The 71514-nt window shown below is 33.4% G+C and overlaps 5 protein-coding genes, 3 long non-coding RNA genes and 1 pseudogene across 9 annotated transcripts; 4 read left to right on the top strand and 5 right to left on the bottom strand.

The window, feature by feature from the left end:
• Positions 1-5155: 5155 nt before the first annotated feature.
• LOC115978755 (probable aldo-keto reductase 2) lies at positions 5156-12701 on the bottom strand. Its single transcript, XM_031100612.1, has 5 exons — positions 12381-12701; positions 12102-12302; positions 9538-9710; positions 9354-9456; positions 5156-5686 (listed from the first exon to the last, which is right to left on the bottom strand). The coding sequence occupies exons 1-5, from the start codon at positions 12594-12596 to the stop codon at positions 5348-5350; spliced, it is 1032 nt and encodes a 343-aa protein (XP_030956472.1). The 5' UTR covers positions 12597-12701; the 3' UTR covers positions 5156-5347.
• Positions 12702-12752: 51 nt separating this feature from the next.
• Positions 12753-14232, top strand: LOC115978761. The gene is made up of 3 exons (XR_004088858.1): positions 12753-12792; positions 13251-13411; positions 13851-14232. It is a non-coding gene; the product is annotated as an uncharacterized LOC115978761 (long non-coding RNA).
• Positions 14233-14395: 163 nt separating this feature from the next.
• Positions 14396-16480, bottom strand: LOC115979558. Its single transcript, XR_004089095.1, has 4 exons — positions 16254-16480; positions 15806-15886; positions 15248-15339; positions 14396-14969 (listed from the first exon to the last, which is right to left on the bottom strand). It is a non-coding gene; the product is annotated as an uncharacterized LOC115979558 (long non-coding RNA).
• Positions 16481-20604: 4124 nt separating this feature from the next.
• On the bottom strand, positions 20605-27465 carry LOC115981351 (galactoside 2-alpha-L-fucosyltransferase-like). The gene is made up of 3 exons (XM_031103499.1): positions 27346-27465; positions 24121-24307; positions 20605-22064 (listed from the first exon to the last, which is right to left on the bottom strand). Exons 1-3 carry the CDS (start codon positions 27463-27465, stop codon positions 20605-20607), a joined length of 1767 nt encoding a protein of 588 aa, XP_030959359.1.
• A 767-nt stretch (positions 27466-28232) lies between these two features.
• Positions 28233-31274, top strand: LOC115979223. The gene is made up of 4 exons (XR_004088989.1): positions 28233-28388; positions 30111-30184; positions 30860-30956; positions 31049-31274. It is a non-coding gene; the product is annotated as an uncharacterized LOC115979223 (long non-coding RNA).
• A 1817-nt stretch (positions 31275-33091) lies between these two features.
• Positions 33092-40595, top strand: LOC115979005 (phosphate transporter PHO1 homolog 10). 2 transcript variants are annotated; one of them, XM_031100942.1, is made up of 14 exons: positions 33092-33427; positions 34038-34704; positions 35577-35925; positions 36032-36080; positions 36219-36290; positions 37081-37210; positions 37400-37520; positions 37643-37901; positions 38062-38166; positions 38241-38285; positions 38379-38528; positions 39254-39532; positions 39614-39750; positions 40121-40595. In XM_031100942.1, the coding sequence occupies exons 2-14, from the start codon at positions 34137-34139 to the stop codon at positions 40248-40250; spliced, it is 2394 nt and encodes a 797-aa protein (XP_030956802.1). In that variant the 5' UTR covers positions 33092-33427; positions 34038-34136; the 3' UTR covers positions 40251-40595. The 2 variants fall into 2 exon arrangements, with proteins under 2 accessions (XP_030956802.1, XP_030956803.1); XM_031100943.1 differs by lacking the exon at positions 34038-34704 and having other exon boundaries at positions 33094-33427.
• Positions 40596-42756: 2161 nt separating this feature from the next.
• Positions 42757-43866, top strand: LOC115981606 (protein starmaker-like). Its single transcript, XM_031103882.1, has one exon. It carries the CDS (start codon positions 42814-42816, stop codon positions 43360-43362), a length of 549 nt encoding a protein of 182 aa, XP_030959742.1. The 5' UTR covers positions 42757-42813; the 3' UTR covers positions 43363-43866.
• A 4062-nt stretch (positions 43867-47928) lies between these two features.
• Positions 47929-53842, bottom strand: LOC115978766 (annotated as a pseudogene).
• Positions 53843-60762: 6920 nt separating this feature from the next.
• LOC115978765 (phosphate transporter PHO1 homolog 3-like) lies at positions 60763-66059 on the bottom strand. Its single transcript, XM_031100618.1, has 13 exons — positions 65119-66059; positions 64200-64545; positions 64066-64114; positions 63798-63869; positions 63540-63669; positions 63315-63435; positions 62780-63038; positions 62592-62696; positions 62447-62491; positions 62104-62253; positions 61524-61802; positions 61157-61293; positions 60763-61066 (listed from the first exon to the last, which is right to left on the bottom strand). The coding sequence occupies exons 1-13, from the start codon at positions 65702-65704 to the stop codon at positions 60967-60969; spliced, it is 2379 nt and encodes a 792-aa protein (XP_030956478.1). The 5' UTR covers positions 65705-66059; the 3' UTR covers positions 60763-60966.
• Between the last annotated feature and the right edge of the window lie 5455 nt (positions 66060-71514).

Raw genomic sequence — 71514 nt, forward strand, 5'->3', positions numbered from 1 at the left:
TTGTTTGTCCTATTACAAAGCATAAAAGATTGCCTTTTCCTAATTCTAAACACTTGTCTGATCATGCTTTTGATTTAATCCATTGTGATGTATGGGGACCCTTTGCTAAAGCAACTCATGATGGCTTTAGATACTTTCTTACTATTGTAGATGATGCTACAAGGTCGACATGGGTTTACCTCATGAAATCTAAAATAGAAACTAGGCCTTTACTGATTTCATTTTGCAAAATGATATTCACTCAATTTCAAACCAGCATCAAAGTTATTAGAATTGACAATGCTCAAGAGTTTTATGCTCAACATGGGATTATTCATTGACACTCTTGTGTTGCTACTCCACAACAGAATTCAATTATGGAAAGAAAGCATCAACATATTCTAAACATTGCAAGGGCATTGAAATTTCAGTCTAACATACCACTTTGTTATTGGGGAGATTGTGTTTTGACAGCTGTTTATATCATAAATATGCTGACTAGTATTGTTTTAGACCATAAAACTCCTTTAGAGAAGCTTTATAGCAAGATTCCTTCTAATCATCACTTAAAAGTTTTTGGATGCCTTTGCTTTGCCTCTACATTAGCTCACAATAGGTCTAAGTTTGCTCCTAGATCTATTCCTTGTGTTTTTCTTGGATACCCTTATGGTGTTAAGGGTTACAAGTTGTTAAACTTCGTCACAAGGTAGATTTTCATTTCAAGGGATGTTTCTTTTCATGAAACTACTTTCCCATTCATTTCTTCTGCCACTTCACCTCACTCTTCTATTTCCCTTCCTCACATTTGTCCTAATGTGGCTACTCCACATGATTCCATGTTTTTAGAACTTGTTATTCCTTCACCAGGTCTTCCATCTTCTGATTCTGGTCCTATTCAGGTTTCTAGTCCATTTTTAGACTTTTCTTTGCCTGTCATCTCAGATTCTGCACTGCCAGATTCTGTTATTATAGATTGTGCAAAACTTGGTTCTTTGCCCCTTGATCAAGGGCATGCTGTTGTTCCACATGCTTTCCTTCCTTCTTTAAGAAGGTCTTCTAGGGCTACCAAAACCCCTTCCTACTTGCAAGACTACAAGTGCAACACTATTATTACTAACTAGCCGCGAACCCGTGCGTTGCGCGAGATAATTATTTTTATGGTGATTTTATTAATTTTTTTTTTTACAATTTAAACTAATCTAATAATGAGTAATGTATTTCGTAATTATATTTTTATTTATTATAGGAACAATCATAAATGTAATATAGGAACAATCCAAAACACCAAAAAAACGTAAACTAAAAAAAATTAATAAAACTTAACAATGATTAATTGAACCAATATTAGGATAAAATTTTGTTTTTGATAATCTATTAAGGTTATTTTCTTTGTAGAAATTATAATTTCAACCGCCCAAAACATATTATCAAATAAGCAATTATTAGCAAAATCTAAGAATCAAATTTCAATACATGCACTGTTATAAAATAATAAAAATAAAAATAAAATTGTAAAAGTTAAAATTTGTCACATATCCGATTATTTTCGTTTGGCTAACCTTTGCTTTTCTTTAAATAAATGGCATTATAGAGTACTTCTAATTCAATTATTAAGAGTACTTTGTCCACCACAAAGGATTAGAAAATAAACAAAAATTAGTAAAGTCTCATAGTTTAATATCTAAATTGAGCACTATAAAAAATCATGCTATGTAACAGAATAAATACCAAATTATCCAAATTATGCTATGTAATAGAATAATATTATATTTTTATATGCTATATTTAATTCTTTAGAACGCAATAGGATAACATTTAACAATCAAAGAGAATAAAAAAAAAAAAAACAACAATTTAAAAAACAAAATTAAATCACAATTTAAAAAACAAAACTAAATCGTATTTACCCAAAATAGAGTTTTAAAGAATATAAAAAATTATCAACCTAAAGTAGAGATGTAAGAAAAATAAAATAAAAATCCACCAAAAAATTTAGAGAGAGAGAGAGAGAGAGAGAGAGAGAGGGAACCTTTTTTTTTTTTTTTTTTGAGAGTGAAAACTATGCATAGAATAGAAGAGATAGCGACAAATTTATAGTAAAAGGGTGTGAATAAGAAGAAACAAAAATAAAGGAAGATGAAGGGAAAGAGGAAGAATGATATTAATGTAAAGGGTAGTGAGGAGATGAAAAGGTAAGGAAGGGAGAAAGATTGAAGAAGTAGTGGAGAGATGAAATGGTAAGGGAGAGAGAAAGATTAGAGAAGTGTAAATATTAAAAAAATAAATGTTAAAAACAATTAAAAAAAAAAAAAAACCCTAAAGCTTGAAATGCTTCAAAATTTTTTGTTTTTTTTTTGTTTTTTTGTTTTTGTTTTTTTCTCTTCCTTTAAGCTGAAAAGGCTCACACAAAACCCTAAAACTGAACTGAAAAGGTTTTGGATTGGGCTTGATAGTAGAACTAAATAAATAAGAGGTGGGCTGGATTAATTAAATAGATTTATTATAGGGTGATAGTGGAAGTAAATAAATAAGTAGTGAGCTGGATTTATTATAGGGTGATAGTAGAAGTAAATAAATAAGTAGTGGATTGCATTTATAGGCTGAAAATTGTAAAAACCATTTTAAAATTGTAGGACAAATTATATTTTAAAAAAGAAAAGAAAAAAAAGAATGACGTGACAGCTGATGTGGTGTAACGTGAGAGCAGCAGCATTAAATGCTACACTTCAACTTTTAGTAATATATAGATGAGCCTACTCAATCTCATCCTATCAGCAAGTCAGGTTCCTCCTCAGCCAATCCAATTACAAAATACCCTCTTTCTGACTATCTTGATTCTTCCTATCTCTCTCCTTCTTATGCCAATTTTTGCTCTCTTATTACCTCTATTCCTGAACCAAGATTATATCATGAGGCTATTAAGGATCCTAAATGGCTAGAGGCCATGGATGCTAAGATTGTAGCCCTGGTTTCTAATAATACTTGGACTCTTACTCCTTTGCCTTCAAACAAAAAGGCTATTGGATGTAAATAGGTTTATAGGGTGAAATACAAGGCAGATGGTTCTATAGAGAGGTATAAAGCAAGACTTATTGCTAAGGGTTTTACTCAGCAAGAGGGATTGGATTTTACTGATACTTTCTCTCCGGTTGCCAAGCTCACTACTGTTAAGACTCTTCTTGCCATATTTGCTGTGAAAGGATGGCATTTGGTCCAATTAGATGTCAACAATGCCTTCTTGAATGGTGATCTTCATGAGGAGGTGTATATGCAGCTCCTTCAAGGCTTTCATAGCAAAGGGAGGAATGTTGTTTGCAAATTGAATAAATCTAAGGCTGTGAAAGGCAATCAAGCAGCATGGTTTTAAGAAATCTAAGGTTGACTACTCACTATTTACAAAGAAGTTTAATGATTCTTTCATAGCTTTGGTGGTTTATGTTGATGACATTCTCATAGCAAGCAACAATGTTCAAGCAGTTGAGGAACTTAAGGTTTCTTTAGATCAGCATTTTAAACTTAAAGACCTTGGAGGTTTAAAATACTTTCTTGGTCTTGAGGTAGCTAGATCAGACAAAGGGATTACTTTGTGTCAACAAAAATATGCATTAGAGGTCTTAAAGGATGCTGGAATGTCAGCTTGCAGGCCTAGTAAGGTGCCAAAGGAACATAATTTGAAATTAAGCAAATTTCAAGGAAAACTGCTATCTAATCCAGGTGTGTACAAAAGGTTGGTGGGCAGACTGTTGATTTAACTATCACTAGGCTAGACATTGCATATCTTGTTCACAAGTTAAGCCAATTCATGACAAAACCTAGGAAGCCTCATCTGGATGCGGTTTATAAGGTGTTGCAGTACATAAAAGGCTGTCCTGGACAAGGTATCTTGCTATCTGCTACATCTAATTTCCACTTGAAAGCATATACAGATGCTGATTGGGCATCTTGCGTTGATACCAAAAGGTCTACTATAGGGTATTGCATATTTTTGGGTGATTCTCTAGTGTCATGGAAGTCCAAGAAACAGTCCATAGTGTCAAGATCTTCTGTTGAAGCAGAATATAGGGCCATGGCTCTCACCGTTTGTGAAATGACTTGGTTACTAGCTTTACTGAAGGATTTAGAGATTTATCATCCTCAACCTGCTCTTATGTTTTGTGACAATCAAGCTGCCATTTACAATGGAGAAAATCCAGTGTTTCAAAAAAGAACCAAACACATAGAGTTGGACTGCCATCTAGTCAGAGATAAGGTGCAAGATAATGTTGTTAGGTTGTTCTTTACTCCTACACATTCAAAATTGGCATATTTGCTTACAAAAGCTCTCAACAGTCAACAATTGAAATACTTATTGGGCAAGATGAATGTTGTGAACATCCGTAGTTTAGCTTCTCATCTTGAGGGGGAATATCAAAATAATGTTGACTACAAAGATCACAAACAGAAGAAGAAAGAAGATTCGAGTGGCTTAAGCTAATGAAGATAAAGTGTAGTTGGAGAAGTTAACTCAGGTAGAGAGGCAGTGCATCAGGCAGAGAGGCAGAGCATCAGAACAGAGTAATGGAAGATTAGCATTTGCGCTTGATATACGACAGTCATGATTAATACGACTTGTAGTTTACAATGTAACGTATATATAGACACATGTAATTTACTGATTGGTTGTAAGAAAGTAGATCCGTATAATGTGGGAGTAGTTAGTTGTAGGTTATCTAGTCTGGTGATTGTTCTGGTATATAAATACCTCTTGTATTAAAAGTTCTTAATTATTGCAATTAACAGAAAATTTCTAAAATCTTGGTCTTCTCTCTAGCTTGTTATCAATTCCTCTCTTTTCTAGCTCTCTGTTTTCTTATAGCATGAAACTACTAAGAAGGATGTTAAGATACTATATATTAACAAGAGTGGGAATCATTTTGTCTTTCATGTATTAGATTAGATGTCTCACCTGTACTCAGTTTGATGGCTAGAGGCCACAAATGATCAGTGAGCCAGTTCCATGGTGAAATAAATATAACGATCAGAAGGTTGAATACAACCCAAACTTGATTGACCCCAAGGTACCATAGGCTAAATCGTCTAGTACTTGAGAACATGTTGTTTTGGTAAGGTTTACCACGTGTGCAAGCATTCATAGCATAAAGTAGAATATAAAAAATGAGACAGATAATATGTATTCTATGTTTATAATTGAGGTCGTTGAAGCTGGTATGATTATAATTTGTAAGCATACATTATTTTCAGCATAACGTACTTATTCTTCAAGCAGTCAAGAACTCAATCTAAACTCAAACGTTCTTGTTAATACATGATGCATGACAAAAGCTCATGAAACTCACGTACATATTGATACATAGAAATAGACTTGTGCTTATGTAGCTTTCCAAGAAGAAAGTGGTGGGGTTTCAGAATCCTTCCAAGTTGGAACGTCATTTGAATATCTGTCACCCTTCACGACATCCTCAGCAGCAAATGATTCAAGTTCAACCATTTCTTCTGGTGTCAGTTTCACAGACAGAGCTCCAATGTTTTGGTTAAAATTTTCAATCTTGGTGGTTCCAGGTATGGGACACACGTCCTTTCCTTGGTGATGAACCCAAGCCAGTGCTAGCTGTGATGGGGTGCATCCCTTCCTTGCTGCCATTTCATTAACATGCTCAAATATGGTTTTGTTATGCTCCAGATTTTCAGGTTGGAACCTGGGTAGGAACTGCAAGTAGCAACTACATATATTAGCTAGCATCAGGACTGAATCACGAAACAACAACGAAGACTTTCATGGAGGCAGGGTCACTACTCATTCTGTCATTAATAAAGCCAATGATAATTACAAATTAAAATACTTATTGTAATCAGCATCAAGACTTCGTCACTAAAAATAATTTTGAGGTAGCACAATTTATAAAGGCAATGATGAATATAAAGTTTTAACAAATTCCATAACACATCTATTTAGGTCTGTAGGCATCCACAGCTGCTGTTCCCTGGCTTAATGATGAGGACAACACACCTTATTAGATTGGATTTCTTATGTAGTTGGATTAGTTCGTAGATCATACCTATGAACTTGCTAGAAAATGTGAGTTAGCTTCTAGATCCCTGTTTGTGAGGTATCCTGAAATCTTTAGTGTCACCACCAGTCCTCTATCTTCAAGTAGCAAGCCTCAATTCACCTTACCCCCTAGGCCTCAACTCACCTTACCCCCTCTTATGCCCAACACAATTAGTGCACCATTAGCTAGGGATGATAAAGGAAAAGTAGTGGTGAGTGAATAATCAAAGATAGGTTCCCACCTACAATGCTTTAAAACGCAAGGCTTTGGTCATATTGCTGCCAAATGCCCAACTAAGGCCCTTATTCTTTATGAAGAGGAGAAAGAGAATAAAGAGGAAGATATAGAAGAAGTGTATGAACCCAACATGGCTGAAATCAATGTCAGAAATGATTAATGCGAGGAAAGCCTTAAACTTGGTTGCATTCAAACGATACCAACTCACAACCCATGAGAGTGATCTAGAAAAGACACAGTGAGTATTCCATTTCCCATGTCAACCAATATGCATGTGAAAGTCCCAAAATTGAAAGCATGATTCCATTTGAAGTAAAGTCTAGGAAGCCTTTAGGTAGTCTCCCATTTCACCCCATGATAGGGCACTTGAGTCAACAGGAACATATAAGCATCACGAGGTAAGTAAACAATTTCCAGAAAATGATAATCCCTATAAAATTCATGCAAGTTTAGATTACACGAAATTTCAAGCACAGGATTTCATCATGGTTCCAAGTAAGCAATTGCAAGCTTGTAGTACTGAATCAGTCAAAATATTGAAACATACTGGACCAAATGCATATATTGTTGATTTTCATACTGATTATAAAAATGACTCCATCTTTAATAGTGAGAATTTGGCTATTTATAAAGGCCCAGCAGTTTATTACCAACCCCATGATTTTGTCCAAATCCCTATACCAGCACGTAAATAAAATATTGATGCTATTTTAGATGAACAGGTTATTTCTACTAGGGATGGAGAAATTTAGTGGTACCTAGTTCGCTGGAAGGGACGACCAATATTGGACTACACTTGGATCACAAGAGATGAACTGCAGCAACTTGATCCGAATTTACTAGAGTACTACTCAGAGTTATATTTGATGGGGCCGAGTCTTCCCCACCCCAGGAGGGTTGATGAGGACAACACACCTTATTAGATTGGATTTCTTATGTAGTTGGATTAGTTTAGGATTCCATTTTATTTTGAGTTCAAATAAGGATTAGAAAATTAGATAAGGATTGGCCTTTAGATAATTATCAGTTTAAAGTTTTATGGTTTATGAACTTTGATTCTTGCAAGCTCTATATAATGGCTTCAAGTGGTTTATGTTTTATTAGACTTTTTTTTTTTTTTTTATAGGTAATAAAAGTTTTATTGATAGTAAAAGTGCAATGTGTTTACGATTGTAAACTCACAGCAAAGAATAAAAAAAAAATCAAATAGAAACTCTAACAAAAATAAGAAAAAAAGACAAGGAAATACAATGTGTAAGACCCCAAATATGAGACCACTCAAACAAGGTCCTAGCTAGCAAATTCTTCAATAGATAAATAGGTCTCTCAGTGTCCTCAAAAGTTCAGGCATTGCTTTCCTTCCATACTCACCCCTTAAGACATACTAGTATCATATTCCAAACATTTGAAGAATAATTCCCCCAATCAATTCCTCCAAGTGTAAAGAAGAGAGACAATTGTATTCACTATTTGGCATCACCCACTGAACCCCAAACAAAAGAAAAACCTCACTCAACAAAGCATGAGCAAAACTACAATGTAGTAAAAGGTAATCCACAGTTTCCTTATCACATGGACATAGGCAAAACCAATTAACAAGAGACAAGTTCTTTTTAACAAGGTTATCTATTGTAAGAATCCCACCCCTAGTAGTAGTCCATAAAAAGAAAGACAACCTTTTAGGTATCTTAACACACCAAATGCTTTGACAAGGGAAAGAAACAGAAGGTGCTTTCAAAAAAGAATTATAAAAGGAGTGCACAAAAAAAAATACCATAAACGATTCAACTGCCAAATCATAACATCATCAACCACCCCCCTTGGAATTTTGGCAAAAACATGCCCAAAGAAAGAGAAAAATTCCCCGTTTCCCAGTCATTAAACTCACGACGGAAAAGTAAGTTCCAACTCCTACCTCCCCCATCTAGTGCATATAAAATCATATCAGAAATCAGAGCATCTAGAACCACAGCACAGACAAAAAATTCCTGATATAACTCCTTCAAAGAAACAGGACCGATCCAAGAGTCGTGCTAGAACCAAATTCGCGTACACTCACCCGTTACATACACCACATGACTGCACGTTTCCTAATGTTCTTCCACAACCCACAGCCTTGTGTCCCTCTAACAACTCTATTGATTAATGAAATTTAGATGGGAGGGTTTCCAATTCATTAGGTGCTGATTCCTAACACCTTAAGTGTTGATGGCTAAGTTTTCTTGCTTGGTGCCAATTCCAAGCGACCCCTAAGTGCTGATTCTTAGGGTTTATCTTTTATTTTTCTAGTTCTTTTATTTTCTCTTAAATGTCCTGCATCACTTAATTTTCATGACTCTAAAAGATTCCAGAAGGTAGTACAGATGACATAAACCGAGGTAGGAAAATAACAATTGTAATCTAGGTATGCCATGCTTAATTTATTCGGTTCAATCAGTATGTTGTGCCATTGAAGTATTGGCATATATTAAAATCAGTATCTTTCAAGTAGTACAACATCCAAAAAGTCAAAATCTTCTTTCATAGATGACTTACAAAGATTCTAGAATTGATTATTAAAATTCTTTGGAGCAATGACAAAATAGCAACAAACAATTAGTCCATAACCATTACATAAAAATAGTTTTCTGCAAAACGAAAAGGAGTTAAATGGGAAAATATTCTATTTCAAGAAAACTGATCTAGAAAGAGGTTAAAAAATTGTATTATAGAGAAGAACCAAATATTCTTAATGGCTAAATGATAAATGAGGTAGTATACAATAACAAATATACAATAGACAACATCTGTACTATGAAGTTATCAGCAAAACATTTAGACATTGAAAATCACTTGTTCAGATTATTAGATTACCTGTATACTATAACCACTAACGAAGTTGGTAACAAGTCAAACCTTATATGCTGTATTATTAGTTCATTAAGAGAATCAGGCAAAGCATATAGATATTTGCAAGGTCAATCACCATGTGAGCCAACTGAGGAGATAAAATCTCTAATAATGCACTGATGATGCTGTAAAACTGTGAAACTAAATGCATGTATATCTCATTTCGAAGCACAACATTTGAGTGATGGACCTACAAACCTTTCGGAAATCATCGTCCGTCAGATTTTCAAGAAACTTAGACCCAGACGAAAAGAACCCTCGTCCTAGAGGACTGTATGCCACAATCCCAATCCCTAGTTCCCTGAACAATTAGGAGAGTAAATTTAAATTATGAACCATAATTATTATATACCTTAAAATGCAATTGTAATTGACACCTCACCTGCAAGTAGGAATTATTTCTTCCTCCACATCTCTAGACCACAAAGACCACTCTAGCTGCACAGCAGTTATGGGATGAACCGCATGTGCCCTTCTGATTGTAGAAGCAGAGGCCTCAGATAGACCTATATACTTCACTTTACCCTCTTCAACTAGTTTCTTGAGTTCTCCAATCTTACAATACAAAGGAGATTAGAATTAGAGGATGCTCAACAGCAAGATTTTAAAAGATGCATAATGGGACATATTAAGAGAAAATAGAATTAGAGGATGCTCAACAGCAAGATTTTAAAAGATGCATAATGGGACACATTAAGAGAAAATAGTGGCAACAAATGTAACAACTAAGCTAGCTAACAAAGAGATAACTGCAAGATAATCACTGTAACGATAGTATATTGATATGTAATTAGACTACTTAGAATATGATAAATGCCAAATTATAATGCTTGCTGATCATTATCTGACAGTCATGATAGGATAGGTTCATGGTTACATGTTCTTAGGCAAATGGTAGTTTCCTTTATTCAAAGATCTCATAAATAATTACAAAATAATTTAACAATGATGATCACTTACAGTGAAGCATGAAGCTAGATTTAAATATGCATATTGATAGTGATTATATGTCAAAATATGACGCCTTCACAACAATGCTCATCAATCCTTCAAAAGGAGCACAAGTAAAACATGGTGCCTTTGACTCTCTCTCTCCCCAAAAGGAAATGTGAAGTCACTAAAAATATATATTAAATATAAAAATGAATTCAGAATATTGATTTCTTGAATTTGCCTAGGATGCCGTCCAAAATATTAGGGATGTGGAGATACAGATAAGAATGGGGGATGGGGTGAAGTTGTATGAAATACACTATATAGAAAAGTGAAAAAATGAGTTCATCAAAAAAAAAGCATTAGTTGATTCCCGCATTGATTCAATATTCAGTTCAATCAATTAAAAAAAAAAATTCATTAGTTTGATTCCCTCACTCAGTTGAATTGATTGAAGTAGAATAAAGGAGAAAATGAGGAGTTCCTAATTTGGTTTGCTTTTGTCGTCATTCATACACATGATCTTCTTCCAATACTCTAAACTATAATGGAAATGTGAAAGAAGGTTTCAGTTCTTCCAATATGAATGAGCAAAAGAGGCAAGCGAGAACAAACTTCTACTTTTTTGGCACCACAAGTATAGAATGGAGAAGGAAGTCCACACAATGTTCATGTTTAAAAATATGAAAGTAAAAAGGCTTACGATAGTGTTCCTAAGAGAGGAAACTACAAAAAGGAGAGTGTAACAAAGTGTGGCTAAATATCCTGCACTCTTTTTTCTGAATGACATTCTTTAAATCTTGGATCTTCAGTCAAATCTTAATATGGCATTTCACTGAGACAGGATATGACTCCAACGGGGACTTTTAAAATCAGAAGACAAAATCAGCTCAACTCTAAATGGAATCTGAACAGATTCTGCTCATGTTGTTCAAATAATTATCAGGAAATAGACAATGGAAAAAAGAAAAGATAATAGGCTTAATTTCTGTAAAAGGGGATTTCTCTACTGCCAACATTTCTGGTTCTATTTCTGAATTGAATGCATACACTCTATTTCCACCAGCTATTGTTTGGTAAAATACAATTGAACAAAAATTTACAAAGCAAAAGAGTTAGATTAACACTTAAAATTGAAGAAATACATGCTAACAAAGATCATGAGTTGAAACCAAGAAGAGAACATAAACAGGATAAAATACGGAGATCGATTGTGACATGCCATGACATTGGAAAACCTGTCGCCATAGACATTTGCCTCAACTTAGGCTTTACTGCATTACCTTATCTAAAAATGGAGTGACCTTTGTAAGCTAGAAAGAACTTTGAAAGTAACAAAGCACACTAGATTGGAGAATTTGGGAACAAAGATTGTATAATATAATAATGCTTACAAACACTTAGAACTAAATAGTCCCTCCCCTATATTTATTTTTATAGAAATACAATGGTCTTTATTGTGTGGAAGTTAGTTACAAATACATTAAGATAAGGTTGTGAGAGTTAAAAAATGTATATTCCAGTTCCAGCCATCACATATATATGCAAAGAATAATTTTTGATATAATGAAAAGATAAACGGAGATGGTACCATATATAGAGGACAAAATTTAGGCATAGTACTTTAAGTGATGTTCCTCAAGTTTCCCTATTAAGATTCAGTTATGTGGATACTTAATTAAAAAATACACTTCAATCCGATGAACAAAAATCAACATGACAGAATCTTAAAAAGAGACTTAGGTAATAATACTTAAATATTGTACCTAAGTCTTGCCCATATATATATATATATATATATAGAGGATCCGGTTAATGCATACCCTTAGGACATACATTATCAAATCCGTTTTTAGAAAATTTTTATTGGAATTGAAAAACATGTATATATATATATATATATATATATATATATGGAATTGTCGATAGAAATTAATTTCAGGGGACATTAAAAAAGCACAAGACTGATACTACTTAAGACTTGATATCTGAATCTGATATGAATTAACTAACCGTGGCTTCAATGGGAACGCGGGTGTCAACACGATGCTGATAGTAGAGATCAATACAATCAATATTGAGGCGCTTCAAACTGGCCTCACAAGCTGCTCTCACATACCCTGGATCGCCACGGACTTCCATCTTCCCATCCGCAAAGCTACCGCCAAACTTTGTTGCCAATTCCACCTTCTCTCTTACCCCTCCCTTTAAAGCCTGTACCAACCCACCCACGCAAAATGGAAAATTAGCTAGGCAAGTAGTAGGAACACGTACAACATTTTAAATTAGTACCTTTCCAAGGAGGATTTCATTGGTGAAGGGGCCATAGACGTCGGAGGTGTCGAGGAAGGTGACACCAGCGTGGATGGCATGGTGGATGAGAGAGATCATGTCTTCATCAGGCTTTGGAGGACCGTAGAAGGCGGACATTCCCATGCACCCTAAACCTTGTGCGGACACCTTCAGTCCCTGTGAACCCAGCTTTATTCTCTCTACTCTTCCACCCATTATTAATTCTTTGCTTCTGCCTTTTTTTCTTCAACAATCAACTTCTAATACTACTTGTTGCAGCCTTTTAGCCAAGCGGTAGAAGAAGAAGAAGAAGAAGAAGATAGGAATATATATATCATATCATATGCTCCTACTACTCTTTCTTAATTATCAAAATGCTTAATGCTGGCGTAAGGGCATACGTTTTCTTCGGGTAACTATTCCCTCGCTCCAACAAGAATATATATCATGCCAACTCAACATTTATTTTAGTGTTTCCCACCCAATAAACGATAAACAAGTGACATCAGTTTCAAAAATATCGCATCAGACTACTCTACTAATCTAAACAAAAAGAGCATCTTGACCCTGTTAATTTGTGGGTAGGTTCGGATCAGGCCAAAAATTTGAAGTTACTATGCTTATCTATTATTTTTACCCATTATATTTATATGAATGTGTAGTCTAGATTTGTAACGTAAAGATCCTTTTATGGTATTGGAGAATTAGAGGACTAAAAGTTACAAAGAAATAATATAATCTGGAATTCTAAGCACAAATTACATTTGTTTTTACTATAAATTTCCTGTTAATTTTGTTTCCATTATCAGTTATGTTAATAAAATAGTTTTATTTTCTGTTGTTTATTTATTTGGTTTTTGAAAATTTAAGGAGTGGACTATCAACCCAACGTGTTGTTAGGCTCAGTAGAGTTGTGGTACAAAAGAAAAGGTGGTTGCAAGGAAGTTTTGTATGCAGAGAGCTCATTGTAGGAGAAGGTGGGCAGTCAATGGATAATTTTGATAAGAGGAATTAGACATATTCTTTGACAGGTACAATACTTTATCTTAGTTTACTGTTGGTAAAGCCGTAAAGGTATGATATAACACATAACGTGCTTATTAGCACGTTTGATGTTCTTAATTGTGTCTTCAATGTCATTGTTGCCGGTGATACTTACTACACAGCTATTACCATTTTCTTTCAGGACTGTTTCATTGGTGGATATCATTTTCGATTTACTGAATTTATACATTTCATTTAGTAAAAGTTTTGGGTTTAATTATTCCCAAAATGAGTGAATGAAATTCCATTTTCTTTCTTTGAATTTGTTTTTGATACCATCAGATTTGTTGGAAATTTGTAGTGGCAAAGCTATTCATATATTTTTGTATTTTACGCTGCAATTACTAGTACTGTTTAATGCATATGATTGTGTTAGGTACTTTAATTTCTTATTCTTATGTGAGTGCCTTCTTCTTTTTTGCACAGATAAATCTCCAAGGCTGGAGCTTAAATGCTGTAAAACATTGAAAGAGAATATCAAGTAGCTTATGCTGGGTTATTGATGGAAGATGTGATTTGCAAATTGTCTCACTATCTATATTTATGAATGTTGAGAAAAGAAGACATTTGAGGTCTTCTACTAAGGAAATTGTATGATCGCAAGTTGTTTTGAGAGCCATAATTTAAGAAAAAAGTCTTATAATTAGATTGTTTCATTTCATGTTTGTCATACAACTTTCATATATGAATAGTGGACAATTATATTGTTTTCAAGTTTGTTTTTCGCTGAGATATTGTTTTCAAGTTTGTAATTGCAAATATTATCTTCAAGCCAATTAGGATACAATAAAGCATGCTTGAGTTTTCATGATTATATATAGAGGTGGACCTCACCCAAAGGTGAAAAAAAAAAATTCTGAAGTAAAGATTGATCTAGTTTTAAGCAGAATTTTATGATTGCACAACAATTTACTCATTAAGCTCAAATTCAAATTTGATATATTAAATTGTTTTGTAAATTGATCATAATAGTTGGATTTGAGAAAAATTGAAGATTGAATGGCTAAACATTTTGGCAACACAAATTAGAGAGCACATCAATGTATTTAGTTCATCTTAATACAATTAAATTTTGCTCATATTGAACAAAAGTCCTTTGTAAGGTTAATTTTTAGCAAAAGAAAATGAGAACTCCGAAGTCATCTCCAAGACTATTTCCAAATTGTCTAGATTGGAGGAACTGGAATCACCCTCCAAAATTATCAGCCTCTCCCTTAATGAATTTTATGGCCTTCATCCACAATTGTCTTATTCAAAGATGCACGTATAGAAATGAACTTTATTACATTTAAAAATATTCATCATTTTCATATAAAATCTAACATTTTTGTTTAGCCACATTAGTTACAGAATTTATCCAAAAGAGTTGTTACAAAAGGTATCAATTGTCCAAATTGTTAGATATGCCATCTAAAAAACTGTCCAAGTCAAATATGTTGCCCAAAAATATTGTCCACTAGTTGTGCATACATCTGTGCAGTTTGCTATTCCAAAAAACTGTCCAAAAACGTTTTCCATCATTCTTCAGAATCTTGTGGTAGGGCCCTAGAAAAAAATTTTATATGTTAAAGGGTCTTTTTTTTTTCCTTCCTAATGTAAAAAGTTTATAAAGTAACATATTGTGCCTAGCTCATGTGTGACATTAAGGTACTTTCTTGAAGCATTCATGTATAACTAAACATGGGATAAGCAATAAACAACTCTAGGGAAAATAATGATGATTGAATATCTACTAAGAAAAAGAGGAAATAGTAACAAATGGTTTAACTTAACAAGCAAAGCTAAGAAAAAAAGAGAGATTAAAATGGTAATTTTGAACATACCATGTCTCATAGAACTAGCTTGCAAAGCTAGTGAACTAGTTGCATATTTTACACTTCTTCTCATCTTTTCCACTTCTTCTCAATAGTCTCATCTATTAACAAGGCACAATCAATTAAAACATTGTTCCAATGACGGTTGATTTCCACAAATGGTGCACATATTAAGTTATACTTATTAGTTCAATAAGTGGTATAAAAATAGCATTCTCAAAACAGTCACAATCTAATTTTGATCCACCATCTCCTCTTTTCGAATACCAAACCCCTTGTTTAAAGCATACTTATTATAAAGGTTATATGCTCCTCCTTAGGAACTCACTAGCATTCCAAGTTTAATTTCATAGTATTTACCCAATATTATATTTCATGATTTTCACTTTTTTTCATTGTCACCAACTATGTCAAGAGCATTTTCTGAAAAATTCGTTACTAGTCTAGCCTAATCATGAAAAAGAATATTGAATGAACAACTTGAATAGACAAAACTCATAGTTTTCCATAATTACACAACCAGAGACTTAAACTAAAAAAAGACAAAGGAAGAGATAGATTGAATACCTTAGTGGAGACTTTTAGAAAGAGACTAACTATTGGAATCAACTCCTTCAACAAACCGAATAGAACAGAAGCATCACATCCCTGCACCAATGCCAAATTCAAAGAGAGACAGATCAGTTTCAGTGTCCAGATGATTTTCTTAAACTCTTTGTTTCACAAAATTGGGATATATATCAAAAATAAACTTCCTGTTTAGGCTATCACATATACAACAAGTTTCAAGTTCTAGTATTCTTATCTATCTCCTTTCCATGCTAAAATGAGCCTTTGCATTATTTTGTGTGGTGATAAGTGAAAAAACCCATCTATAGTTGCAAAGAAATAAAAAGAAACTGAAAAATTTGTCTCCTTTCCACACTTAGATACGCCTCCCAGCAGTAGTTTGCAAGTAAATAAAAAGAAGATGTGAAAAGGTATTGAAAAGAAGTAGATAAAAAGGAAAAATTACCCCTTTGCGTCGTTGAGTGTCGGAATTGGTGACTAAGATAGTGGTGCGGGTTTTGACGATGACGCTAGAAATAGAATAAAGTTGATTTTCAAGGTTTTCAGAGGATACAAATTCCGATCTCGCTGGACCAACGAAGCACGGCAATGGCTGTATTTGGCAATAAGGTCCGGGGTGAGAGAGAGAGAGAAAGGAAAGGGAGCATTTGAGACAGAGAGAAACATTTGCAATTTCAGGTTTGGTAAAGTGTGGAAGAAAGTGGCGCCGGTTTGAAATTTTTTAGGATAAAATTGTCTTTTGGTTTGGTCTAGTGCAACAGGCTAATGTGGTTATTTTGATCGCTCATTTATTGGAACATTGTATACTTTCTCCACTCCCACTCCCACTGTCTGTTGGAGGAATTGAGTTTTAAAGTTGAAAAAAAAAAAATTCCAACCATTAAATATAAAAAATTGAATAAAAGTAAAAAAAGTTGTGAGAGAATTGGAGTGAATTGCAAGAAGCAATTGTTAAATGTAATTGCACTGGATTCTAATCCCTATTATAGGACGGTCCCATTTATTCCTTTTCTTTAAATGGTCCGTTTGGTTGGAGGGATGAAAATGGGAGGATAGAAAATAAAGAGAGAATAGAAAAGTTTTTAGTTTTCCATCATGATGTTTGGTTTGAGAGTAAAAAATTGAGGAATAAAAAATATAGTTTGTATAAATTTACTTTCATGTCCCTAATTGATAAAAAGAATAACAAATAAGAAAAAAAAAATACAAATGAACAAAAAAATAAAAGCACCAAAAGTGTACAGAGAAGGACAAAAAAAAGTTAAAGAACGAAAATAAAATAAAAAATAAAAAAATAAAAGAAAAAGAAAAAGAAACAGCTAACACGTAAGATAACTGCAAACAAACACTCCCTAAGATAATTGCAAAGATGGACTTGTTGTTGAGGTGATAACGGCTTATTAAATTAGTCATGAATATACCTGTCTAAAAGAAAAAAATAAAAAGATATTAGTTATGAGTATCATTCCTATGATTTTTTTAATTTATAGAGTTTCAATTTATAGCGGTTACTTCTGAATAATTAATTACTCCGAAAATATGATTTGATTTCGAAAATATGATTTGATTCCATTGTTTTCTGTTGAAATAAATCTTTCAATAAAGCCTATTAGGTGATATTAATTGAAAATTGACATTGACGGCATAACCGCGTAAGCATTTTTTGATAATCATAACCGCATAGGCATATATGCACTGGCTAATAGCAAAAGTAAAACAATAAGTAGGATACTCTTAGCCAAAAAAAAAAAAAAACAATAGTCATGAGGTGATAATTGCAAAGATGGACTTGTTGTTGAGGTGATAATGGCTTATTAAATTAGTCATGAATATACCTGTCTAAAAGAAAAAAATAAAAAGATATTAGTTATGAGTATCATTCCTATGATTTTTTTAATTTATAGAGTTTCAATTTATAGCGGTTACTTCTGAATAATTAATTACTCCGAAAATATGATTTGATTTCGAAAATATGATTTGATCCCATTGTTTTCTGTTGAAATAAATCTTTCAATAAAGCCTATTAGGTGATATTAATTGAAAATTGACATTGACGGCATAACGCGTAAGCATTTTTTGATAATCATAACCGCATAGGCATATATGCACTGGCTAATAGCAAAAGTAAAACAATAAGTAGGATACTCTTAGCCAAAAAAAAAAAAAAAAAACAATAAGTAGGATACAAAAATCATCAAGAAGTCCACAATCTTTCGAGTTAAATTTATTTTTTTAAAATTTTTAAAAAATAACTACTTAAATATATGCACTTTCCTATGTTTATCAAAAAAATTTTGTTTTAATATTTTTCCTTGTATTGTTGATTGAAATAATGGAATTGTTCCAATTGGATAACTTGACAGCCTTTCTTTTCTTTATTAGGCTTTTGAGTGAAGTTGTGGTATGCCTTTATGTTAGAACTTATTTTCCTCTCCCTTGTGTGTGTTTGTTTCTCAAAAAAAAAAAAAAAAAAAAAAAAAAAAAAAAAAAAAAAAAAAACTTTAAATTCTTTTTTAATGCTAAAGTAGGCAATCCACTAAAATGATGCAATTGCTCACTAAAGTTTACCTTAGTTTCCAATTTGGGGTCAAAATGGCCAAATATCATCTTTGGACAAAATATTTAACATTCTACTACCATTTGATAAATATATAGCAATATACCACTATTTTGAAACTCGAGTTCATGAAATTTGAGTTTTACATAGAAATCGAGTTTATGAAAATTGAGTTCCAAAAAAATGTGACATGGTGGCAGAGGCTAATCTGGTATTTTATAATTTAAAAGTCCACGTGGAAATCGAGTTTAGGAAGCTCAAGTTGCTTGTAATATAAAAGGGAAATTACACTAAACCAACCTGTGATTTGACTCAAAGTTACTTTGCCTATCTGTGGTTTGAAAAGTGTCACTTTACCCACTTGAGGTAAGGTTCATTAGTCTTCTGTTACCCACATTTGTTAAATATATGGGTAAATTTGTATTTTTGCTACCTTTTTATATCTCTCTCCTCCCAAAACATTAAAAACTAAAAAAATCAAGAGAAAAAAAGATCTAAAAGTTAGGTTTTATGAAATTTAAAAACAAACATAATATTGTTCTTGCCGTTGGGTCGATTGCTTTTATGGTTGAGTTTTTGTAGTTGGGTTGATTGCTTCTATAGCCACCTCCAACAATTTTTTTTATTTTACAGTTTTCTGGTAATTGTTCATTTCCTAACTCTATAATTTATAATTTCCTGTGATTGTACATGAGGAGAGTAGATCTAACATTGTCAGTTCTTAAGAAAGTTTGGGTTTTGTGGATTTGATCTAAACTTTGATAGAGTATGAGACATGAATAATTATTTTTTTGAACATTTCTTGAAAGGCCAAATAGTCGGGCCATACATGGTTCTAGGTGCGAAACAGCCAAACAATATGCAGGTTTTCATTTTCCGACACTGTTGTTCTTGGTGCATGAAAAACTTTAGTTTTAAAATATCAAGAAGGAAAAGCAATTGTACAAGTTATTATATTTAAAATCAAACCTCCATGTATCAGCATTCCCATTAGTTCCATTCACATGAAATTTGGACAAAATGGGCTTCTGCCCTTTTTGGACAAACTAATTAGCCTTTTACCCTTCTTTCCAAACTAAATAGGGAAATGCCCCTCTTTTGAACAACGTGATGCATTAAGTTGTCAAGGGTGGAGTACTAATTGCAAGGCAAGATATTGTTCTATTTTGGATGAGACAGCTAGGAAATAATATAGGTATGTAGAATGACTCGCTATAAAATAAAAAGGTACTTAGGATGGTAATTTGTTAATTAACCATATCTCATGGTCGTTTGCTTCCGATGTTAGAATACCTTTTTTTTAAGAAGACAATATTAGTATACTTGAATATTTTGTGGAGGCATTATTTGTCAAATACAATTGGTATACAACTATTATACGTCAATTACATAGAGCAACGACCAAGCTATAGGACATGTTTGGTAGACTGTAATAGGCGCTGCAATGTAATAGTTATTCCTATGCATGGTATATTTATTCTTTAGTTTGGTTATGTTTTTATTACAAGGAATAATCATTCTTCATGAATAGCTATTCTTCAAAATGAGGAATAACTATTCCTTTTTAAAAGGTTGTATTATCTATTCTTTAGTAAGTTCAATAATTTCAAAATTTAATATATATTTCCAAGTAAACAAACTTTCCATATATATCTAACAATTATAAAAATAAAAAATCATAAAAAATAACACATATCTCTCTTAAATTTAAAAATAACAATTTTTAAGGAAATATAATTGTATGAGTAAGAAATTTCCTAAAATAAATTTTAAGTTTTATTTTAATGTTATAATTTACAACCAAACTAGCGAATATATTTAGTTATTACATTACAACACATTTTATTCCTAGTAATAAAGATTACAATTCCTGTCGTAATTCCTATTCAGTGTACCAAACATACCCTTAGTTCCAATTGTTTTTGAAATCGACAATAGATCTTCTACAATCAGAATTGGCCACCTATAAAACAAAATAAATAAATAAATAATGGATGGATACTAGCTGTTTTCAAAATCTTTAAGGGAAAATGTTTTTTTGTTGTTGTTGTTGATAATTTGATAATTGGGGGCGGGAGGATTTGAACTTGGATGTCTTCATTCAAAACATCAAGATGTGCCTATTAGTTGAGCTACAAGGCTCTTGATGGCAAGTCAAATTCGTGATACGGGAGACATGGGAGGGGTTAGGCACCATCGGACTAGAAGCCCATTGGCACAAATAATGAATTGTAAAAGCCTACGACTCATCAGGATTATCAACTAGTTTTAAGCCCCAGCTCATATCTTCACAATGTCTCACATGGGGAACAAATGCACCATTATCAATTCCTTTCTTTGTCTTACAATCATAAAATGGGGGACCATGAAAACAAGGCTCCATTGACATGGCCTGACGACAAGGTGGATTAGGGGTCGTTTGATTATCAGACTTGTAGAGAATCCATGGCTTCAAACCTCCAAGACCTTGAGCTACATAACCAAATGTTGACCATGCACTTGTAACCAAGACATCGGTTAAGCTGAGGAGATACATTTCTGCCCATGCCTTGCTATTGTGCAACCTATTCTCTGTATGTTGAAATTGTTCTTCGCTTGGTTGGAAAACCTTAACCACATCCCCATTCACTGTTGGGTGTTCCCAGTACATGTTTCTTACGTTCTCAAAGTACCCAGAACTCAAAGACGTTATAAGGATAGCTTTCAAGTTTGCCTTTTCTGATTGGGTAACAATAGTTCTCTTCCTATCTACTTGTGGCAACACTTTATACTTTAGTGTACAAGCTAAAACTTGATCCATCACATATTGGAAAGGACCAGGTCCTGTATCAAAATTTCTTATTTGAATTCCAATCCTCTCATCTGCTTTAGCTAAGTAGGCTTGATAGTACCTCGTTATTAGTCCCCATACATGATTTGAGGGGTGGAAAAGATAGCGGCCTAAGTGGTGGAAAACAGTATCTTTCTGTGGGAATAATTTGCTTAGTTCTTGCTCAAAAGAGGGCATCAAGAAGAGAGATGGGACAAAGTATAGATCTGATTTCGTTATCAACCAAGGAACTCTACTGAGAAGAGTTTGATCTTGATCACATAAAAAGAGCTTATCATGATCATCATAATCATGTGCTAGATGAAGATACAAATATGATGGTAGTGATACTGTTGAAGTATTTGAGACGTTCTTCTTCAACATGTTCCCATAAGAATGAGGGAAATTCTGACTAAGGATTTTAAATGTCTCTTTGAGGGGGAAGTCAACAGGCAAAACCCATGATTTTTCTGGAAATGGCTCACAGAAAAGATTAGCCATATCCTTTCCTTGGTCAACAAGCAATACTCTATTTGTGAGGAGGGCATAAAGAAATGTAGATGTTAGGGTTAAAACCCTGTTGCCTAAGCCACTATAAGATATCCACACAACATACTTACACTTTGTAGAACTAGCACTGAGGTGAGACTTGAGAAGTTTTTGTGTTCTATTGTATGATTTAGTATAAGGTCCGCATCGTTTATGGAGATCTTCATAACTCCGTAGTCTTGAAAGGAGATAAGAAGGCGGTTTGTGAAGTGACGGTCTTCGAAATAAACTGGATTGATACCTGCTTAAGCAAGATCCCTCATCAAATCTAGAAGCAAGAAGTCCACCAAGTAGTTTATCTTTACGCATGTCAGTAAGTTGAGAGGAAACATCTTCTGAACCTACAAATTGTAGTAAAGAAATGAAAACACTATGCTTATTTGATATACTAGAAAATCAATACATGAAGATACTTTGAAGCCTTGTTTTGTTGGTAGAGATAAGTAAGGGCAAAGCCAATATCTTCCAACATAAGCTTTGAATTATCTTCACTATTGTCAACTCACAAATGTCTTAAGTATTCTAACTTAAGTATTCTGAAACCCCAAGAAAGTTGCAATTCTGCAGCTCATACAATTGCTAAGTTTGCTTTAAACTCCTGACAGTCTTTTGGTTTCAATAAAGGTAACCTCCCACCTCATATTAGGTCTATTTCTAAGGTGGAGTACCTTGCTTGTAATTCCTTTTAGTCTAATGACATTGAAGATTAGCAAAAAAGTATTCTAAAACCCAAGGACATCCAGTATGGAAATGGTATTGAGTATCTAAAATCATGCAGCTTTGGGAGCTTACTAACAGTGTTATACAATATTATGCTCATGCTAAGTGCTAGTATATGGAACTACAGTTGAATTTGTATAAAGACTTGACTGTAATTATAGTGATATGAGTACTAAGAAACATAGATAGCTCAAATTGGAGGTCCAAATTCAAACTTCCAACTTTCCTAATAAACTATACAAAAAAGTAAGTACTTGAAGAAAAACTGAGCTGCTTAAGTTATACAAATGCACAAATGAGTTATTTCATAATTATCTATATCTAGCAACAAGATAAAACTTCAAAATTAGTATAGATTATGTCATAAACCTAGGACCGTTCTGCATTTTCAAATTATGACCCAAGTAAAATACTTTCTTATGATTTAATTTACATAGGATTTATATCAAATTACAGACATGTCATTATCAGTACAACAACATTCTAAGATAATCTAAAAAAAATATAATCATGAATGGAGATCACATCAAAAATATAAATAAAACAAAAACCAACTCTATTGCTTATGTTCATGGTCCCTGACTAGTGGATTTATGGACCTTCCTAACCTAAAAGATTGTACTAGTCTGAATTGTAGAATTTGCATCCCAAATATGCAAAAATATTTACTTTTCGGAAGCTATACTATTTGTGCTTAGATTTTTCTCAGGTCTATTAGTTACTCTTTGAATTTTCAGGGGGAAAATTCCTTGCACAACTTTAAAATTAACATTATTAAAACATAAGTGGCTTTTTGGCTTTTCTCTATATATAGAACATAACTCAGTACCTATTGGGATTATGCATACTTTTCTTCAGTGACATTGATAAGTGAAGATGTAAAGTTTAAAAAAGTATGGGAAAATTATGGTTTCAAATTATGACCCAACTAAAATCCTGTCTTATGGTTCAATTTCATATATATCTTGTATACATTCGTTAAGCTATCATTCTCAAAAGCATATATAGCTCTTGTATCAAAACAGCATAAAAGCACTAACTGTAGTAATTTTCCAATTCTTTGCCAAATAAACTTCTTTATACCATTTTAGTGATTCATTATTGAAAAAACATAGAATGGGAATGAGCAAATCAATGAGAAATACATAAAGGGTGGCCAATTTTACACAAATTGAACTCACTAAATTCTCCAAAGTAAATTCCCTAGTTATGCTAAAAAAACCAATCTTTCCAAAATATGGCCCTTATAATAATTTAAAAAAAAAAAAAAAATACACCTAATACTACATAACCATACAAACACCAAAACTATCAAAAACCTAGTATCCAATACAAAAAGTTAGTCACAATTCTATGAAGCCAAAACGACAAACAACAACAACTACCAAGTCTTTATCCCAAAACTTTGGAGTCATTATGAATCATCAACAAACTAATCATAGTCAATCACATGTATTATTTTCTTTCATTCTATCCTATCCAAAATTCAATAAAATTTCACAACTTTTCTAACTTGTTGAGATGTCATTTTCACATGCTATTGTACATGAATCACAACTTGTCACCTCAATTGTTGCAAAAAAAAAAGTTGTGAACTGTGTTGTGTCATTACTCATATATTCATGTAATTGTAAGCAACCAAACAGGAGGTACATAACCTAACAACACCGTTCTCACCTGCATGCAATGAAGTAACATTGTGAGCTGCGTTTTCCAAATCACTGGCTTCAAAGACTTCACCAATGCGATTGGCGGGTCGGTTTTGAAGGACGAGTGTGAGTGTGACAAGAAGTGGGAAAGCCACCAAAGAAGCAACCAATACCTTCAACATCTTTGGTGTACTCATGAGGCTTTGTGGATTCGTCTATTTGTGGCCTTTGCGGAGTTGATGAAAGCTTTTAGATTAACCATTCAAATTCTTATAAAAACGGAATGGGTTCACTTTTTAAAATTCATGGGGTCTAAAAGTAACAAACAATCTGCACAAAGAGAGAGAGGTTTGGACTTGAAGTTTGGACTGTGAAGACTGATTCGAGCTAGTTATAGTGATATAAGCAAGTTTTCAACTTAAAACATTAAAAGCCGTTAAAAAGTTTTGTAGCTCAATTGACATTTGTTGACATATTTAAAGGAGATGTCTAGGGTTTAAACCATCTCCGTTCCAGTCTTTCGTTACGAGGTGGCTTGATTTGTTTCATTTATGTTTCACATATCTGCTCCTAGAATCATGGCTGCAATCTCTACAACTTTCTTTCTTTCTTTTCTATATTTCTTTCCCATTTTTAATTATTGAAATGATAAGTTGATAACCATGACAATCACAATAATGAATTAAATCAATAAATTTAGTAATTCAAAAATTGTTTTTATATTACTTATTGTGATTAGTATAAAATAAAAATGAATACAAATTTTTGTGTTCTACTAATTACAACTTGTCATGTGTTATTATTATTTTTTTCCATTTTAAATTTTGGATATTTTATAAGGAAAGTTAAACAAATATATGACAAGTTGTGATCAGTGGAACATAAAGTGGAACAAAAAAAATGGTACAAAGGATTTGTATTCAATAAAAACTATATCAATGATTCACTCATTTACAAATGATGTTGATTTCTTCTAAAAAAAATTGATGTCAGGAATTTAATAGGATAAATAATGTTGGCAGTAAAAACTTGAAGACTTTCTCTCTAAATAAATCTCACAGTTTTATTGAATGAAAAGAGAGATTACAAAATTGTGAGAATAGATTACAAAGGCTAACTTTTTTTTTTTAAGAGAGTTTAACCTATAGCGTCCGCTTCTAATGATAGCTCTTTATCATCAGACTAAAACATCAATTAGTTTCAAGTGTAGGCGGGGATTGATCCCCAGATCTCTTATTCAACCATTAGAAACTTTACCAGTTGAGTTTACTAGAACCCATAAAGGCTAACTATTTTTTTACAAGCAAATCCAAGAGAATGAACCAAAATATCTAAAACGAACTTTGAAACTAATTTCCAGATTAGCGGGAAAAGTGGTTAAACTAAACTCCCAATAAGAGCATTACACGTGTTCAATTAGTAACAAACTACTGATCCCATCTCACTTAAGTGATGAGACACTGTTTCAATAAACCTTTTAGCAATTCTAGAGCAAAACGATGTCGTATCAATGAAATTCATTAATTCACCTCTTATGTCAAACACTGTTGTTTCCAACCTTGTATTTGATATGTGATCAAACAATCATGCTTTGCTATGCTTTTGTTCTTTATCTTCAACATTGGCCAACAACATCATGGCTTTTGAGTGGAGTTGTGATGTGCTTTTGTGTTAGAACCCTTTCCCTCTCCCTTGTGTGTGTGTGTGTGTGTGTGTTTGTTTCTCAAAAAAAAAAAAAAAAAAAAAAAAAAAAAAAAAAAAAAAAAAAAAAAAACCAACAACAACAACAAACAAACAAACAAAGAAAGCCAATCCACATTTTTTATCTTTGAGTGAAAAATTATCGTATAATCCCTTATTAGGAACAAGCTTTGCAATCTTTCCATTTGGGTATATGGGTTACTAATTTATTATGGTTCTCAAGCTAAAAATGGTAAAGTATGATTTGCTTATTAAAGAAAAGGAAATTTATTGTGTGAATATTTCTAAAATAATAATTTGCCTTGTTAGGGGATTTTTTTTCTTCAGAATATTTTTTAGGGGATCGTCATTGCCATACTGTTCAACTTCTTTATATGGTCATTGGAATTTGGAAAAAAAAAATTTAGGAAAAAGTTGATGGATACCTTAAGAACATTGATTTAGGAACTACTTTTAGAAATTTTTTTATAGGAAAAGAAAAAAGCAATTAATTTTTTGACTATTTTTTATATTTCACATAAAAGTAGTACAAAAAGTTTCCTAAAATAGTTTATTAACAATTACCCTATAGACACCCATTAAAAAGTTTCACAGCAATTTTTTGTTTTACTACAAGGGTCAAATTTAGGTTTTACACACATTTCTCATTGCGAGAGTCGAATCTAGGATCTAGTGCCCACCAAATCCACACGAGTAAGCTTAGTGTCCATTGAATTACTGCCTTTAATGGTTAGAATTTATATTCATTGAGCTTTACGACTATATACAAGATATAAGTTTATGAAATTGGGGTTCAAATCCTACCTACATAAAAAAAATTAATTGGTATCTTTAATCTAGTGATAAAAAACAATCATACTATAAGTTGAAATTCTATTGTATCTATAAAATAAATAAAAAAGGTTACATGATGTACGATCAAGTTAGATTTTTAGATGTTCATATGTGTGTGACCTAAAAGCCTAACAATACATTTGGGTGTTAAAACTTTGTAAGCAATAAAATTGTAAACTTTAACACCAAAACATGAAAAGGAAGACAATGGCAGTGCAAAGAAACTAAAGAACAACTAGGATATAGTTGGAAAACCCTATGAAATGGATGAAAAACCACGACAAGTGAAGGACAAAATATCCTTCACTCTTAAAAGACTATGTAATAAAATGGAAAGTTTAAGGTTACAATGTGATGTTCTTCCCAAACTTGTTTCTTTTGCATTTCTTTCCTACCTAGATTTTCTACCTCTCTACCCTCTTTACTCAACAACATTCTCCTCTTATAGTATAAGGAATGCTGCTGGATATACAATTACAGGTGTCTCACTCTCATTCCTCCTCACAAACCCTAATACAGTTGTTGTACTATATCATGGTTGGAGGAGAGAGAAAAATTGATGTTGCTAGGGTAGTTGAAAGGCAGCTTTGCTACATCGTGAGGGACAGGTATCAACAAGGAAAGGGACTTCATGAATCCTGAGGGCATTGCAGGTGTCCTTGGCAGTGGTCCAGCTTGATACTAGCCAATGAGGGGAGTTTTACAACCTCTAACCAACAGAGACCGAAATCCCTTTCATGGTAGTGCTCGGTGTCCATGCCAGACTGTGCATCTCATTTCCCCCAATGGTGATCATGCTATTGGCACGAGCCAAAGGTGCAACTCCCTTCATCAACATCCCTCTTCTTTTACCTCAAGGTTTGTCCACATGTAGGACCCAGATTTGACCAAGTCAGCACGTTTGCTTGCATTGGCTTGTATACTGTACACATCATCTTAAACTTAATCCCATACTTCTCATTTTTCTTTCTTTCTTTCTTTTTTTTTTTAATTTTTTTTAAAACTTAGTCTTTTGTTATGATGATTTTCAAAATAATAATCCTATGAATATACCCAATTTTTCACCTTTACGCATGTATGGAAACATAGGCAAACGGTTGACTTAAGCCCATTATGGCTCCAAAATTTATAACTTGAGTTTTTATTTTTATTTATTTATTTATTTATTAGACAATAGGATAAAATTTGAAATTATAACATCCACTCTATGATGATTGTACTTTATCATTAGACCAAAATAATAATAAGTTTTTGGTGTAAGCAGAGTCCAAATTCTAGATTTTTTTTTTTTTTTTTTTTATGGAAAAATTCCAAATCTCTTGTACGATCACAAATAACTTTATCAATTGAGTTATCTGGAATTTATTTATAAGTTGCTGAGTTGTTAACTTATGGGAACAATATCATTTTTATTTTTTCACCTATGCTTGTCACAATATCACTTACACTCAATTTTTTATACATCAATCACAATTATTTTTTAATATTAATATTTGTTTTGAGATAAATGCGATAAATTTTTTTTTGGTTAAACAATGCGATAAATTTTATGAATTCTGCTTCTTTAGTGATTTGGATACCTTAAACCTTAAATTGGATGTGATGTTATTTTCCAACGTACAGGGTGAAGTTGTCCTTTGTTTAGGAAACCCCTCCCCTTTTGTCTCTCACTGGCCGCCAACTCTTCCCTACACACACACACACTCTCTCTCTCTCTCCACAAATCGGCACCCACCAGCAATGTTCGGCGATTCAGAGCACGTGAGTTCTAATCTTTCTTTCTGTCTATTTTTATTTTTCCAATTTCTCATTGGGTTTGAATACCTTCACACCCATTTGCTTGGTTTAGCTTGGAACTCAATAAAGCACTAATTTTTAATACTTTTTTTTTGAAGCTTTTGAAATGGCTTATATGTGTACGTGTTTTAAGTTTCATTGATATGATATCATATGTATGCTAATTTTTTACTGTTTTATGTTTGTGATTTAACCTCTTTTCGCTAGCAATGTAGAATAGTGGCTTGCAGTGTAACCGTCTTGTACACTATAGTCTATTAGAAAGTATGCCAAAGATGAAACATTGATGTCAATTTCTCATTATCTGAACCAAATTCATGATGCCCATGTATTCGCAATTATTATCTATCTATCTACTATGAATAAATATAATGACACAGCCCAATTTCACAACATGTTCAAGTGTCTTGCCATCAATTTTTTTCAATCCCTCACAGTCGATCACTTTAGCAAGTTATGAAATTGGGTGTGTCCATAGTATTGTTGATATATGTATTAGTTGATCAGGGAGGCTCCTACATAAACAATGAACAACACTGTTTCAAGTCATTTCACTAGTTCACTTCCTTTTTTCCTAACATATGCGAAGTGGTATCTTATGTAACGGGAATATGCAATATCAGATTCACGACTTGTATGTAGGGTTGAGGGATGTGTGTCGCACATAAAGGTGAGAGGGTGTTGCATTCATTTTTCACATAATATACTTTTTATAACCTATGAATACCGCTTCAACCTTCTATTGTTTTGGGTATAATGGCTGAGCAACTATAGCAATGGCGATGAAAATGACAACGATAATAAAGAGCACCGAGGGGAGCTTGGGGTTCATGATAGGGTTTCAGAGGTTGAGCATGTCATGGCTCTTCCTCCACCATTGGATTGAGCCATTGACTGAGGGGTCACATCTCCGCCATTGGATTGGCTTACTTAAATGTGTTTCAAGAGCAGCGATTCTATTAAGTAGTGATATGACTTCAATGTTTTAAAATGTTCCCTCAGAATAGGTGATAATGTTTAATGACAAGCTTTGTCTGTTGTGCTTTGCTGATTTTAATTGTTTCATGAATGTTTTCTTTTAAGATTAATGTTCTTTTAACAATATCTGTATGATTTTTTCCATATTGAAAATTTATAATATATGTTGTTGTATTTCTGTGTGTTTTAAGGAAGTATTAGCACTTGAAAACATAAGTTCCTCCTCTCTTTTTTTTTTAAATAATTTTTTTGTTGAGACTATTTAATATTTGCTAAATAAAATCACTGAGAGCTTTGTAGCTTAATGTCATAGCATGATGTTTCCAACAGAGAATTTCAGGGTTGAATCCCCTCTCCCCACTTAAACATGTATCAAAGAGAAAATATTTGCAAAATAAAATGTCTTGGCAATATTTTTGGGCAACATCTTATTTCATTGGCTCAATATTTTGCACATATAGGGGCATTTGACTTTTGGGTAGGGATTATCTAAATGTTTCTTGGAAACAATGATTTATCTCTTGATATAGTTTTCCTTGATCTTAGCAATTATTTTATTCTGGCTTGCCTGTTGGACATGCCCTTTAACTGTGTTTGTCTTCATTTGTTTTGGTCCTTAAAGGTGGTAGGTTTGTTTATGTGTAGATATTTTGGATAAGGAATGCTTTGTATGAAAGTGATTCTTAAAAGTCGTTGTCTATCATTCAGGTTTCTCCCCATAAAAGAGGCATAAGAAATTGACCAAAGGCTTTAAAACCTATTCCTGTGATAATGCGATGCAAGTAAGTATCTTGCCATTATCATTTTTTTTTTTTTTGGGTGTGTTTGCCAATACTGTTTTGGACATATGTTTCATGAGGAAGAGAGAAGCACTGTTCACCTGATTTAAAAAAAATAAAAAAAATTCATGATGAAAATAGGCTAATGTTTGTGTCGTTTTTGTTTTTGTCAGACAAACAAATGAATCTTCCTGGAAAATTGGGTTCTAGTTATGATTTCTAGGCTTTTGATGTTTGAAAACTATAGCTTGGCAGTTTGTCTTTTACTTAAGTCTTGATTTTCTCTAAGGAACATTTTAGGTTGCTTTGTTCATTTTTTAGCCTCATTTGGTTCACTATCTTCAGATGTGAAGTCTCTGTGGTAGATGAATTATTAGCCTTCATCGGCTTATTTTGTTTATTGTGTAAAAGTACAATTGTACCTTAAAAAAGGTTATGCATAGTGCATCCTCTATGACTAAAGTTACTAATACAATAGTTCAAACATAACAACAGTTCATGCATAGTAAAAAGCTAAATTTTTATGTGTCCTCCACCTCGTGCATGTATTAAACCAAACACTTACGAGTTATGACACGTGCTTCAAAAATTGAATATTTGTACTTATGTGGTGCCAATAAGTAATTTTATCTTTATATTAATGTATCGTTTGTACAATTTACAACGCTCCTTTCACAGGAGCTGTGGTCGGGTCAAGTTGCCACATTTCTTTTGTTGCAGTGGAAATAGGAAAGTGTCGATGAGCAAAATGACTCAACCCGATGATCAAATTCTTGTAAGTATCAAACCTTGGTGGACTCATAAATTTTTCAGTCTTCAACCAATTTTCATGAAGTTGTTGGAGTTTATATTGCCTCTTTCTTGTAGGAATGCAGGTTTTTATCAAGCTTGCTCTTTTTCCCACCAGTATGATTTTCTACTAAATGTTTGTTATTGTGAAAACATCATTCATTGAAGTTGGGAATGTGGATAATTTAATTGTTTAAATAGGTTAGAAGGGTTCTCTGCAAACTGGGAGATATAAAAGCAGAAATGCAGAGTATTGAAATGTACACCTTTCCCCTGGTAGAAAAGGGTTTAATTTTCTAAGTTGTAAATTTGTAATTATCATAAAATTGCTTGAAATTCTTTTGGTTTTGTTTGAATTCACTGAAACAATCCCAATCAAGCTGTTAATGCACCAGATCAACTAAAAATTGGAGGCTGCTCTTTTCAAATGCTGAAAAGCTGTATCTATCATCTAAAAAATGTCAATGTCATTGTCAAATGTTTTCAAACCTAGGTATAAACTACCCATTCTCGTGTTTTTATTTTTTGGATGAAATAAAATAAAAAAATCAGCATACTTGAAGGGGATTACAAACACTTTTGTTTAGCCAAATTAATAATCATATTGTGTGATTAGATTTGTTCAAGTTTCCAGTTGAGTTCTGGTGCAGGTGGTTGTATAGTTGACAATGGCAATGAATGCCTGCAAACTTGGAATCAGAAAGGCATTGATGTGAGCATAGTACTACTAGATCATGCACTATAGCCAAAATTGAAATGTTGAATCATGACAATATTTTGAACAAAGGATGTATTAACTAGGAAACAAGTTTTCTCTTTTTGGAAGTAGGCGATAAGCAAGAGATGTAACAAAATTTTTTTGGAATATCAGCCATTGTAGTAGGTTAACTATTTTGGTAGAGAACCGGTTACTTCAAAAGGTTCAATGAGAATCAACAATGTCTAGTGGATCAATTAATGCATTCCAACTATACTCAAAATATGCTTGCCAATGGCCTTGAGTCTCGGTAACACTTTCACCTTATGTGATGCTCATGATTTGATCTTCAAAGTGAATATCTTGGGCATCTGGTGGTATGCAACTAATATATTACAAAATGTGGGATTCACAAGTATTTGATCTGCACCAACTCTGAGAAATCCATGAAATATTAATGTATACTACAATTATCCTTATACAATAGTCCTCTCATAACATGTGGGTTTTATATAGATGTGGGATCCATGTATTGCCAGAGAGTTGTTGCATCTGGTGGATGTAGGAGATAATTCTTGCTCATTTTCATCAAAAAAAAAAAAAAACTCTAATGGTCACAAGTTTGATAATTTATCTTATAATTTTAAATGCCTAAACCCTAGGTATTATACTTATGTTTTTGTTTTGGGTAAATTGCAAATTACACTATTAAAGTTTGGAAAATTTTGGATTTTATAATTTCAGAATTTGGAATTTACCCCCTGAAGTTTGGGAGTGTTTGGATTTTATACATTGACATTTTTTAATTTGGATTTTACTTCCTAAATTTTATAGGTGTTCGGATTTTTTACACAAAAAATTTTGAAACTTTAGACTGTAAAATTAAAATATTTTCAAAGTTTATGGAGTAAATTCCAAATACCCCTAAAATTTAAGAGATAGAATCTAAATTCTAAAATATTAGGGTGTAAAATCCAAATATTCTTAAATTTTAAAAGGTAAAATCCAAATTCTGAAATTTTAAGGTATAAAATTTAAATACCCCAAAACTTTAGGGATGTCATTTGCAATTTACTTTTTTTAATTTTAAATAACATAGTTGGAAAATTCATCATACACTGCCTTTGGATGGTTTTGACAATTGGATATTTAGATTTATACACTGATCTCCCACTTGATCATATAGCATCCCAGCTCAATACGCAAGGCCTCTAAAAGGCTTCATGTCCCTATCAAAAAAAAAAAAAAAAAAAAGGCTTCATGTCAAATAAGTTCGGGCAAAGAATCAACGGCTAAAGATAATATCAACTGACTTATAATAATGCACGTAAAAGAATTTGTGTCAAAAATTGCAGGAGTCAGTTAAGTTACGCATAAACGTCTCAAATTCCAAGCTAACCTTGAAGAAGGACACGTGTCACACCATTGGTGGATCATTCAGTGCTCCACCGCAAAGCAAAAACTATAAAGACCAAATACACTACTCCCTAGGCCACAGAGTACAATCTGTACCAACCAATCGTATGGAAAGTTGTATTGACCCAGTGCAGAAACCAAGTGGCTGATTGGTGGAGACAAAGTGAGTGCAGTGTACTCGGGTGCACCTGATTGTTTAAGCATAACTAACTTGACTTGGTAAGCAATGTAGCAGTGGTGTGTGTGTGTGTACACTGGCTGAGACCTTTCAGTTTTCAAATATGCTTTCTTTGTTGAGAAGACATCACCAAAAAACATGAAATACCCAGCTGTAAAAAAAAAAGGTACTTTTGCATTCTATCTATCTAACTTTCTTGGTTTCTTTGATAATTAGAGTTCAACATGTCTACATTTCAATTCTTGCATTGGTGTTTATAAAACTATAAACAATTATATGCTCTTGATAACTATTAGCGGGTACATGAGATAAACTAGTGGCAATGGCATTCTTTGTGGTATTTCATATCTGTGGTTTGAACCCCACATCTCTCTCCCCATTATCTACCTATGTTTAAAAAAAAAAAAAAAAAACTATTAGTGATTATTTATGAATTCTTGATTGCCATTTATATATGCTAAGAGCCTTGTAGCTCAGTGCTATTGTCTGGTCTACTAGAACCCGGTTCAAATCCTCCACTCCCACTTATTGTAATTATTGAATTTGATTGACATTTATATATGTTTATATTGATGTTAGAACTTAGAAGTGAATTCTACCCATTTTAGCTTTGGCTAGATTCTACTTGTTCTTTGTTTGTGCAATTATTTATTTTTCTTCTTTGGTTAGATTGTACACTTTTTTATGTTCTTGCTGATACGCTAGTAACACTTCTAAATTCCGTGATTTTTATTATGAAGGACTATACTCTGATTCTCATTTTGTAACTTGTTTAGCTTAAAGCGGTTTTTGGTAGTTTACAAGAGAGATTATAAAATTAAGTCTTGTGAAAGGAGAAAAGAATATATAAACTACACTAACATAGAAGGGTCAAGATGAAGTTTGGGAAAGAGTTCAAGAAACAAATGGTGCCGGAGTGGACAGAAGCCTATATGGATTATAATGGACTAAAAAGAATACTAAGAGAGGTAAGGGGTTACAAGCAGACTAAGCATCCTGCAACACACAATAAGGCCTCACAGAAGAAACCAACATTGGACAAGGCCTTCAGTGGTCTACACAAAGAAGCTAGCAATCTTCCAAGTAAGGGAGATATCGAGGACCAAGTTATAGATGTTAACACATTGCAGCAAGATGGTTCTGGACAGATTTACAAGACCAAGTTCTTAAGGAAGTCTGAAGAAGGAGGAGAGGTTGAGGTAATGTTTTTCAGAAAACTTGATGAAGAGCTCAACAAGGTCTGTAATTTTTACAAGGACAAGGTGGAGGCACTGATGCATGAAGCTGCTGTCTTGAATAAACAAATGGATGCTTTCATTGCATTGTGGGTAAAGGTGGAAAACCCTGATCTCAACGGCTCTAACCTTAAGAGATGTTATCTTTCCAATGTCTCTTCGAAGATGCCCCCAACAAGCACTACTTGCAGCAGAGACAGGAATCCAGGTAAATGCAGGACTAAAGAGATGTTATCTTTCCAATGTCTCTTTGAAGATCAGACGGTATGTTTTGAACTTTTATATATACATACATATATATATATATATATATATATATATAAGGAATACATGCATCCAAGTGGGTAATTATAACAGTGGTAGAAGATTGTAGAATGACACTTAATACAATTGGAGCCTCTGGTCATATGTTCAAGACTTATTGGGTACATGTGTAACACTATAACTTAAAAAAATAAAAAAAAAGGTTGTACTCAATGCATAAGCTTTGAGGGGTCTAGGAGAGGTGATCAAGTGATTGGTAGATAGCCTTAACCACCACTCTTTTTTGTAGAGGCTGATTTCTAACTTGAACTTGCGACTGGTCGCTTTTGGTGGAAGACACTTGCCATTGCACCCTAGTACAAAAATGAAATGCATTTGCAACTTTTCATCACCTCATATCATTTAAAGAATGCGATCAAGCTTTAAGTGGTAATTGTTTAATAATTTGGGAAGGTTTTTTGAGTATTTTTGACAAGTAATACTCAATCCATTTTCAGGAAGCAGTGAAATTAGTATACAAGTTTAACTAGGTCACAAGAGCTTTGGAATGTACTTTATTCAGGATATTTAATAAGCAGCTTGTTGGTTCTTTATTGTTTGCTCCACATCCTACAAAACTGGTGCACTAGTTTTGGAATCAAGTCATAGATAGCTTGATTGAAGAATGGAGGCCATGTCATATCTATTATATGATTTACTGCTGATCGTGTAGGAATGATGCATATGGATATGAGTCTCTGAGTTCAATTGAATAATAATCATCTGCTAAAGTATCTATTAATCCTTCAAATATATGATTGCTCACCAAATGTGCAGGAAGGGAGTATGTGGGTTTGATACCTGAAGTAGATACAAATGATGATCATCAACAAGAAGAGTCTACTGCTGGTCCAGAAGTCAATTCAGTTAGCACCGCCAGTTGTGGTTGTGATCACAGGGAGGAGGTGAACAAGGATGACTACAAAGAAGATCCCCTAAAAATTCTTGAGCACGTGAAGATTAACAATACGCTTGAATCTCCAATTTCAACCATAAAAGGCGTTTTCAAGGATTCCAAAGAAGAGGACTTGAGTTTTAATAAAGAGGAGCTGAGAAAAGTTGAAGAACGACTGAGACATGTGTTCGTTGAATTTTACCACAAGCTCCGTCTTCTAAAGCACTACAGGTGATCAACTGTAAATGAGTGTCTGCAATCTTCATAAGACAAGGTCTTGCTTTCTATGTCATTTAATTATTTTGTGCTTATTCAATTTTGCAAATGGATGGACCAGCTTTATGAATCTTGCAGCATTTTCCAAGATCATGAAAAAGTATGAAAAGGTCAGATGCACACTTAACAAGTATATTGTTCTTTAGATTCCTGAGTTGCATACTCTTATATAAGTTAGTCAAATAAAAATTATAAAAAGTTCATTTCGATATAATAGTATTCTAATTAGGAATGTTTAACATATGTAGATCACAACAAGGAGAGCTGCCAGATTATACATGAGAATAGTGGATGACTCTTACCTTGGCAATTCTGATGAGGTTTCTTTTATCTATTTACGTTCAATCATAATATTGGTGAATCATACATAAGATTATATACATGTATGTATTATGAAAAGTGCATATGCCACAGATATTCCATAATTCATTGAGTGACAATATCAAAAACACATTTGACAATTCAAGCCACGCCTGGAGAGTAATCATTCAATAAAATTCATGAGTCTAGTATAATAAAAAAAATTTCTAAGAGAACTCTTCAAATCTGAGATGGTTGGGTTTGAAAAACACATAAAATTCCTTGATTACATAACTTGGGCTAGTCTCTTTATATTTGCTCCCTGTCTGCATGAATGGTTTCTTAGATTTAAGTTTTTTGCCTATTCTTAATTATTCGATATTAAAAAAAAAATGAACTTACCTATAAATACATTGAATTAATGAATGAAGAGGTTTACCTGATTTTGGTCTTGCTAGCAATCTCAACTTTCGTTAAACATAGATTGGTTCTGGGTGGGGGCAAACTATGAACACAACCAACATGAAACTTTTATATTCTTCAAAAGACCGTTTGTAATGGAATGCTTTAGAGAAACAAATTGCTACATGTTGGTTTACCATCAGTTAGAATTTCTTGCACAAATACTGTTTATCTATCCACATCCACATTCAAAAGTTCAAATACTAATTTACTTTGACTCAGAATTTGACCATATTGAAGGTGCCAAATATGTTAGCTAGTGTCTTGGTGTGATACCATAGACAGTCAAATCATATTCTTTTAACCATATTTTACTGTGAACTAGTTGGATCACTTTGTTAATTGTAGGTTACTGGTCTCCTGGAGAGGGTGGAGACTACATTCATCAAGAACTTTTCAAAATCAAATCGTAGAGAAGGTATGAAGTTATTGAGACCAAAAGCTAAAAGAGAAAGGCATAGAGTAACATTTTTTTCAGGTACATGATAAACACTTTTTTTTTTTCCTTCCACTAATCAATTATCAGAACTAATTCAACCTAAATTGCTTCAATTCTTTATACCATGGCTTTCACATTTTGTTATTTTCAATGCTTTTGTGAGGATAACTTGTAGCAGTGGTTCTGATGCCTGCATTAATCAACCTTCTTTTTTCTTGATAATTGTAGGTTTCTTTTTGGGTTGCTCAATTGCTCTTTTGGTTGCTATTGTTTTAATAATAGAAGCTCATAATCTTATGGATAAGGAGGAGGGCACCCAGTACATGGAAAACATTTTCCCACTATACACGTAACCAAGGACCTTCCTGGAACTTCTATTTACTTATCCATGAGTTTGCACTTATAAAGCACCCTTCCAACTTTCCGGTTCAGCCTTTGTTTCCTCTTTGACATAAGCTAATTTCATTGCAGTTTATTTGCATATATTGTGCTACATATGCTCATGTATGCAGCCAACATATACTTCTGGAGACGTTATCGGGTCAACTATCCATTTATATTTGGTTTCAAGCGAGGAACTGAGTTGGGCTATCGAGAAGTTTTTCTCCTCAGCACTGGTCTTGCAGTACTTGCATCAGCCGGTTTCCTAGCAAACTTGCAGCTGGACACAGACTCAAGTACTCGAGACTACAAGACAATCACTGAACTGGTTCCTCTGGTGTTGGTTATTGTAAGATTTTTTGAAGTAGAAAAATTTTCTCTTCTAGAGTGCTTTAAACTTGAGTTTATTTAACTGCTGATATAGCTTATTTTCTTTTCTCACTGAAGTTTAGCCTTGTGCCATGCATAATTTAAAATTCCCAAATTAACTCCAATCTTTCTGCTTGCAGTTTGTGCTTGTCATCACCTTCTGCCCTCTTAACATTTTATACCGTTCAAGTCGTTTCTTCTTCATTAAATGTGTTTTCCGCTGTATCTGTGCTCCTCTCTACCAGGTAATGGAATGTCAATAACTAGATAACATTGTTAAGATGAATTAGATACCATTTTTTATCGTCTTTCTTTGCAGGTTACTCTACCAGATTTTTTCTTGGCAGACCAGCTTACAAGCCAGGTTTGATATTCTCATTCATTTTAATGGCTGCAATAACTAAAGGATCTATGACTTTGTATTATTGTTATGCTGTTTGCTGCTGTTTGACCTCAGGTCCCGGCCTTTCGGAGTTTTGAGTTATACATTTGCTACTATAGTTTGGGAGAGTACTCAAGGAGGCAAAGCAAGTGTCTTAGTCATGGTGTCTACAATACCTTCTATTTCATTGTTGCTGTAATACCGTATTGGCTGCGGTTCCTGCAGGTATAAATAAAACTGTTCTTTTCTGTGTGTTGACTTTTAAGTATATACTAATTATGACGCATGGTGGAATTGTTTCTGAGATGGAAACCCATAGTTCTAAACTTAACTAATGTCCACAGTGTTCCTTTCAACACTATTTATCCCTGGCATACTTGGGTAATTCTCTGAATAGATCAGATAAGAATTTCTGAATACAGAAATGCCATGCATCGACACAGCATGCTCATGTCTCTGTTCAGCTAGCACCGCTAAAATTACTTTGGGTCATGCGTTTCAAAAATGAGTTTTTGCTAGTCCTTAACAGTGGTTGGCTTGCTGTTTGGCTAGCACTACACTTGACCTTTCGTTCATCCACAGTTATCATGCATTGATTTGTACCATCTGACTGTCCAGATTTATACTAAAAAGGTGTTGCAATTATAATTGCATCTATCATGTTTCCATTCAAGCATGTATCATTTCATTTCTAGTGACTCACAAACAGAGATCATGGAGAACATTAAGAGGATTTTGCTCCCCTTGTTAGGAATGAGCTTGCAAATATGATCCATTCAGACACTGCATTTGCTCTACATCCAATTTCCTACTCTGGTCATGCATCCATCCCCATTGCAGGACTAAATACTCATCCTTCTTTTAACAGAAGTAAAACAAATCTTTTAGTAAACATTTAAGCATTCAAAAAAAGTTAAGCATACTGATGGAAAGTATTTGTTAATTTGTAGTGCATTCGTCGGTTGTGTGAAGACAAAGATGCAATGCATGTGTACAATGGTTTGAAGTACTTCTCGACCATTGTTGCAGTTATTATTAGGACAGCTTTTGAGCTAAAGAAGGGAATGGCCTGGATGGTGTTAGCTTTAGTCAGCTCCTCTGTTGCAGCACTAATAAATACATATTGGGATATTTTCATAGACTGGGGGCTTCTGCGAAGGCAATCAAAGAACAAATATTTGAGAGATAAACTTGTAGTTTCACACAAGAGTGTCTACTTTGCAGCTATGGTATTGTTCAGTGACTGGCTGTGAGAGACATGAAAATTATTTGTCCTATTAATCCAATTTGTTTGTGGGCTTTCATTGCAGGTCTTGAATATAGTACTGCGATTTGCATGGATGCAATTGGTGTTAGAATTCAGATTGCGTTCCCTTCATAAGATGACCATAATAACCATCTTTTCCTGCCTAGAGATTATCCGTCGTGGCATTTGGAGCTTCTTCAGGTATTGTGCCTTTTTCTTAAATCAGGATGCATGCTTGTTGGGTATGCTTTTGTTCTACTAAAATCCTGCCAATTCTTGCTGCATCAGGCACAAAACACAAATAAGAATTGTGATCATTAAAGCAAAGAGATTGAATGAACCACTATCTTGCTAGAAAATTTGAGCTCAAATTGCAACTCCTCTCCCTGTAAGCTAGAGAGTGAGTTGGGGGTTCAAAACCTATTAAGCAAATGTCTAATCTATCAGTCTGTCAAGATTTTGTGCAACATATGATGACTGCACGTATTAGATTTATTAGTCCTCTAGCCATTTGTTACAGCAGAAATTAATAATAGGGTGTGCTTGAACCTTGGGTTGTTTATTCAATCAGGTTGGAAAACGAGCACTTAAACAATGTGGGCAAGTACCGTGCATTCAAGTCAGTCCCACTTCCTTTCAGTTATTATGAGACTGACAATGATGATGATGATGACTACGACGATGATGACAAGAATGATTGAGCATCAACACAAATAAACACACAATTGTGCACCAAGGCTATGATACAAACACCTTGCTTTGAGGATGATCTCTAGTCTTGATAAGCTTCATAAAGTCTTTGATATCTCGATATGTACACGGCAAACCTTCCACCTTCCATGATGGGCAAAAAGCCCATCATATATGCTGGTCAACTTGGAGGAGGAACAACTCATAAAAGCCAGTATGATCTATGGTTCTTTGCCAATCTGCATGCTGGACTAGCTCATGTTAAGTTACTTCTTATTTTGCTGAGAAGTTAATAAGTCACTTCATTGTTCATTCTTTGTTGACCTTGAAATGATAATTAAGAAAATTTCATATCCCGTACTCTTATGGTTAAGAAAATGCTTCAAAGTTGTTACGATTCATCACAAGGCCTGTAGCACAGATAATGCACACAAGTTCTATTCATTAGTATAAAATTCTATTCCATTGTCATGGTGCATGCTTTTTTTTTTTGGTTGAATAAATACTATTATTTCAAAAAACTAAGATTACAAAGCCCAAACTCAACTAATAAGGGCATAGAAGATGGAAATGGGCCCTGATCTATACAAAAGAAACCCCATTGAACTAAATTGTGGGCGACAACATTCTGCCCTTTTCTTGCAAAACCAACTTCCTAGCTATTCAAAGAGTTAAAAGATGCGAAACCACTTCTTCAACAATAGAAACACATACAAATTGTACTAGGTGTTGATAAATTCGAAGCACTCTGAAATCCAAATTGGATACACAATAAAACTGTTATAGATTAAATTAATTAGTAAAACCTACCATTAGTTGCAAATCATCATTTGGTTTTGCTTAATAGGCTCAAATTGTCACACGCATACTCAAGCTAACAGATATATACATGAGAGAGAGGGCTAATCCAATGGATATGTCATAGATTATGCTCTTGCATTTGATCATATAGATATAATACCCAAGCTCCATAGAGAAGATCTTCATTGTTAAGTATTGGACAAATAACAAGAGTTTTGTAACTCAATGACATAGTCTAGTCTCTCTTATGAGAAAAACTAGGATTTGAATCCCCCTTCCCTTCCCTCACTTTTTGCAACAATTTTTTTCCCCTTTCAAAGTACTAGACTAAGCATAATCAAAATTTGAATTTATCCAACAAATTTTTAATTCATTTCACACAACTAAAACATATTATTATAAAGGACTTGGCTTGTGTCCAGTGCTCCAGTGCACTGAACCCATTAAGATAATGACACATAAATTGGTCAATGTACTAGAACATTGTACCCACATGTACAGTTTAGATCCATTGCACTAAAACACATAAACAGTCTCTTAAGCATCACATCAAAATTTTGGATACATCCATTTATAGAGCACCAAGGTCTTGACTCAAGACTCAAGAGGCAAATTCCATGCCATTGCTTTTGACGATGATTTCATAAGGCCTAGCAGGCCTTACGTGATGGGAAATGGAATTGGGCTGGAATTTGACGGCCCACATGTTGGCCCCAAATTAACGGCTAAGATTAAACCACGTGTAATGACTTACGCCTCAAGAAAAAACAGTCTTTCGTGACGCTCTGAACAAACCACGTTTTTTTTTTTTTTTTTGGGTCTGTGAACAAACCACGTTTTAAATGGCTCTCTCAAATAAATTTCTACTGGTTGTCCTTGTCCATTAATTTATTTATTTCAGTAGGACTCTTTTTTTTTTTACTGACCAATGATTGCAATTTCCTTTTAAAACTACAATTCTAAATAATATAATATTCCTCATCAACTATTAGTAATAAGCTTTATTTCTATCACTAAGATTTTTGTTATAGAAGATTTAATTTTTATCAGATATATCTTTAAAAAAAATTGATTGAAAGTAGCTTTAGTGGTGAACTGGTGATAAATTTTTTCTTTTCTTTTTTGGGAAACTAGTGATGATTTATTTTTTTTTTTTTTTTTTTTATATAACTCAAATAGTAAGAATTTGGAATTTTCTAAAAAGCAGGCTTTACGGTGGATTTGGGTTCACACTTTTAAATTTGCTAAGGTTTAAAAGGGTTTGGGTTTTATACTTTTATAGTAGGTAGCTCAATGACCTAATTATCAATATACAGTAAATTACTAAAATATCTTATTTATTTATTTAAAAACTGATTTCTATAATAAAAAAATAAAAACATTAAAATATATCAGACAAACAGATTGAATTATAAGACTCTTAACACTTATTAACTGTTAAATACTAATAGTATCTAAATTTTAGTTTTAGATGTTCATTGTTAGACAAAATCCATAGTTAATCCAATTTTTTTGACCTTCTCAAAAAAAAAAAAAAATCCAACTTATTTGACTCAACTCAAAATAAGATAAATATACAATTTTTTCGGTTTTGGAAACAACTTATTTAATTTTTTTTATTGATGCGAAGTAGGAATAGGAGTTCAAGTTTTTTAATATATATATATATATATATATATATATGAGCTTTTAAAAAAATAGTAGTATATTAAAAAAAAATAAGGCATATTTGGAAGGGGGGTTTTTAGGAGGTTTAAGCAAAAGCAAGAAGCCATGGGAGGCGTTTCCTCATCAATCCCTAGCGATCAACAACAACAACAACAAACTCACACCAACGTTGACTCGTCTCCCAACTCACCGATTCCCTCCGATTCTAACTCACCAAACCCTAAAATGTCCGATTCCGATTCCAAAACCCCCAAAACCCTAGACCAAGACAAAGAGAAAGAGAAAGCTCCGGAAGATTCGAGTCAATCGGCGAAGGATTCTGATAAAGTCGAAAACAAAGACGAAGAAGGAGGTGGAGACGAAGGAGACGAAGATGAAGAAGAAGGAGAGTGTGGATTTTGCGTGTTCATGAAAGGCGGTGGGTGCAAGGACAGCTTCGTAGCTTGGGAGAAGTGCATCGAAGAGGCGGAGAAGAGCAAAGAGGACATTGTGGACAAGTGCGCCGAGATCACCACCGCGTTGACTAGGTGTATGGAAGCTCACGCCGATTACTACGAGCCGATAATCCGAGCCGAGAAGAAGGCCAAGGAAGAAGTCCTCAAGGAATTGGAGAACGAGAAAGAGAAAGAGAAAGTAGAAGTTGCTTCTAATTGATATAATTTGATGAGGTTAGTTTGCTTTTTGATTCTGTTTTAGAACTCAAAATTTAGTAGTTATTTTTTGGCTGCTATTTTGTGCGGTATGAGCCGCGGTGATAAAAGTATAAAAGACATGATTTTTCGGAGTTTTTTGTTCGGGATATGGAGGCCTGGTTAGAGGCAATTAAGGAAATCTTGATAAATGGGAAGTGTTTTTTTAGCCAACTTTTTTCTTTGTTGATTATGTTCTTATGTGGGTATTTACAAATTTATGATTTTTCGGGTGTTGGTAATGGTCGGATTTTTATAATGTTGAGAAGGCGAAAGAGAAAGAAACCGCTTCTAATTGATAATTTGACGGGGTTAGTTTCTTTTTGATTCTGTTTTAGAACTCAAAAGACATGATTTGAGGCAATTAAGGAAGTCTTGATAAATGGAAGTGTTTTTAGTTAACTTCACTTTGTTGATTATGTTTCTCATTATGTTGGTATTTTCGAGTAGATAATGAAAACGGTGTTACTACTAGGTTTTGTTGGGTAAGTACATTTTGGTGAATCAATTTCCATGGGAGCAAAACTTAGGTACAGTTCCTTAGATGACACCTTTTGTGTTGCATTGGTCTTGGTTGAATTTAATTGATGGTTTTTTATTTATTTATTTTACTATAATTTAATTGTTACAACAAGTTGGGGAGCAGGATTGAAACCTTGTTCTCCTCGTAAAGGAGACCAGGCAACACTATTGAGGTACACACCTAAGGAATTGTAAAGGTCTTCCCTTTCCATGGCTTGTCCATAAATTTCCCTATTCCGTGCTTAGACACGCTTCAAATGTTTCTTACTTGATGCCCTTCTAATGTTCGTTGGCATGTTGTTGTGCAATTTCTTGATTTACTGTTAGTTGTTTAGATGTTTAGTACTTTAACCATGCTCATACAGTGTCTAATTCTTTCGGTGAGTGCAGACTTATCCTACTTGTTAGTGGAGACTATTTTGTATTTTAGTGTTTTGGAACCTTTTTTGATCCTTCCCTTTATGTGGGAGTTGTGTGTCCATTGTACCATTTCAGTTCAACATGCTTGTTCACAACTGCTAAGTCAACACGTGTTAACAATGGGTGTAAGATCAATATCTTTGCTTGATGTGGACATTTATTTTGTATTTTTAACACACTTCACCTGCTTCTTGATGCTTTTATCGTGTCTATGCAGACGTTTAGGCAACTTGGTTGAATATTATATTTTCGCTTAGTAGAGATTAGTATTTTAACCACGCCCATATGGCTAATGCTTTCCATGTGAATCCTCACCCTGAACAAATTCCTGGTCTTTTGCCATAGATTAGTGTTCCTTGCATTGCTTCAATTTTATTTGTTTGCTTCAAATTGGTTATTTGACCTGCGTTAACAATGGGGTATAATCAGTATTTTTCTTCAGTAATACTGTATTTTGTTTCATATAAATTTGCTATTGATTTTCAAAGTTCGATCAGTTGATGTCCTCATTTCCTGTCACTTCCTGCATCTTGTTTTACTGATGCTGTCCAGGGCACTGTTCTAGAATTATCTAGATTACAATTGTAAGATAGATTTTTCAGTCTGTTCCGAATTTTTCAGGTTTTATCAGTACATTTTTTTTTATATGAAAAAACTCCCCCTTTTGATATTCTCGTTTTTAGGTTGAAATTAAGCTTGCATATTTGAATGCATGCTGTGTGCAGCACAGACTGACAGATTGTGCTCATGAGGTTTTCTTATATATGAAAAGTTGAAAATGAAATTATATAAAGGTTATTCTACTGGTCAACTGCAAAGTTCTTAGGTATTCAGGAAATTGGACTGTGCATTAGTGCTTTTTTATGTTTTCTTTGCATGGATCATGATCTCCAAATTAATGTTATCTGGTAAATTTGGATTGATGCTTTTGTTGATTGTGATGATGAGGAAGTGCTTCTTGTGATTGTCTAGTTATGCATTTTTAACGTGGTTTTTCTTCAAAAATCTTGGCCATTGGGATTTAAGAATGATCTGCCAAGCACCTTTTCCTACCTGGGGTTGGGATCCTATTTGCGCGTATAAAGGCAGGGAATTTTTTTTAGTATTCTACTGTGCTTTTATCGAACTTTGTGTTCGGTGAGGGGTTCTTTCAAGTTTTACGTGTCCTGTTTCAAAGGTTTTGCAAATCAATATCTGTTTTGTAGATGGATGTTATGATTTGAAGAGAATGCAAGAGAATTCATAAAATACCTTGATTTATGGTGAGAGCGAAATCAACTTGGGGGTTCAAGTGATAGAACAGTGGTGAATGTGGTTTGAAGCCCACAAAAAGGATAGTGCAATCAGACTTATTTGAAAGATCATGACTAAGTTTTGCTTGACCAGAGATTAGTGCCTTATGTTTAATGTGTCCAAATGTTGGCAAACTTTACCTTGGGGAGTTGATCCAACTGCATGTGGGAAGACTCTTTTTTATTGGGAGGGGATGGGAACAGTTCTCTTCAAATTACGAAGGACAGCCCATTTATCAATGGAGTGAGCTAGGACATTGTTTTCCCCGTTAGTACAAGTAACAGAGTAACATACCAACAATAGAGTGTGAATGGCAATTTTCAGGCATCAGTGTGACCCCAAGCTCATGCTTGACAATATACTGCTTCACAATGACTGTGAGGCCCTAGTGGATAATGGGAATTCACGTATTACAACATCCCCCCATAGTCATTGTCAAGCACTATGTTGTCAGGCTTTGGTTAGTGCGAGTGATGGGGTTGGTTCTTGGGCTCTATTTGATTGGACCATGTATTTGGGCCATGAGGTTTAAGGTAGTGAGTTTGGGCCTTGGTTTGATTGGGTAGCATTTTTGAGTTTTTTTGGTGATGTTTGTTCAGCTGGGTTCTGGTTGAGTGAGTTTGGAGGGGACTGTGTGAAGACTGTGTGACCATTATTATTTTTAATTTGTAGTCAATTTCCGTTAGTGAATTGGCAGTGGGGACCAAATTGACTGCAAGTTGAAAATAACATGGACCGATGATTGTGACCAAAATGTATAAACAAAATTGACAATAACTTCAAAATATTAGGAACAAAATGATATTTTGGCCATAAATTTAGTTGGAATCATCATCCCCTAATTTAGACTACCTAAGTAGTCTTGCCTAATAAATGAAGGAGATATTTTTTCCCCTGATAAATAAAAACAGCTTTTTATGCATGAAGCCAACATGTTCTCTTCCCACTTCTTCTCCACTTGTAACTTGTCATTTGTCAAAAACAAGCAAAAGCAACAATGAACAAGCAAAGAAAGAACTTAAATTGCACCATGCTCATACAGTCTGCAAATATAAGAACATGACTAATAATTTTTGTTCTCGTTTTAGCTTTAAAGTTCCCGTCAAATGCAAGTCATGGTGAAACACTTTAATTTTTCTTTATTGGTGAGTGTTAAAAAATAAAATAAAAATTGCCAAAGCCCTCAATGTATTTGTAAACACAAAATTTCAAGTTTTATGAGCTGGTTTGAATGAGACGTGCTGTGTGAGGAGGTGGCTTGTAATGAATTATGAGTATAATTGTCTTGTTTACATAGGTATCAGAACTCAATTTGGTACCATGTGTGGCATTAAAGGAAATGCAAGATTTCAGAATGGGAGAATAAGAACTGAACTTAGATATTTTCAATTTTGTGGTTTAAAATATTAGGAAATTGTGAATTTTATGACAATCATAATTCTAACACCTTCTATCACGTGTGGAGCTTAAACTCTCCCTTAATAAACAGAGTTGAATGTGGAATTTTTAAAATTATAAATGAGAATGATTGAACTCAAAACCTATTTTCTTTGACATCATGATAAGTTATATTTAATCACTTAACCATAATTTTAACAAAATCACATTATAAGATTCTTTTGTTTCTATTTTTTTTTTTCATTATTCGTGTATTTGGAAATGGATTATTTGCATAGTGTTTATCAAAAGATATAATTTTTATTTTTTAGAAACTTTTAGATTAAATTTGTGGCAAAAAGCTAAAAATTAGCTTATTTTAACATATTTTTTAAAAATTAAAAATTAGATTATTGGAATAAAAATTGAAAAAAAAAATTCAAATAAGCAAGAGTGAAACACACTCTTCTTCAAAAATGTAGATCTGACACCTGATGAGACCCAAACTGGTAGATCTAACACTCATTTTGGGTTAGTTGTGGGTTATGATTTTCCCTTCCCAAAGTGGTCAGATTGAGTCTAGGTTGGGCACAAACTCGACCCAGATCGACCTATAAGTAGGCATAGTGTGTTGAGGGAAGCGTGCATTGATAGTAGTGTAGAACAACCTTAGTAACAAAAGCAAAATTCTTGTTACAACTTGTTTTATAAGGTTAGATAAACTTCAATAATTATGCGTTCTTGTAATGGAAGATTAAAATCTATTATTATTAAGGAAAAAGTAACATAAAAATTGAAATTATCAACATAAATACATCATGTGAGACTGTCATGGTCATGGACTGCCTTCATAAAGAAATTAATGCACCTCCCTCTCAATTGTCAACAACTCCCATGAAACAACAAAAAAAAAAAAAAAATTGTAGTTTTTAGAATAATTTGAACTTTCCTCATTTTCCTTGATCTTATATATAATATATTACTCCTATTTATGTAGGAAGTTGAAACAACCTATTCATCTTTATCTTCATCTTCGTCATAGTTGAAGGGTAGTGGCACAGACTTGAAAGCTCGGTACTTGCCAACATTGTTCAAATGTTCATTCTCCAATCTGAGCAATTATGCTTAAAATTTTATGTTTATCACAAAAATTAAGGAACTTTTTGTACTAAAATGACTTAATAAAATCTTTGTTACCTAAAGAAATTCCATATGCCACGACGAATGATCTCTAGGCTAGCTACAATGGCCATTAAGGAATTTTTATGTAAGGAAGACACTTGGAAACCCAATACAGTCTGCATCCATGCAAACCTCAGCAACACATTCAACACCTGCATGGTCATGAAGTTAAAATTAGTAGTGTTACTGTGTTAAGAAGCATGCAAATGGAGTCATGGACACTGACACAGACACGAGACAGATGGGTTTGAGATAGTTAATGATTAACGTATATCTTTGGGCATATTTTATTTATTTTTAATTATATTTTATGTTTATTTTAAGTTTTCAAAATAAATAACAACTATCAAAAGCTATTTAGATGTTACAGTTATTTTTTTCTCTTACCATTGCTCCAAAATATACACTTTTGTGAGGGACTAATAGCTTGTCTCTCAACCAACGGTTCTTAGATCGACGTTGAAGAAGCCCCCAATCTATAACAAGGTCCCAGTATGTAGCAACAATTGCTGCAATGGCTGAGAAAATCCCAGCTAATAATTTCCAACCCATTACCTTATCAGGACTATTAGCAGTCCTCAAGATAACAGCCACAATAGTCAGAAAATATTTAATGCCATTATATCCTTGCATAGGATCTCTCTCTTCATACAGGCGCCTGAGACACTAAAAGCGAAAAGGGAATTAAGTATGTCCATCAAGCAATTATCATTCAACTTGTAGCAACATAAGAAGAAGAGCAATATTTGAGGAGTCCAAATCTTCTATCCCACTAAAATTTGGACTTATATTTGAGACACAAAAGGCTTTCATAAAACTTTTCAAAACTCTCATGGATATTTAGATGTCAAGTTAAAATTGGTGTAATATCACTTTTACATTATTTTACCTTTGACACCACTTTTAGCATACACCAATTACAACATGATACCATAAATGTAATTATTGTGCCTTATTTCTTTTTTCTTTTTTTATCCCTAAACTTATTAAGTCAAAGAAATGTCTTGGTACCTGAAGGAATCGAGACCAGTATGGAATTACTGCAACAATGAAAAGGAAAGTTTCGTATACTTTGCTTTCTTCACACCTGTTCTCTCTGTGCTGGAAGTCGCCCCAAACATAGTAACAAATGTAGAACTCAAAACTTCTCAAGGCTTGCACCTGCAACAAAAATTAGAATAAAATGATCAATGAATATGATTGGGGATACATTAATGAGTAAATGGTTTTTTTGTGTGTGTTTCAAAAGTTGACACATCAATTTTTAACTTAGTAGCTTTATATAGTAAAATGTGCAGTAGTTATAGTATCATTCTTGCGCAATTGATAAACAACATGAACCAATTTAAGAACCTGGCTAGTGAATTGATCTGCCAAGAAGAAATCTGGGAGTGTCACCTGCAATAGAAAAAAATTTACAAATGTTCATACTTCATACACAAGCACCCCAGTTTTACTTACAAATCTTATGCATTACGAGTTCTTGACCAATATTTACCTTGTACAAAGGAGCACAGATACAGTGAAAGAGACTTGTAAGGAAGAAGAAACGATTTGAGCGATATATGATGTTAAATGGGCAGAATAATATGATGAACACAAACTGCAGAGAAAGAAAGGGTTAGGTTCTGCCTATATATTCAGAGGTTAAATGTGGAAATCATCAATTAAGTTTAATAATCTTACTAAAACCAAGTTCAGAGGCAGAAGTTCGGTGAATGTTCCATAATCTTTTGTTTTTGGATCCATCTCCATGTCAAGGTTCAAGAGCACAATGGCTAGTGCTAACACTGCAAGACCAAAACCGAGGAGGAGAACTTCTCGATACCCCAACTCGGTTCCTTGCTTGAATCCAAATATGAAGGAATAATTGACTTGGTATCTTCTCCAGAAGTATATATTGGAAGCATACATAACCATGTGCAGAACTATATATCCAAACAAGCTGCAGGGAGTTCAACATGTGAAACAAAAGAGTTATATATCCCCTTTGTTGGAAATGGAAGTCGTGTTCTTCTCATGAATCTGTTTTTATTCAGCTAAAACAATTTAACACTAGAAATTCTTGTTCGGTTATGTTAACATAATGATTAGATTCATCGTTTTCTTTTAGTTTATTAGTTTAAGCTTTTAGGACAAATGATACTTTATTATGATACTAGAGTAGAAAATCCTAGAAATTCAGTTTAAGAAGAAATATACCTGTAAAGGGGAAACATGGTGTCCATGTACTTTGTTACCGCTCGCTTATCCATGATATTACGTGCGCAAATAATTAAAATAAGGGCTAATATTAGAGCTACAGAGCAGCCAGCCAAAAAACCTGAAGTTTTTACAAAGACCAAATTAATTCAAGGGAAAGAAATTGATATCAGAATTGGTCCCAATTCACTGTTAAGAAGTTTAATTCATACTAAATAAAAGATCTTACCAGTGGAAAATGTTGTCCTATGTCTTTCTCTCATTGCCTGGGGTCTTAAGACTTTCATGCCTTTGGTGCGGTTAGAATTGGAGAAATGTTTGATGAATGTAGCTTCAACCCTTTCCATAAGTATGGTAATCTGAACAAAATGGCATATCAAATTTGAAAGAAAGTTACAATGGCTTTTGAGGTTTTTGAGTGGAATTTGTGATGTGTCTTTGTGTTAGAACCTCTTTCCCTCTCCCTTGTGTTTGTGTGTTTATTTCTCCAAAAAAAAAAAAAAAAAAAGATAAGATGGAAAGCACTTGATATAGCAACCCTTTTGTAAGCAAAGCCTAAAGTTTGATTTGTTTTGAGAATGAATAGAGAAATTTTACCTCATCAAAGCTTCCAAGGTAGGAGTTATCCACCATTTTCATGTAAGATTTTGATGCATTCCTTGAAGTGATCTGCAATGTTAAACTCAAAACGTAAGAACCAAAATCGATGTCTAAACCCTAGGAATAAGAGTAGTGTCTGTTTGCTAGCACGTTTTATATTTTTGTATCTTAACGTATTTGTTTATTTACAGTTTTTTTCTAAATACAACTATACTTGAAGTCTTGAACCAACTTTTCAACAAATAAGCAAATCAACGAAGTTCTCATTCTCATCCAACTGCACACTATACACAATTTTTTTTTTTTTAATTTTTTTTTTGGGGGGATGGAAATACCTTATCATATTTCTTCATGATCTTTGAAAATGCCAGTGTATTCAGGAAGCTGTATCATTCAAAGCAAAATGAGTTACTGCATCCATTTGAAAGAACGACAGGCAAACCCAACCAAATTTGATAATGAACTTCCATCTAGTACCTATAGTTCTTTAGAAGCCTAAGCTTTTGGTAAAATTCAACAAAAGCTCGCTTAAGTTGATCTTCAACTTTTCTCAAATTTTGCTTGGTAAAATTCAGCTCTGTCTGCACAGGGTGCTTGAGTAAGCCCTTAATGGTTGAACGAGGAGTCTCTAGAGTGTTTTTCATTTTCACATGACTAAGTATTTCAAGAGGAGCTGGTCTAGTGGCCTTCAGGTTATTTGGCTTCTGTTTATGAACCTTTGGGTTGACAATTTCATCCTCTTTGTCATCTTTATCATCACTTGATTCATCCGATGATGGTCTATGGCTGCTCGGACCCTCTTCAATCACATCCATGGCCATGGGTACTCTTCCTGCTCATGGAAAATTTAGTTTATTATTACAAAGTTTTACTGATTGATATCAGTTTTTACAAAAACTTTGATATGTTTGGCCTTGTTATGAACATCAAACTTGTGAAACATAGTCATAACATGCCACTATTTAGTAAGTGCACACTACAATCACTTTGATGAGTGAACCCTATCTTTCTTATCTTATTGGTGTATTTTTTGAGATCTTTAAGAAAAAACAAATTCAATTTTGTGTTTAAAATTATTTATTTATCTATTTATTTTTCACATGTTACATTAAATTATGACAGCATTAACATAATACTTCTTCTCTTAAATTTTTTTTTTTCTCTACTTTTTTCCCCTTTGGAATTGTAACTCTTGATATATATATGTTTTTTTTAAGGAAAAAAAGTTTCAATATTTTATTTTTCCCTTTTTTTAAATTTTGAGTTTTTTTGAGTTTAATTAATTTTTTAGATATGTTTCTAGGTGTTTTTGATTGTATGGTACAAAAAACTAGGTTTGAGAAAATTTGTTTAAAACTAAAAGAATAATTTCCAAAATTTATATAATTTTTAATGATACACAAAATATTATAAATAACTTTTATTAAAAATGTTTTTAATATTTTCACTAACTTACCTTTTGAATTTTTGCAATTTTATTTTATTTTATTTTGGTATGGTAGAAGTTATATATATATATATATACATATATTACATTTGTGATTGTCCCTATAATAAATGAAAATATAATTATGAATTACATTACTATTTATTAAATTAGTCCAAAATCAAAAAAAAAAAAAAAAAAATTAATGAGAGTATCCTAAAAATTTTATCACGTGCAATGTGTGAAGTCCGTGACTAATTTTTTACATAATCATACAAATTGATATATCAATCTCTTTATTTTTTCCCCATAGTTTAATAGTTACAATAATGGAGGAATAGAATTTGAATCCTAATTCTCTTTAAAAAAAAAGAAAAGAACAGAAAAAAGATACAAGCCTCTTGACAATGCATTAATTTTTTAACACAAAAAAAAAAAGTAATTCAAAAATCATTTATTATTGTTTGGGCACTAGTCAAGTTCATTGTCAAGTTAAGTTGTACGGTTTATTTTTATAGTAAAACTGATAAAGTAATTTTAGCAATTTTTCAACATGTATATACGTTTAGTATATGGTAATTTTCAATAACTTATTTATTAGATGTTAGATAAAAAGATGAAAGTTAGTTTAATTTAAAAAAATTTAATTTTAAGCTTTTTTAAATTAAAGCTGAGACAAAAAATACACAAAAAAAAAAAAAAAAAAAAAAAACTGATTACTTTTTCCCAAACACTCAACAACCATATGAAAAAGCTTCAAAAACTTACTAAAGCTTGCTCTGGCCCCTTTTGGTGTAGAAGCAGCCAATGCAGCAGCTGAAGCAGCAACATCAGAAGCAAGACGAGTCATCTCCACAGACCTATCAAAACCACCTTGAGGATTCTGCACTTTGATCCTAAAAGCAATCAAAGCATCCATTTGCTTGTTCAGCATAACTGCTTCATCACCTCCTCCACTTTAGCCTTGTAAAACTTGTCCACTTTATTTAATTCATCATCAAGTCTCCTAAAGTAAACCAATTCATATTCACCACCTTCATCGGAGGACATGAGAAACGAAGTTTGATAACTTTGCGAGCCACCATGGTTCACAGAATTGACAAGAATGGCTTGGCTTTCAATGTCATCATCAGAAGCTGATGATGGGCTTGTGGGGTGGTTGTATCTTTGTGTTAAGCCACTAAAAGCTCTATTAAGTGTGAGCTTTCGTTTAAGACCGGCTGGGGTTGCTGGTGGCTTGGTTCTTTGCTTGAAGTGTTGGATTTCTTTCAAAAGGGATTTAAGTTGATTGTAATCCATGTATGCTGTTTGCCATTCAGGCACCATTTATGCTGTGAATTCCTTTCCAAATTTCATGGTTTTTTTAGCCTTTTATTGCAGCACCAAACAATAGTGAGCTATTGTTTTCTTAGGGAGTGTAAGAGAACACCTTTGATGTAAGTACTATCTCTCTCTCTCTCTCTGTATCTATTTATACACACACACATGTTGAGGACAATCCTTGTAGGCTGGATCTTATGTTTCTTCGTGGAAAATTCATGCAGTAAAATTCCTAATGAATAGCGAGCAGACATGTGTTGGCTAAGGTTCTTCTACGTGTACGTGAGAGAGACCGTGGCAGCTCTAGGATTATTTTCTAGGGGTTCAATATATGAAACATAAATTATACAAAATGTTAAACAAAAGGTAAATTAAATATATTGACATCACCAAAATAAATATATATATATTTAATACATAAAGTTTTACAATTGCCTTTTATGATGTTTCGTATTTTGAAATTGTTGCATGATATCTTCATTATCAATCCTACTAGCTACATCTATTTCAATGTACATAGTCAAGCAATCATTCATCCACTTACTTTTCATTTGATTGATTTATTTAATATTTCTTAAGATCTAAATGAGCTTTTTTTAAGGTTTAAGATTTAGCAAATCTACTTTTGTTATTGGGCTAATTAAAATTATTTTTCTCAGATTTTAGATCAAATTGATTTGTTTTTGAGATTTTTCTGTGTCTAGAAAGGTCAAGATATTGTTAAAATGATTATATTTAAGTTTATTTCAGTTGAGCTTAAGGTTAGGGTGTTCAAAATTTTATTTTAAGTGTCAAAACAGGAAAAATAAAATAAAAATATTACAATAATAATTTTTTGGTTCAATTCAGGGGGTTCATTTGAACCCCCTGGGCTCCAAGCCGCCCCTGGAGAGAGACTACATGTATATGTGGACACGAAAAGTTTGATGAGCTGTTGTACTCACGACCCATACAAAAATTTCTCCACCACGCACTGTGAACAATGGAGAATATGGTGAAAGACTGAAAGGTCAAGGTTAAGGTCAAAATTTAGTAACCTTGATTCACATTTTGTCCCCTAAGCCAAATTCCTGGTTCCGTCTCATGTGGTGTCACATGCTTTCCATTCCATGAGTGTGGTCTTATTCATAATTATTAGTGGATAAGATCAATAAATTTGCTTGATGTGAATTTTTTTTTTTTTTTAACACAATTTACCTGTTCAATTACTGGATGCTTTCATTGTGTCTTGTCAGACAGGTTTGTTAAAGCAACTTGGTTGAATATTAGATTTGTACTTAATAGAGATCTGGTGTTTAATCTCCGCCTATACCAAAAATCGATTGGTGTTTTAATCTGATGATAATGATAAAAAGTATCATTAGGAACAGACGCTATAAGTTGAAACTCTCTTAAAAAAAAAATCCCCCTCAAAAAAAAATAATAATAATAACCATGCCTATATGGAGCCTAATGCTTTCCTTGTGCTTAAAGAATTATGGTTCCTACTATTTTACCAGGAGGTAAGTGTCCCTTGAATTCTTACAATTCTATTTGCTTGTAATTGTGCTTGTTAAAATTAAATATCAAATTAGAGCAAAACTTTTTTTTTTTTTTTTGAGAAGAAATTTGAGCAAAACTTAGTTACAGTATTTTAGGTATAGTATATTAAGTTTCTCAATTAAATTTAAATATGTTGTTATATTGAAGTTAATTGTCCTTAAAAAAATTACATTACTTGTGTCTTATTGGTCAATATAATTATATGTTTAAATTTTAATTGAATTATTCTCTCCTAATATGATGTACCTAACTAGTCTCCCCCAATAAATAAAAACGAGTTGTTTTTTCACCCTAATAAATGAAAACAGCTTTTTATTTACGAAGCCAACATGTATATGTTCTCTCCCCTCTTCTTCTCCACTTGTTATTTGTCAAAACATGCAAAGCAACAATTAAGAACACCCTTTCCAAATAACAATAAATATCAAAAAATTTAGTTAGTTGTCACATTTCAAAACAATGCTGAAAAGTAGCATCTCGAGTGTTTAAAACTCGAGTTCCAAGAAAAAACTCGAGTTTTTAAATCTTGATTTGTAAGCGGATGGGTCTGATGTGGAAAAAATCCACGTGAAAATCGAGTTTTAAAAACTCGAGTTCCATAAATTGCAGGAAAACGCCGTTATAGGGCTTTAAAATGTCACTATAAGGCTTAAAAACGCCATTATAGGGCTCCCTGAACCTAGTACGGGGTGATCATACTTATAAAAAAAATTTTGCAGGAAAATGCCGTTATAGGGATTTAAAACGTCACTATAGGGATTAAAAACGCCACTATAGGGCTCCTTGAAGTGTGGGGTGATCATATAAAAAAAAAATTGCAAGGAAACGCCACTATAGGGCTTTAAAACGTTACTATAGGACTTAAAAACGCAACTATAGGAACTCGAGTTTCTAAAACTTGAGATCTATGTGGCATTTTCAGTCCAACTCATCCAGCAAAGCGAGTCTTTGGGACTTGAGTTTTAATATGGATCTCATCTCTCGAGATGCTACTTTTCATTATTCTTTCAAATCTTGCCTAACTTACTACATAGTTACCCCTCACACTGCTAGTTTGTCCATTCCCCCCCAACAATTAACAAGGAATGAAAGAACCTAAATTGTACCATGCTCGTACAGTGTCAGAAAATATAAGAACATGACTACGAATCTTTGTACTACCCGTTTTCACTTTAAAGTTCCCATCATCTGCAAGTCATGGTAAAACACTTTAATTTTCCTTTATTGGTGAGTGTAAAAATTAAAATAAATAAAAAATTTCCAAAGCCCTCAATGTATTTATAAACACAAAATTTCAATGGGAAAATAAGATTTGTACATGATATTTTCAATGTTGTGGACTGGATGTTAGGACAAGTGTGAGCTTAAACTCCTCTTTAATAAATGAGGATGAATATGTGAAATTTTTAAAATTTTAAATGAGAAGCAGAGCGAAGAATCGAACTCAAAACCTATTTTCTTTGATACTATGATAAATTATATTTAATTTCCTAACCATAATTTTAACAAAACCACAACATAAGATTTTTTTTTTTTTTTTCTTCCCATTACTCATTTGTTTGAGAATAGATTATTCGTATACTTTTTATTAAAATATATAATTTTTAGTAAATTTTATATTAAATGTGTGATACAAGACTAAAAGCTGGCTTATTTTAACATATGTTTTAAAAAAAATAAAAATTAGAATATCTGAAAAAAAAGAGCCAAAAAAAAAAAAAATCAAATAAGCCCAAGCAAGAGTCAAACAGTCTACTTCAACAAATATGTTGTCCGCTAATGTCCAAGTGCAGTTTTAGTGTCATTTTACATGAGAAGGTCCACGGTTTGTCTGCTAGCGAGTGTTTGTCCAAGTCTGGTACTCGTCAGTGACTTACCAGCTTTTTTTTTATGGCATTTAATTGAGTTGGGTTGGGTTTGTTTCCAATGTACACGTTAGATTATTCTGACGTATCCAATTCAGTGAATTTCTCCCATCATTTATAAGACTTAACAAAACTGGACCCAATTTGAAAATTCAATCTAAATCTGAAGGAAAAAAAATATACCCAATATGAATTTGAAATTTTTGATTTAGTGTAAAAATGGGTTGACCTATGACTCGATACATTTTTTAAAAAAATAATTAAAATTCAGCCTTGAAATATCATTAAATTTATTTATGAAGAAGAAAGTGAACATTAAAAAAAAAAAAAAATTGGTAAATAATTTCAGAAATAACTTGCTTCCAATGTAAAAGGGAGCATAAAAAAGAAAATGCCCACTATTATTGTTGATGATTTCCTTTTGAGTTATTGTTAATATATCATGGGATGTAACCTATAAAAGTTTGATTTAGAATTGACACGATTTTTCACTAAAATGTGTTTTAGGCCATGTTTGTTTCAACAAAATTTGACTTTAGAAAATAAATGAATAAAAAAAAAAAGAAAAATACTGCATTTGCAGGTGTTAATTTGGAGCAATTGAAATTAATGGTCAATTGGAAATTGTTTTTTGATTTACGGTAAAATAAAAGGACTTCTAGCGGAAAATGTTTTACATTTTCATTTGTAGTCCTTTCATTTTCCGCCCCACCCAAAACTCATTAACTAAACCTCCACCCCTCCCCCACCCCCACCCCCACTATTGACCACCTAACTACCACCCCCACTAACATCCTCGATTGCCAACCACTACCACCTGCCATTGATCTCTATTTTTTTAATCTAAATCTCTATTTTTTTTAATAATTATTATATATATGCTTGGGAGATAAGAAAATGTGGAAAAGTAGTAGAAAATATGTTTTTGATAGTATTTTCAAAAGATATTTTCACCTATCAAACCAAACACAACCTTAATTTAATATCTTGAAATTATGTGACTTTTCTAGGCTTCTATCTATTGATATGATGATGAAATGCTTTGGAAACAAATATCAAACTAATATTTTATCAAGGCTCATACTCATCTAGATAAGGGTTATCCATGAATCAATGTCAACAAAATTGTAACGAGAAATAAGCAACTTTTTAGCCCATTGTTTTAACTTTCATAGAATTCAATAGCAACACAAAATTCAAGAATGAGATTTCATAAATTCTAACAGAAAAGTGCATGCATTATAATTATAAGTTGTAACCACATACAAACAAAATTGTCTAACATAAATCAATTGGGACAAAGTATAATTTTGGTTAGTAATACTAGAATTTGTCTTATTTTAGTACTATTAAACAAGTTGATTTGTTGATCTAAGCCTTTGAGCTCTTTTTTTAAATGTGTGAATTTAAACTAATGCATATTACATCAAGTAATTTGCTTACTATGTGGCAAATACGTTTTTTTCTATATATATATATATATATATATATTATGTGAAAAAGGGATAATTACACTTTACTCACTTGTGGTTTGCCTCTAATTTGACTTACCTACCCGTGGTTTTAATTTTGACACTTTATCCACATGTGATTCCCTCTGTTACTAATCTGTAACCCACCTCTCCTTCAGCCGTTACTCTAACACATAATATGTCAAAAACAAAAGCCCAAACAGATCAAAACACTTCTCACTTCCAAAACTCACTCCCATCCAACTTGCTCACCAAACTAAGATCCTAGATGCTACAATGCAATGCGCTTGAAACTCTAGACCGAGAACCATCTAGGCTTTGATTGTGCAAGTAACCTGAGGAAGAAGGAGCTTTGATTCTGGGTTCATCTGTTGCTTGGGTGAGTTCATTGTGCAATAATTATATTTTCGATTTTTTCTATTTGATCCATTTGTTTTCTCTTGATTCTGGGTTCATCTATTATGTCAAATTTTGACATCTACGTAAGAAATATAACATCAACACTTGTTATACTAAAAAAGAACTAACTTGATGTGTCTATAATTTTTTGAGGACTAATAATAACCTTCACACGCTTAGCATAGCTTTGTTTATTGCGGATTTGCAAATTGCAATCATCCCTCCCTCCAGTCAAGCAAACGCGTAGGTTGTTCATACGAAAACAACTTTAAAAGTCAGATATTGAAGTGCTAGCCAGATCCTGCCTTAACGACTAAGCCTTTGTCTTTTCATTTTGTATTTATTATCATTTTGTTGACAAAGTATAGCAAAGCTAAACTTCACCCAGCTTATGCAACAAGGCTGGCAGTTGAATTCAATTTTTGCTTAACATGCAAGGAAATGCTGCACTAATTATATTATTCCTAAATTAATTATTATTTTATATTTTATATTTGAGTATAGTTACTGAAAGTTATTAAAACAATATTTTGTTTGAAAGATTTTCACATGTTTGTGACTATTAACACTTTTTGTTGGATGTGTTATGAACATTTACTGAATTTTTTGTTTTGCTTACAAAAATATTAAAAATGTACTGATCAATTTGTTCATGTTTCATCTGAATTCCTGCCTACTTACAAAGGATACATGATAATTCTTAAACGATTGGGATGCCTTGTCACAAAATTGGAAGAATCAAAATCACACTAGCACAGAATTCTATCAATGACTTGTAGATTTTGGAGGGCTTGGGCCTTAGGGGGCCAAGGTTCCCTGTAAAACCATTGATTCCATCAAGAGAATCACTAATAACAAATACCTAGGCATTGGTACTGTTTTGAATTTGCATTTCTGTAGGTTTCTATAAACCATCCTTAAGTATGGAATTCCCTAACTGACATTCTTTGACTGTTGAATGGATCCAAATCCCAGCATAAGATTCTGTACGGAATCACCAAGGAAAACTTGTTTCAAACTTACTCATTTAGTCTGCTCAGCTGTCGAATATTGAATGTCAGCAAGCAACAGATGAACCCAGAATCAAAGCTCCTTCTTCCTCAGGTTACTTGCACGATCAAAGCCCAGATGGTTCTCGATCTAGAGTATTAAGCGCATTGCATTGTAGCATCTAGGATCTTAGTTTGGTGAGCAAGTTGGATGGGAGTGAGTTTTGGGAGTGAGGAGTGTTTTGATATGTTTGGGCTTTTGTTTTTGACATATTATGTGTTAACGGCTGAAGGAGAGGTGAGTTACGAATTAGTATTAGAGGGAATCATAGGTGGGTAAAATGTCAAAATTGAAACCACAGGTAGGCAAGTCAAATTAGAGACAAACCACAGGTGGATAAAGTATAATTATCCCAAAAATAAATAAGGGCGCGCGCACACACACACACACACACATATATATATATATATATATATCATGTGAAAAAATAAATAAGGGCACACCCTAACCCACCTTGTTTGAACCCATTAAAGATTACCCGTAGTGTAGTTTTGCCTTTTTACCTGACTAGGTTCAATGTTGTCTGCTTGTGTCATAGTTCATGAAGGGAGGAATGCATTGATAGTAGTGTAGAAGAACCTTGGAAACAAAAGAAAATTTTTTGTTACAACTTGTTTTATGAGGTCAGGTAAATTCCAATAATTATGGGTTCTATATAAGATTAAAATCTATTATTATTTAGGAAAAAAAACATAAAAATCGAATTTATCAACATAAATATATCATGTGAGATTGTCATGGTCATGGACTGCCTTCCCAAAAATATTAATGCGCCTCCATCTCAATTCTCAGCATCTCCGAAGAATAAAAATAAAAAAAATAATAAAAAATAAAAATAAAAAACCCTTCCTTTTTTTCCTTGGTCTTATATATATTATTTATGTAGGTGTTGAAATAGCCTATTCATCTTTATCTTCGTTATCATCATAGTTGAAGGGTAGTGGCACTGACTTGAAAGCTCGATACTTGCCAACATTGTTCAAATGTTCATTCTCCAATCTGATCAATTATGCATAAAAGTTTAGTATTATCACAAAAACTAAAGAAATTATTGTACCAAAATGACTTATTAAAATCTTAATTTGTTACCTAAAGAAATTCCATATGCCACGACGAATGATCTCTAGGCTAGCTAGAATGGCAATTAAGGAATTTTCATGCAAGAATGACACTTGGAAACCCAATACAGTCTGCATCCATGCAAACCTCAGCAACACATTCAACACCTGCATGGTCATGAAGTAAAAATTAGTAGTGTTACTGTGTTAGATGTTGAGAAAAGCTAAGAAGCCTGCACATGGAGTCATGGACACAGACACAGACACGAGACAGGTAAGGTTGAGATAGTTAATGATTAACATATATCTTTGAGCATATTTTATGTTTATTTTAAGTTTTAAAAATAAATAACATCTATCAAAAGCTATGTAGATGCTACAGTTATTTTTTCTCTTACCATTGCTCCAAAATATACACTTTTGTGAGGGACTAAGAGCTTGTCTCTCAACCAGTGGTTCTTAGATCGACGTTGAAGAAGCCCCCAATCTATAACAAGGTCCCAGTATGTAGCAACAATTGCTGCAATGGCTGAGAAAATCCCGGCTAATGTTTTCCAACCCATTCCCTTGTCAAGACTATAAGCAATCCTCAAGATAACAGCCACAATAGTCAGAAAATACTTAATGCCATTATATCCTTGCATGGGATCTCTCTCTTCAAACAGGCGCCTGAGACACTAAAAATGAAAAGGGAATTAAGTATGCCCATCAAGCAATTATTATTCAACTTGTTGCAGCGTAAGAAGAAGAGCAGTATTTGAGACACAAAAGACTTTCATAAAACTTTTCAAAACTCTCATAGATAGTTAGATGTCAGGTTAAAATTGGTGTAACATCACTTTTACATTATTTTATCATTGGCACCACTTTTAGTATACACCAATTACAACATGATATCATAAATATAATGATTGTGCCTTTTTTCTTTTTTCTTTTTTTTATCCCTAAACTTATTAAGTCAAAGAAATGTCTTGGTACCTGAAGGAATCGAGACCAGTATGGAATTACTGCAACAATGAAAAGGAAAGTTTTGTATACTTTGCTTTCTTCACACCTGTTCTCTCTGTGCTGGAAGTCGCCCCAACCATAGTAGCAAATGTAGAACTCAAAACTTCTCAAGGCTTGCACCTGCAACAAAAGATAGAATAAAATGATCAATGAATGTGATTGGTGATATATTAATGAGTAAATGATTTTTTTTGTGTGTGTTTCAAAAGTTGACACATCAATTTATAACTTAGTAGCTTTATATAATAAAATGTGCAGTAGTTATAGTATCATTCTTGCGCAATTGATAAACAACATGAACCAATTTACGAACCTGGCTAGTGAACTGATCTGCCAAGAAGAAATCTGGGAGTGTCACCTGCAATAGAAAGAAATTCACAAATGTTCATACTTCATACAAAAGCACCCCAGTTTTACTTACTAATCTTATGCATTACGAGTTCTTGACCAATATTTACCTTGTACAAAGGAGCACAGATACAGTGAAAGAGACATGCAAGGAAGAAGAAACGATTTGAGCGATAAATGATGTTAAATGGGCAGAATAATATGATGAACACAAGCTGCAGAGAAAGACAGGATTAGGTGCTACCTATATATTCAGAGGTTAAATGTGGAAATCATCAATTAAGTTTAATAATCTTACAAAAACCAAGGTCAGAGGCAGAATTTCGGTGTATGTTCCATAATTTTTTGTTTTTGGATCCATCTCCATGTCAAGGTTTAAGAGCACACTGGCTAGTGCTAAAACTGCAAGACCAAAACTGAGGAGGAGAACTTCTCGATACCCCAACTCGGTTCCTTGCTTGAATCCAAATATGAAGGAATAATTGACCCGGTATCGCCTCCAGAAGAATATATTGGCAGAAAACATAATCATGTGCAGAACTATAAAGCCAAACAAGCTGCAGGGGTTTCAACATGCGAAACAAAAGAGTTATATATCCCTTTTGTTGGAATTGGAAGTCATGTTCATCTCATGAATCTGTTTTTATTCAGCTAAAACAACTAAATACTGGAAATTTTTTTTTATTTTTTTATTTTTTTTTCTGTTATGTTATAATAATGATGATATTCATTGTTTTCTCTTAGTTTATTTGTTTAAGCTTTTAGGAAAAATGAAATTTTATCATGGTATCATAATAGATAATCCTACAAATTTAGTTTAAGAGGGAATATACCTGTAAAGAGGAAACATGGTGTCCATGTACTGTGTTGCCTTTGGCTTACCCATGAGTTTGCGGGCACGGACAATTAAAATAAGGGCTAATATCAGAGCTACTGTGCAGCCAGCCAAAAAACCTGAAGTTTTTACAAAGACCAAATTCAAGGGAAAGAAATTGATATCAAAATTGGCCCCAATTCACTGTTATGAAGTTTAATTCATACTAACAAAAATTTTTTACCTGTGGAAAATGTTGTCCTATGTCTTTCTCTCATTGCCTGGGGTCTTAAGATTTTCATGCCTTTGGTGCGGTTAGAATTGGAGAAATGTTTGATGAATGTAACTTCAACCCTTTCCATAAGTTTGGTAATCTGAAATGGCAAATGGCATATCAGATTAGAGGAAAGTACTTGACATTAGCAACCCTTTTGTAAGCAAAGCCTAAAGGTTAAGTTCCCCTTTCTTTCTTGCATTTTGCCAATGAATAGAGAAATTTTACCTCATCAGAACTGCCAAGGTTGGAATTATCCACCATTTTCATGTAATATTTTGATGCATTCCTTGAAGTGATCTACAATGTTAAGCTCAAAACATAAGAACCAAAATCAATGTCCAAACCCTAGGAATAAGAGCAGTGTCTGTTTGCTAACAGTTTTTTCTTTAGCATCTTAACATATTTGTTTATGTACAACTTTTTTCTTAATACAACTACACTTGAATCAACTATATACAATTTTTTTTTTTTTTTTTTTTGAGAGGGGAAATACCTTATCATATTTCTTCATGATCTTTGAAAATGCTAGTGTGTTTAAGAAGCTGTTCATTCAAAGCAATATGATTAAGTGCATTCATTTGAAAGAAAGACAAGCATACCCAACCAAATTTAATAATAAACTAGTACCTGTAGTTCTTCAGAAGCCTAAGCTTCTGGTAAAATTCAACAAAAGCTCGCTTAAGTTGATCTTCAACTTTTCTCAAATTTTCCCTCGTGAAATTCAGCTCTGTCTGCATAGGGTAATTGAGGAAGCCCTTAATGGTTGAACGAGGAGTCTCTAGAGTGTTGTTCATTTTCACATGACTAAGTATTTCAAGAGGAGCTGGTCTAGTTCCCTTCATGTTCTTTAGCCTCTGTTCTTGAACCATTTGGTTGACAATTTCATTCTCTTTGTCATCACTTGATTCATCTAATGATGGTCCATGGCTGCTTGGACCCTCTTCAATCACATCCATGGACATGGGAACTCTTCCTGATCATGGAGCATTTGATTTAGTTATTGCAGAGTCTACTAATTGATATCATTTTGCAAACACTTTGATATTTTTGGCCTTGTTATGAATATGAAACTAGTGAAGCATGGTCATAACAAGCCTCTATTTTAGTAAAATAAGTTCACACTACAAACACGTTGCGTATCTAACCAAAAACTCCGTCCCGAAGTGATATTATAGTTTCTACAACTTTTATTACATAAACTGTATAAATTGATTTTCTAATATACTTTTTTTATAATTCGATAATTACAATAATGAGAAAGTGAGATTCAAACCCGTTCTCCTCGTAAAGAAAAGTGCCAAGAAGCTACAGGCTCTTGGTGATACATCATTTTTTTTTAATACAAAATAAATAAATAAAAGTAGTTTAGAAATTTATTTTGTGTGTTATTGATCTGGGCACCAATGAAGTCCATTGTTAGTTTAATTTGTAAGCTTTTTACAGTATAATGGGTAATAATTTAGGCATTTTTCAACACTAGCGGTTAATAACAGTATGAAAAGGCTTCCAAAAAAAAATTAATTAATAAAAAGCTTCAAAAACTTACTACTTGCTCTGGCTCCTTTTGGTGTAGAAGCCGCCACTGCAGCTGCTGAAGCAGCAACATCAGAAGCAAGATGAGTCATCTCCACAGACCTATCAAACCACCCTTGAGGATTCTCCACTTTGATCCTAAAAGCAATCAAAGCATCCATTTGTTTGTTCAACATTGCTGCTTCCTTCATCACCTCCTCCACTTTAGCCTCGTAAAACTTGTTCACTTTATTGAATTCATCGTCAAGTCTCCTAAAGTAAACCAATTCATATTCACCACCTTCATCTGAGGACATGAGAAACGTAGTTTGATAACTTTGTGAGCCACCATGGTTCACAGAATTGACAAGAATGGCTTGGCTTTCAATGTCATCAGAAGCTGATGATGGGCTTGTGGGGTTGTTGTATCTTTGTGTTAAGCCACTAAAAGCTCTATAAAGTGTGAGCTTTCGTTTAAGGCCAGCTGGGGTTGCTGGTGGCTTGGTTCTTTGCCTGAAGCGTTGGATTTCTTTCAAAAGCGATTTAAGTTGATTGTAATCCATGTATGCTTCTTGCCATTCAGGCACCATTTGTGCTGTGAATTCCTTCCCAAATTTCATGGTTTTTTTTTGCCTTTTATTGCAGCACAAAATGAAGAAATATATAGTGAGCTAGTTGACATATATTGAGTGCTCCCTCAGATGTAACTCCTGATGGGTGCGTGGCACCTAGGGTCCAGCCCACTTGCTTGTAACATTAGTCAAAGCTCAATTAGTGAGCTTGCTTCCTCAAGGCTCAAGCTTCCAAAGTCAGCTTTTGTTTTAATGCAAAGCTGAGCAAGCGTGTTAGACACGCTGAGGAGAAAGGAAGGAAAAGAAAAGAAAGGCCATTCGGCCATGGTGTGTGATTGAGAGAGAAATACACTGAGTAAGGGTTGAAGCAGCGTGTGTGAGTTTCATAGAGTGAGCAAAAACACAGAGATGTTCAGCCATTTGAGGTTATGTTCGTGTGAAGAGATAGAGAGAAACACAGCGAAGAGTGTGAGAGAGTGAAAAAGAAAAAGGATATAATTTTTTTTTTCTCAAGTTACACATAAGGAAGATTAATTGATGTTCTCATAGAGTTTTTTAGTGTTACAATCTTGAAGAGTAGGAGCATTTTAGAGGGAGATTTTGCTATTGGATTTGTGGTAAGATTGTATTTACTCTTTGATATTTATTTGTTTTATATCTAATTTATTGTAGACTCAAGTTTAACATAAATTTTATAATTGTAATCTCTATTTCATAATAGATATTTTTTCTGAATTCACTCGTGATTTTCCTCTCTATACCGGAAGGTTTTCCATGTAAGACCCACCAACTCCCTCCTCACATGTGTGTGTGTGGGGACCAAAGTATTAGCTCATGTTTGTTCGTGGAAGATTCATGAAAATACATTCAAATGAACAGGTAGCTTACACGTGTTGGCTAGTTCTATTTCTTCGTGTGAGAGAGAGGTAAATCCGTACATGTATATATGGGCTTTTAACGTTTAAAAAAAAAAAAAAAAAAAAGAAGTTAGTTATCTCATATAAATTTACAATTTTTACCACAATTTTTATATATGACACAAATTGTGATTCGTTATCTCCCATTTATACAAAAGTTTTACCTTTTTTTTTTACCCCCTCACAATTAGTCACATGAAAAAATTGTAGCAAAAATTATAAATTTGTTTGTAATAGTAGAGATTTTGGAGTTAAAATGTCATTTTCTAGGTATAGAAAATAGGATAGCAGACTATTTATTATGTGAACATCGGAGAAAATGAAGAAGGATTAAATGCTGCCACTTGATAGAGATGTTTTTATCAAGGGAGTCAATTTCGTACCAGAGGTTCTACCGATTTGACTAGTGAAATGATATATTTTGATACCGGTCAATATCGATGTACTGTTTAGAGTTATCATTATTTTTTATATTTATAAATATGTATGTATGTATGTATGTATGTGTGTGTATATATTATAATAAATATAAAATTTTACCATAAAATATTACTTTAATTCAGAACAAATTATTCATTGTTTTACACGTTAGTATCAATTAAAAGAAGAAAAAAAAAACACAATATAAAAAATAGAAAGCTTAATTGTTCATTGCATATTAAAAAAACAAATAATACTAATAAGTTAATGTAAATAAGTTACCATTATGTCCTTACAAAAATCCAAAAATTACAAAAAAAAAAAAAACTTTTTTCTATACCGATCAGTATACCCGATACCAACCGATATTGGTTGATATTGTCCAAAATTGACCAATATAATTAATATTTAAACTGATACAAAATATTAATATTTTGATATATATATAAGTACGGTACATACCAACCAATACGACAAATATTGGTACGGCATCCACTACATATTACCTACCTAGCAAATTTTCTATTTATTTTCAAAGCCGTCTAACTTTTTTCTATTATTTTTCTCCCCTGTCAGAGTCGCCATGTTCTTTGACCATTGATTGCAAATTTTCCACTGTCCAAGAAATAATAATTTATTTTTGTCTTACATCTTGAGCATCAGCACCTGTCTTTTTGCAAAAGTATACCATTTTAACGCATAAAAAAATATACTTTATAATATTTTAACATATCATTTTACTATTAAAAATATACTTTGTAATATTTTATCATATCATTTTTACCATGCATTTTAAATTGGTCACATATTTTATTAATTTTATACCTTTACAACATGTTAAAATAATATAATATATTAACACAAAACTCATCCTCTGTACAAAAGTAACAAAACAGAACCCAAGGTAGTGGCTACCAACCAAGAACCAAAGCAGAGGACACCAACCAACAACCATTGCCACAACCACCACATCTCCACGACCCAAAACACAAATCAAAACAAACCCAACCAAATCCAGCCAAATACCCACGACAAACCCATTACCAAACCCACAGCAGCAAAAACACCAATCATCACCACCGTACAAAGCACCAATAGCCACAGTAAAAACACCAACCACCGCCATTGTATACTGTGTATGGAACCCGCAACAACAACAACAACAATAAATTCAAACCCAAAAACCCATAAACCCAATTTGAAAAATTACCCAAGCCACCTCCATGAGTGACCCGGCCATAGGGGATTTGGAGCTGTGGTGAGCGGCGGCATTTAATAGAGGACCAGCCATGGGAGAAAGAAAAGAGGAGAGAATGGCAATGGGAGAGAGAGGAGATAATTGATCTAAGGAGGAGAGGGAGAGGAGAGAGAAGGGTTAAGGAAAGTGAGGCAGAAAGTGAGAGAGAAATAGAATAAAATAAATATTTTTTTAACATTTGTTTCCGTACTGTTCCAAATTTGGATAGTATTGTTCTTCTGTGCTAAATTGTTTAGCATTTAGAACATCTTATGTTAGAGATTTTTTATGTTTGGTATGTCGAATGTCAAATATTTGGCACTAAGTACACTTAATATTAGTGCTCTTATGAACTTTCAAACAGGAAATTAACCCCCGCCATTGTCCACTCAATAATCAAACTAATTACTATTAGCTTAGAAATTTTTACATAATCACTTTAGGCAGATGAATATTTTCAAAATTTTAATGTTCCTAAAGTTCAATTTTGCAAACAAGCAGTTATAAAATAAATAAATAAAAAAGCTAGTAATTAAATCAAGCAAATTCATATGTACCTATAGTCATCCTTGGATCTAAAGACCTCATTACCTCAAAACCCAATGCTTTTTATTTTTGTAATTTTCTAGGGGGAAAAAATATATTTTTTGGACATGTGAAATTATTTAGTGTAACTAGTGCACTGATTTTTTTTTTTTTTTGGGGGGTTTAGTATAGTAAACCAGGAGTACGGAATTGGTTTCTTATTTTAATACACTTTCGTTTCTTCTTAAAGCTCATTTTTTAAATAAAAAAAAAAAAAAAAAGGGAAGAGATTAGACAAACAAAACCTCCTAAAATATACTGTAATCAATAATATATTAATCTTCGTAAATAACCTTTATCCAAAACTCTCAAATAATCATAGAGTTGAACTTTTGTTTCTCTCGTTAATATAATGCTCCATTCTTTAATCAACTTGAGATTGGTAGAAAGGGTCATATCTTTGACAAGTTTGATTCTCTTTTTCCTTTTTGCATTACAGAAAAGTTAGAATTTTGAAATGTCCTTGATAGGAAAAAAAAAAAAAAAAAAAAAAAAAAAACCTACTTTGGAGATTAAAGTGGTCCTGATTTCCTATCCAAAATTGAGGCTCTTAGCTCTTTCAATCTTTCATGCACTAAGCTCAAGCTGTATAGGAGTCTTTCATAGACCTAATTACTCTTGTTCTTTCTGGTTGGGCTCTTTTTGTTGAAGAAAAATGCAATTGGGTCAAAACTTAAGGGTCAATTTGGCAGAAGTATCATGGTTTTGGTTTTTAAATAATGTGAAAACTATGATTTAAAGAGTATATTAAAAATACGTCTTTTGAGTACTCATAATTCAAAATGTGTTTGATAACATATTTTTATAATATTTTTTTTAAACTGAAAAAATATAATTGAGTATTTGGTATAACAATCTATTTTTAAGACAAGAACAGTAAATTAACTATTATTTTAATTCAATGAGATAGAAAAGTCCCACGCAAATACAACAGATCTCCCTTTCTCTGCTTCCTCTTCGCCCCAGACAACAGATCTCCCATGCATCATTCAGATTCATTCAAAGTTAGATCGGCTCAACGTTCAGAAAATTAAATTATTTAACTATCAATATTTAGAGCTTCTTGTCAACTTATGCATTAAAAATTAATATATTTTGCATTACCAAAACCCACTTTAATTATTTATTTTTCATCATTAGCTAACACATTGTCGTTCTCTATTTTACATTTTTAATACATTAAATTAATATATTTTCGATCTGCAAGTTGCTACAATGACATGGGTATGCCATGTAAAACCCACTTTAATTATTTATTTTACATCATTATGTAATACATCGTTGTTCTTTATTTTACATTTTCAATACATTAAAATAATATATTTTCTATCTACAAGTTGCTACAATAACAATGGGTATGCCACATAGAGAGTGAGTGTGTGAGATTAAAAATACAAAAAAAGAAAAAGAAAAAAAAAGATTTACATTGTGCTACAGTACTATGTCACTATAGCAATTAGCAACCTATATTATTTTCTACAGTGAGCCAATGGACGGTGTTTTTTGTGTTTTGTTTGCTAGAATCATGCAAAATGCAATTTACATCATCCAATGGCAATGCCCTTACAAATGTAGTACCTTTTTTTCTTTTCTTTTTTTTTTTCTTTTTTTTTTTTATACAAAAAGGGAGATTTGAATTATTCTTCTCTTTAGGGAAATTGAGTAATGTTACTGTAAGGACTCAATTTGTAACAACCCAAAATAATATTGGGTTCGCACGTTAAGGGCCCAAACAATATAATTTGTAGAGCGTGGGCTTGAAAAGCTAGGCCTTGGTCACCGGATGGTGGTTAGTCATGGTATTCATACAGAAATAAATCATGTTCGCTCGAGAAGTCTTTCTCCTTGGCATGGTTTGGGAGGCTCTGGTTCTTGGCCTTTTTTCTCAGCCCCCCTTTTCTGGACTGCTTACTTCTCTTTTTATATTAGCCTTTACTCTTCCTCCAACGTCCACGTGTAGGTTCAGCTTTCCAAGGCTGATACTTGTCTCATCAGCCCATACCCAAAGTAGTTGGGGGTGGTTGTAAAAGCTGAAAAGCATTGCTCTGCCTAGCGCAGAGTATTTAATCGCAGTAATGGCAGCCTTTCCTTCGTCTTTTGTCGCCATATTGTCCAGGGGTCCTTTCTCCATCAACGTGGATGTGTTCAGTTTTTTCCCAAAACTGTTCCCATACCGTTCTTGCCCTTTCTTTTAGGAGTGCCTTGGGGATGTCAATGACAGAATCATCCTCGGCTATGTCTCAAGGTTATTTGGACTTTCATTATATGTCCTCGGTAATTCCTCTCCTCGGCTTGGGCCTTGGGCCCTAATGTAAAGTGGGCCAGGGTTACAAATTCTCTAGCCCCATAATAGCCCCTCAAAATCCTGCTGCTCGACCTCTTGGTCGGGGAGGAGGGTTTTGGTGATGTCGGGCCTATATCATGGCTTGCCCAACTTTGTCCTTCATTAATATTGGTGTCTTTTCGTTTGCCTGGGAAACGCTCCCGGTCACGAGACATTCCTTTAGTTTTACTCACGTCGCGCCTTTGCCGTTTTAGTGTACGAGGCGCGTTTTTAATAAGTTCCTTTTACGAGGCAACACCCATCCAACGGTTGTAAACGGCGTTGGGAGTTGAGTAGGAATTATCTCGTTTGTAGCTTTTCTTGAAAATCTGTACAGATTAAATGCCTCCAGACTTGCCTTCCGTATAAGAAGCAA

This window comes from Quercus lobata, chromosome 3, assembly GCF_001633185.2.
Source record: "Quercus lobata isolate SW786 chromosome 3, ValleyOak3.0 Primary Assembly, whole genome shotgun sequence".
Classification (NCBI taxonomy): domain Eukaryota; kingdom Viridiplantae; phylum Streptophyta; class Magnoliopsida; order Fagales; family Fagaceae; genus Quercus; species Quercus lobata.

Bases quoted from the DNA above. Each gene is read 5' to 3' on its own strand.
- LOC115978755 (XM_031100612.1), bottom strand. From the start codon at position 12,596: ATGGGTGGAAGAGTAGAGAGAATAAAGCTGGGTTCACAGGGACTGAAG. The intron at 12,303-12,380 runs GTACTAATTTAA...GGGTTGGTACAG, and splicing joins ATGAAATCCTCCTTGGAAAG to GCTTTAAAGGGAGGGGTAAG. The intron at 5,687-9,353 runs GTTTGTAGGTCC...TGCTACTTGCAG, and splicing joins CGGACGATGATTTCCGAAAG to TTCCTACCCAGGTTCCAACC.
- LOC115981351 (XM_031103499.1), bottom strand. From the start codon at position 27,465: ATGTTGATGAAGGGAGTTGCACCTTTGGCTCGTGCCAATAGCATGATC. The intron at 24,308-27,345 runs GTTGGTTAGAGG...GGCCACAAATAG, and splicing joins TGAAAGGGATTTCGGTCTCT to ACGAATCCACAAAGCCTCAT. The intron at 22,065-24,120 runs GTGAGAACGGTG...TACAATTTGTAG, and splicing joins TGTTACTTCATTGCATGCAG to GTTCAGAAGATGTTTCCTCT.
- LOC115979005 (XM_031100942.1), top strand. From the start codon at position 34,137: ATGAAGTTTGGGAAAGAGTTCAAGAAACAAATGGTGCCGGAGTGGACA. The intron at 37,211-37,399 runs GTACATGATAAA...TGATAATTGTAG, and splicing joins TAGAGTAACATTTTTTTCAG to GTTTCTTTTTGGGTTGCTCA. The intron at 38,167-38,240 runs GTAATGGAATGT...CTTTCTTTGCAG, and splicing joins TCTGTGCTCCTCTCTACCAG to GTTACTCTACCAGATTTTTT.
- LOC115981606 (XM_031103882.1), top strand. From the start codon at position 42,814: ATGGGAGGCGTTTCCTCATCAATCCCTAGCGATCAACAACAACAACAA.
- LOC115978765 (XM_031100618.1), bottom strand. From the start codon at position 65,704: ATGAAATTTGGGAAGGAATTCACAGCACAAATGGTGCCTGAATGGCAA. The intron at 64,115-64,199 runs GTACTAGTTTAT...TTGAATGAACAG, and splicing joins AGGCTTCTGAAGAACTACAG to CTTCTTAAACACACTAGCAT. The intron at 62,492-62,591 runs GTAAATATTGGT...TTTCTATTGCAG, and splicing joins TCTGTGCTCCTTTGTACAAG to GTGACACTCCCAGATTTCTT.